The 72,089-nt window shown below is 38.9% G+C and overlaps 4 non-coding genes across 4 annotated transcripts; 3 read left to right on the top strand and 1 right to left on the bottom strand.

Moving 5' to 3' along the window:
• Nucleotides 1–21,431: 21,431 nt before the first annotated feature.
• Nucleotides 21,432–21,539, top strand: LOC130951338 (small nucleolar RNA R71). Its single transcript, XR_009073936.1, has one exon. It is a non-coding gene; the product is annotated as a small nucleolar RNA R71 (small nucleolar RNA).
• Nucleotides 21,540–35,768: 14,229 nt separating this feature from the next.
• LOC130947444 (small nucleolar RNA R71) lies at nt 35,769–35,877 on the top strand. The gene has a single exon (XR_009072681.1). It is a non-coding gene; the product is annotated as a small nucleolar RNA R71 (small nucleolar RNA).
• Nucleotides 35,878–40,022: 4,145 nt separating this feature from the next.
• Nucleotides 40,023–40,126, bottom strand: LOC130954996 (small nucleolar RNA R71). The gene has a single exon (XR_009076551.1). It is a non-coding gene; the product is annotated as a small nucleolar RNA R71 (small nucleolar RNA).
• A 9,036-nt stretch (nt 40,127–49,162) lies between these two features.
• LOC130954762 (small nucleolar RNA R71) lies at nt 49,163–49,270 on the top strand. The gene has a single exon (XR_009076411.1). It is a non-coding gene; the product is annotated as a small nucleolar RNA R71 (small nucleolar RNA).
• The last annotated feature ends 22,819 nt before the right edge of the window (nt 49,271–72,089 follow it).

Below are 72,089 nucleotides of genomic sequence, written 5' to 3'. Positions count from 1 at the left end.
AATGGTACGTTCATGCAAGCACTGCGGAACTGCAAGACAGAGAACAACACCACTGAAAGTCATCAAGGAGTGGCAGCCACCGGAGATGGACCAGATTGTTTGACTTGTTAGTCATTAGGTAACCCCCAATCAACAACATAATGTAGCATCTGGTGTACTGTCAGAGGGTGGTTAGATCATCCGTAACGCGTGGTGCACAGACATACACTTTGCACAACTGAACCAGCAAATGCATTGGGTCATCCAAGTAATACCTGAGTGAGTCAGGGTCGATCCCATGAGGATTGTTGGCTTGAATCAAGCTGCGGTTATCTTGTAGATCTTAGTTAGGCAGATAGAAAAGTTGTTTGTTTGTTTAAAGCACATATAAGTAAAATAAAAATAACGTTACTCAATTGAAGGTGAATGCAATGGTAAGAAAATGGTTAAGGCTTCAGAGATGCTTTGTTCTTCTGGATTAATTCGGTCTCACTGTCTATGCCAACTATGAATGATTTCTTCTATGGCAGGCTGTATGTGATCAAAGCCTTTCTTCTATGGCAGGCTGATTGAAGGTGAAGCTCCTGCAGTGCATTCCCCTTGATAATCCTATTCAAAACGCCACAGACAAGGTCGAATCTTCCAGAACAAAGAATGTTGCGCCTTTGGTTCTAGCCTTTACCACAAAGACCCTAATCTCCCTATACCTCAATTGAACTAGTATCTCGAGAAGTCCCCAACGAAGATGTGGATTAGCCGTCTAAGAGATGTATAATCAAGCTAGTGGTTCATTGATATCCAATGAAAGACGCTCGCTAAACCCATGTAGAATAGAGATAACCTTGTGCCAGTTTAACTCATTCATAAGGTTGAAGAATAAAGATACAGCTTAGAATAAAGAATCAAACATGAATTGAGATAGAAAAGTAATACTTTTATTAATCCATGAAACTCAGCAGAGCTCCTCCCCTTAACATAGGAGGTTTAGAGACTCATACTAATAGAAAGTACAATGAAAGGTAAAAGTGGGCAAGCATTGGTCGAAGATCTTAAAACAAGGGTGATCTTCTCTTTTAAATACTAATCTAATAACTAGGGTTTACAGAAATAAGATAGGCTTAGGCCTGTAGTGCAAAAATCCATTTTCGAGGCCCACCTGGTGAGTGTTTGGGCTGAGCTTGAGTGGTCTCCATGTGCTAGTAGGGCTCTAGGGTGTTGAACGCTGGCAAGGGGCAACTTTTTGGGTGCTGGACGCTGGTCACTCCTTTGTGGGCTGATGAGCGGATAATTTATACGCTTTTTGGCATTGTTTTCATATAGTTTTTAGTATGATTTAGTTAGTTTTTAGTATATTTTTATTAGTTTTTAAGCAAAATTCACATTTCTTGACTTTACTATGAGTTTGTGTGTTTTTTTGTGATTTCAGGTATTTTCTAGCTGAAATTGAGGGACCTGAGCAAAAATCTGATTCAGAGGCTGAAAAAGGACTGCTGATGTTGTTGGATTATGACCTCCCTGCACTCAAAATAGAATTTTTAGAGCTACAAAAACCCAAATGGCGCGCTCTCAATTGCGTTGGAAAGTAGACATCCAGGGATTTCCAGCAATATATAATAGTTCATACTTTGCCCAAGTTTAGACGATCCAAACTAGCGTTCAACGCCAGCTTTCTGCCCTATTCTGGCGTTAAACGCCAAAAACAAGTTGCAAGCCAGAGTCAAATGCCAGAAACAAGTTACAAACTGGCGTTTAACTCCAAAGAAGGCCTCTGCACGTGAAAGCTTCAATGCTCAGCCCAAGGACACACCAAGTGGGCCCGGAAGTGGATTTCTGCATTATTTACTTATTTCTGTAAACCCTAGTAACTAGTTTAGTATAAATAGAATTTTTTACTATTGTACTAGGGAGCTTTTGGAACATCTTTGGACGTTTAGTCCTTAGACCAACATCTTGGTTATTTTGGTTCCCTCTCTGGGGCCGAAGCCAATGAACACCATTATCACTTATGTATTTTCAACGGTGGAGTTTTTACACACCATAGATTAAGGTGTGGAGCTCTGCTGTTCCTCGAGTATTAATGCAAAGTACTATTGTTCTTCTATTCAATTCATGCTTATTTTTATTCTAAGATATTCATTCGCACACAAGAACATGATGAATGTGATGATTATGTGACACTCATCACCATTCTCACTCATGAATGCGTGATTGACAACCACTTCCGTTCTACATGAAAACAAGCTTGAATGTATATCTCTTGGGTTTCTAATCAACGATTCACATCGACTCCCCTCTGACAATGGGGCATCTGAATCCAAAATTAGAATCTTCGTGGTATAGGCTAGAATTAATTAGCAGCATTCCTAAGATCCGGAAAGTCTAAACCTTGTCTGTGGTATTTCAAGTAGGATTTGGGATGGGATGAGTGTGACGAGCTTCAAACTCGCGACTGTAGGGCATGGTGACAGACGCAAAAGGATAGTAAATTCTATTTCTACACGATCGATAACCAAAAGCTGATTAGCCATACGATATCTGTGCATGGTATTTTTCATCCGAGACGAGAAATCCGACAGTTGATTAGCCGTACAGAAACCGCAGAGGACCATTTTCACTGAGAGGACGGGAAGTAGCTATTGACAATGGTGACACCCAACATACAGCTTGCCATATAAAGGAGTATGAAGGATTGGATGAAGGCAATAGGAAAGCAGAGATTCAGAAGGAACAACGCATCTCCATACGCTTACCTGAAATTCTCACCAATGAATTACATAAGTATTTCTATCTTTATTTTATGTTTACTTATCTTTTAAATTATTAAAACTCCATAACCATTTGAATCCGCCTGACTGAGATTTACAAGATAACCATAGCTTGCTTCAATCCGACAATCTCTGTGGGATCGACCCTTACTCACGTAAGGTTTATTACTTGGACAACCCAGTACACTTGCTGGTTAGTTGTGCGAAGTTGTAAAAAAGAGTTGAGATTACAATTGTGCGTACCAAGTTGTTAGCGCCATTGAGATCACAATTTTGTGCACCAAGATTTTGGCGCCGTTCCCGGGGATTGTTCGAGTTTAGACAACTGACGGTTCATCTTGTTGCTCAGATTAGGTAATTTTCTTCTTGTTTTAACCATTATTTTATTTTCAAAAATTTTTCAAAAATCTTTCAAAATTTTTTCTTCTTTTTCGTTTTTCCAAAATTATTTTCGAAAAATCCAAAAAAATTAGTAAGATCATAAAATCAAAAATTTTTTTGTGTTTTTTGTTTGAGTCTAGGGTCAATTTTTAAGTTTGGTGTCAATTGCATCTTTTTAATTTTCAAAAAAAAAATTTTTTGAAAAATTCATGCATGTGTTCTTTATGATCTTCAAGTTGTTCTTGATAAGTCTTCTTGTTTGATCTTTATATTTTCTTGTTTTGTGACTTTTGTTGTTTTTCATGTGCATTTTTGCATTCATGGTGTCTAAACATGAAAAATTTCTAAGTTTGGTGTCTTGCATGTTTTTCTTTTCTTGAAAATTTTTTAAAAATAAGTTCTTGATGTTCATCATGATCTTCAAAATGTTCTTGGTGTTCGTCTTGACATTCATAGTGTTCTTGCATGCATCACTTGTTTTAATCCAAAATTTTCATGTTTTGAGTCATTTTATGGTTTTTCTCTTTCCTCATTAAAAATCAAAAAATAAAAAAAATATCTTTTTCTTATTTCACTCATAAATTTCAAAAATCTTTGGGTTGACTTAGTCAAAAATTTTTAAAATAAGTTGTTTCTTACTAGTCAAGTCAAAATTTCAATTTCAAAAAATTATCTTTTCAAAATCTTTTTCAAAATCAAATATTTTTCATTTTTTCCTTTGTTTTTTGAAAATCTTCAAAAATCTTTTTCAACAATTTTCAAAATCTTTTTCTTATCTTTATTTCATAATTTTCAAAATTTACACTAACAATTAATGTTTTGATTCAAAAATTTCAAGTTTGTTACTTTCTTGTTAAGAAAGATTCAAACTTTAAATTTTAGAATAATATCTTTTGATTTCTTATGAGTTAAGTCATTAATTCTGATTTTAAAAATTAAATCTTTTTCAAAATAAATTTCAATCATATCTTTTCAAACATATCTTTCTCAAATCATATCTTTTTCAAAATCAATTTCAAAATCTTTTCTAACCTCTTATCTTTCCAAAAATTGATTTTCAAATCTTTTTCAATTAACTAATTGACTTTTTGTTTGTTTTACTATTTCTTATCTTTTTCAAAACCACCTAACTACTTTTCTCTCTCTAATTTTCGAAAACCACCTTCCTCTTTTCAAAATTCTTTTTAATTAACTAATTGTTTTAAATTTTAATTTTAATTTCATTTCTTCTCCTAATTTTTGAATTTTAACTAATAATTAAAATAAAAACAAAAATATTTTTCTTTTCTCTTAATTAAAATTCGAATTTTCTCCTCTCTCTCATCTCTTTCTATTATTTTATTTATCTACTAACACTTCTCTTCATCTTAAAATTCAAACCCTCTCTTCCTCTCTGCGTTCGAATTTTTCTCTTCTCCTTCTTCTATTCTTTTCTTCTTCTACTCACATAAAGGAATCTCTATACTGTGACATAGATGATTCTTCTTCTTTTCTGTTCTCTTCTTTTTCATATGAGCAAGAGCAAGGACAAGGACATTCTTATTGAAGCAGATCCTGAACTTGAAAGGACTCTGAAGAAGAAGCTAAGAGAAGCTAAAGCACAACAATCCAAAGAAAACCTTACAGAGAATCTCGAAAAAGAAGGAGACATGGCCGAACCCAACAACAATGCAAGGAAGATGCTTGGTGACTTCACTGCACCAAATTCCAACTTCCATGGAAGAAGCATCTCAATCCCTACCATTGGAGCAAATAATTTTGAGCTAAAGCCTCAATTAGTTTCTCTAATGCAACAGAGTTGCAAGTTTCATGGACTTCCATCAGAAGATACTTTTCAGTTCTTAACTGAATTCTTATAGATCTGTGATACTGTTAAGAACAATAGAGTTGATCCCGAGGTCTACAAGCTTATGCTTTTCACTTTTGCTGTAAGAGATAGAGCTAGAATATGGTTGAACTCTCAACCTAAAGATAGCATGAACTCTTGGGATAAGCTGGTCACGACTTTCTTAGCCAAGTTCTTTTCTCCTCAAAAGCTGAGCAAGCCTAGAGTGGATGTTCAAACCTTCAGGCAGAAAGAAGGTGAATCCCTTTATGAAGCTTGGGAAAGATACAAGCAACTGACTAAAAAGTGTTCTTCTGACATGCTCTCAGAATGGATCATCCTGGATATATTCTATGATGGTTGGTCTGAATTATCTAAGATGTTATTGGACCATTCTGCAGGTAGATCTATTTACCTAAAGAAAACGCCTGCAAAAGCTCAGGAACTCATTGAAATGGTTTCAAATAACCAGTTCATGTACACTTCTGAAAGGAATCCTGTGAGTAATGGGACACCTCAGAGGAAGAAAGTTCTTGAAATTGATGCTCTAAATGCCATATTAGCTCAGAACAAAATGTTGACTCAGCAAGTCAACATGATTTCTCAGAGTCTGAATGGATTGCAAAATGCATCCAACAGTACTAAAGAGGCATCTTCTGAAGAAGAAGCCTATGATCCTGAGAACCCTGTAATGGCAGAGGTGAATTACATGGGTGAAGCCTATGGAAACACCTATAATCCTTCATGGAGAAATCATCCAAATTTCTCATGGAAGGATCAACAAAGGCCTCGACAAGGCTTTAATAATGATGGAAGAAATAGGTTTAGCAATAGCAAGCCTTTTCCATCATCCTCTCAGCAACAGACAGAGAATTCTGAGCAGAGCCCCTCTAGCTTAGTAAACATAGTCTCTGATTTATCTAAGGCCACTCTCAGTTTCATGAATGAAACAAGGTCCTCCATTAGAAATTTGGAGGCACAAGTGGGCCAGTTGAGTAAAAGAGTCACTGAAACTCCTCCTAGTACTCTCCCAAGCAATACAGAAGAGAATCCAAAAAGAGAGTGCAAGGCCATAACCTTACTTGGTGTAGACGAACCTAGAGAGGAGGAGGAGGACGTGAATCCCAATGAGGAAGACCTTATGGGACGTCCTCTGGACAAAAAAGAGTTCCCATTTGAGGAACCTAAGGAATCTGAGGCTCATCTAGAGACCATAGAGATTCCATTGAACCTACTTCTGCCATTCATGAGCTCTGATGACTATTCCTCCTCTGAAGAGGATGAAGATATTACTGAAGAGAAAGTTGCTAAGTACCTTGGAGCAATCATAAAGCTGAATGCCAAGTTATTTGGTAATGAGACTTGGGTGGACAAACCCCCTTGCTCATCAATGAACTAAATGACTTGGTTAGGCAGACATTACCTCAAAAGAAACAGTATCCTGGTAAATTCTTAATTCCCTGTACCATAGGCACCATGACCTTTAAGAAGGCTCTGTGTGACCTGGGGTCAGGCATAAACTTAATGCCACTCTTTGTAATGGAGAAACTGGAAATCTTTGAGGTACAGGCTACCGAATTCTCATTAGAGATGGCAGACAAATCCATGAAAAAGGCTTATGGACAGGTAGAGGACGTGCTAGTAAAGGTCAAAGGCCTTTTACATCCCTGCTGATTTCATAATCCTAGACACTGGGAAGGATGAGAATGAATCCTTCATCCTTGGAATACCCTTGGTAGCCACAGCAAAAGCTGTGATTGATGTGGACAGAGGATAGTTGATCCTTCAATTGAATGAGGATTAACTTGTGTTTAAAACTCAAGGATCTCCCTCTGTAACCATAGAGAGGAAGCAAGAAAAGTTTCTCTCAATGTAGAGTCAAACAAAGCCCCCACAGTCAAACTCTAAGTTTGGTGTTGGGAGGCCACAACCAAACTCTAAGTTTGGTGTTGAACCCCCACATTCAAACTCTAAATTTGGTGTTGAGAGGTCCCAACAATGCTTTGAACATACATCTGTGAAGCTCCATGAGAGCTCATTGTCAAGCTATTGATATTAAAGAAGTGCTCATTGGGAGGCAACCCAATTTTATTTATCTATGTTATTTTCTTTTTTTAGGTTGATGATCATGTGGAGTCACAAAAACAACTACAAAAAATTAAAGAAAAATAAAAAATAGCATTAAAAATAGCACACCCTGGAGGAGACACTTACTGGCGTTTAAATGCCAGTAAGAGTAGTAGAATGGGCGTTTAACGCCCAGTTTGGTACTATTCTGGGCATTAAACGCCAGAAATAAGCACCAGACTGGCGTTAAACGCCAGAAAAAAGCAACAAACTGGCGTTAAACGCCAGAAATAGGTTGTAACTTGGCGTTTAACGACAGGAAAGGAATAAAAGCTGGCGTTTAATGCCAAAAACAAGCAGCAGTCTGGCGTTAAACGCCAGGAATGCACAATAGGGGCATTTTGCATGCCTAAAAGGAGTAGGGATGAGAAATCCTTGACCCCTCAGGATCTGTGGACCCCACAGGAACCCCACCTACCCTACCTCTCTCTCTATCTCCCTCCATCTCCTACATTTTCTTCTTTTTCCCTTCTTTCTTTCTTCTTTTGCTTGAGGACGAGCAAACCTTTTAAGTTTGGTGTGGTAAAAGCATTGCTTTTTGTTTTTCCATAACCATTTATGGCACCTAAGGCCGGAGAAACCTCTAGAAAAAGGAAAGAGAAGGCAAAAGCTTCCACCTCCGAGTCATGGGAGATGGAAAGATTCATCTCAAAGGTCCATCAAGACCACTTCTATGAAGCTTTGGCCAAGAAAAAGGTGATCCCAATGCAATTCAGCTGGAATTGTCATAGAGGAAGACATCCTCATTGAAGAGGACAAGCCCATTACTAAGAAAAGGATGGAGCAAACAAGAGAGCCCATTCATGGACCTCAACAAGAACATGAGGAAGATCCTCATCAAGAAATCCTTGAGATGCCTCAAGGGATGCAATTTCCTCCACACAACTATTGGGAACAACTCAACACCTCCTTGGAAGGCTTGAGTTACAACATGGACCAACTAAGGGTGGAGCACCAAGAGCACTCCATCATCCTCCATAAGATTAGAGAAGATCAAAGAGCTATAAGGGAGGAGCAACAAAGGCAAGGAAGAGACATAGAGGAGATCAAGAGCACCATTGGTTCTTCAAGAGGAAGACGCCACCCTCACTAAAGTGGACTCATTCCTTAATCTCCTTGTCTATTTATTTTTTTGTTTTCGATTTTTATGCTTTATAGTCTATCTATGTTTGTGTCTCCATTACATGATCATTAGTGTCTAGTGTTTATGTCTTAAAGCTATGAGTAATTCCATGAATCCTTCACCTCTCTTAAATAAAAAATGTGCCTAATTACAAAAGAACAAGAAGTACTTGGATTTTAAATTTTATCTTGAAATTAGTTTAATTATTTTGATGTGGTGGCAATACTTTTTGTTTTCTGAATGAATGCTTGAACAGTGCGAATTTTTGATAGTGAAGTTTATGAATGTTAAAATTATTGGCTCTTGAAAGAATGATGAACAAAGAGAAATGTTATTGATAATCTGAAAAATCATGAAATTGATTCTTGAAGCAAGAAAAAGCATTGAAAAAAAAAGTAGCGAAAAAAATGACAAAAAAAAAGAAAGAAAAAGAAAAAAAAGCAAGCAGAAAAAGCCAATAGCCCTTTAAACCAAAAGGCAAGGGTAAAAAGGATCCAAGGCTTTGAGCATCAGTGGATAGGAGGGCCCAAGGAAATAAAATCCAGGCCTAAGCGGCTAAATCAAGCTGTCCCTAACCATGTGCTTGTGGCATGAAGGTCCAAGTGAAAAGTTTGAGACTGAGTGGTCAAAGTCGTGATCCAAAGCAAAAAGAGTGTGCTTAAGAACTCTGGACACCTCTAATTGGGGACTTTAGCAAAGCTGAGTCACAATCTGAAAAGGTTCACCCAGTTATGTGTCTGTGGCATTTATGTATCCGGTGGTAATATTGGAAAACAAAGTGCCTAGGGCCACGGCCAAGACTCATAAAGTAACTGTGTTCAAGAATCAACATACTAAACTAGGAGAATCAATAACACTATCTAAAATTCTGAGTTCTTATAGATGCCAATAATTCTGAATTTCAAAGGATAAAGTGAGATGCCAAAACTGTTCAGAGGCAAAAAGCTACTAGCCCCGCTCATCTAATTGGGACTAAGTTTCATTGATATTGTGGGATTCATTGTATATTCTCTTCTTTTTATCCTATTTTGTTTTCAGTTGCTTGGGGACAAGCAACAATTTAAGTTTGGTGTTGTGATGAGCGGATAATTTATACGCTTTTTGGCATTGTTTTCATATAGATTTTAGTATGATTTAGTTACTTTTTAGTATATTTTTATTAGTTTTTAAGCAAAATTCACATTTCTAGACTTTACTATGAGTTTGTGTGTTTTTTTTTTGTGATTTCAGGTATTTTTTGGCTGAAATAGAGGGACCTGAGTAAAAATCTGATTCAGAGGCTGAAAAAGGACTGCTGATGCTATTGGATTCTGACCTCCCTTCACTCGAAATAAAATTTTTGGAGCTACAGAAACCCAAATGGTGCGCTCTCAACTGCGTTGGAAACTAGACATTCAGGGCTTTCCATCAATATATAATAGTTTATACTTTGCCCGAGTTTAGACGATGCAAACTGGCGTTCAACGCCAGCTTTCTGCCCTATTCTGGTTTTAAACGCCAAAAACAAGTTGCAAGCCAGAGTCAAATGCCAGAAACAAGTTACAAACTGACGTTTAACTCTAAAGAAGGCCTCTACACGTGAAAGCTTCAATGCTCAGCCCAAGCACACACCAAGTGAGCCCGAAAGTGGATTTCTGCATCATTTATTTATTTCTGTAAACCCTAGTAACTAGTTTAGTATAAATAGAACTTTTTACTATTGTACTAGGGAGCTTTTGGAACATCTTTGGATGTTTAGTCCTTAGACCGACATATTGGTTATTTTGGTTCCCTCTCTGGGGCCGAAGCCAATGAACACCATTATCACTTATGTATTTTCAACGGTGGAGTTTCTACACACCATAGATTAAGGTGTGGAGCTCTGTTGTTCCTCGAGTATTAATGCAAAGTACTATTGTTCTTCTATTCAATTCATGCTTATTCTTATTCTAAGATATTAATTCGCACACAAGAACATGATGAATGTGATGATTATGTGACACTCATCACCATTCTCACTCATGAACGCATGATTGACAACCACTTCCGTTCTACATGAAAACAAGCTTGAATGTATATCTCTTGGGTTTCTAATCAACAATTCACATCGACTCTCTGACAATGGGGCATCTGAATCCGAGATTAGAATCTTCGTGGTATAGGCTAGAATTAATTGGCAGCATTCCTGAGATCCGAAAAGTCAAAACCTTGTCTGTGGTATTCCAAGTAGGATCTGGGATGGCATGACTGTGACGAGCTTCAAACTCGTGACTGTAGGGCGTGGCGACAGACGCAAAAGGATAGTAAATCCTATTCCTACACGATCGAGAACCAACATCTGATTAACCATACGATATATGTACATGGTATTTTTCATCCGAGACGAGAAATCCGACAGTTGATTAGCCGTACAGAAACCGTAGAGGACCATTTTCACTGAGAGAACGGGAAGTAGCCATTGACAACGGTGACACCCAACATACAGCTTGCCATAAAAGGGAGTATGAAGGATTGGATGAAGGCAATAGGAAAGCAGAGATTCAGAAGGAACAACTCATCTCCATATGCTTATCTGAAATTCCCACCAATGAATTACATAAGTATCTCTATCTTTATTTTATGTTTATTTATCTTTTAAATTAAAACTCCATAACCATTTGAATCCGCCTGATTGATATTTACAAGACGACCATAGCTTGCTTCAAGCCGACAATCTCCGTGGGATCGACCCTTATTCACGTAAGGTTTATTACTTGGACGACCCAGTGCACTTGCTGGTTAGTTGTGCAAAGTTGTGAAAAAGAGTTGAGATTACAATTGTGTGTACCAAGTTGTTGGCGCCATTGAGATCACAATTTTGTGCACCATGGGCATTGGACGCCTGGATTGGGGTAGATGGCTGGCCTTGAATGCCAGTTTTGAACCTTTTATTCTGAAGAAAAGTATAAACTATTATATATTTCTGGAAAGCTCTGGATGTTAGCTTTCGATATTAATTAAGAGCACTCCATTTGGACTTCTGTAGCTCCAAAAAAGCTCCTTCGAGTGCAAAGAGGTCAGATCTTGACAACATCTACAGTGATTTCTCTGCCTCTGGATCAAACTTTTGCTCCAGCTCCTCAATTTCAACTAGAAAATACCTGAAATTGCACAAAAACACACAAACTCTTAGTAGAATCCAAAAATGTTAATTTTACACTAAAACCTATGAAAATACAATAAAACGTAAATAAATCATGCTAAAAACTATGTGAAAATGATGCCAAAAAGCGTATAAAATATCCGCTCATCACAACACCAAACTTAAACTGTTGCTTGTCCCCAAGCAACTAAAAACAAAGTAAGATAAAAAGAAGAGTAAGATAAAATAAATCTCAAAGTTTTCAATGAAGCTCAGCTTCAATTAGATGAGTAAGACTTAGTAGCTTTTTGCTTCTGAATAGTTTTGGCATTTCACTATCCATTGAAACTTATAAGTGTTAGTCTCTTTAGGAACTTAGAATCCAGATGATATTATTGATTCTCCTAGTTTAGCTCTTTTTTATTCTTAAACACAGCTTTTTAGAGTCTTGGCCATGGCCCTAAGCACTTTATTTTCCATTATTACCACCGGATACATAAATGCCACAGATACTTAACTGGGTGAACCCTTTCAGATTGTGATTCAGCTTTCCTAGAATCCCCAGATAGAGGCATCCAGAGTTCTTAAGAATACTCTTTTTGCTTTGGATCACGACTTTAACTGCTCAGTCTCAAGTTCTTTTACTTCACACCTTCACACCACAAGCATATAGTTAGGGACACTATCCATTTGAAGTGTTTAGGCTAAGATTTTATTTCGTTTAGGCCCTCCTAACTATTGATTCTCAAAGCCTTGGATCCTTTTACCCTTGCCTTTTGGTTTAAAGGGTTATTGGCTTTTTGCTCTAGCCTTTTGGTTTAAAGAGCTATTGGCTTTTTTTCTGCTTTTTGTTTCTTTTTTAGCTTGCTTTTTTTTCGCATGCAAAATTTTTTCTTTTTATTGCATCTTTCTTTTTTACTACTTTTTCTTGCTTCAAGAATCAATTTTTGGATTTTTCAGATTACTAATAATAATTCTTCTTTTTCATCATTCTTTCAAGAGCCAATATTCTTAATTCCAATTTCGAATATGCACTGTTCATTCATACATTCAGAAAACAAAAGCAATACTACCACATCAAGAAAATTGAACTATTCTTAAGATAAAATCGAGATTTATCCAACTTATTCTCTCTTTCAAATAAAATTTTCTTTTAAGTAAGGTGAGAGATATATGGAACATTTTATAACTTTAAGATATAGATAGAAATGATCATGCAATAAGAACACAAGAACAGACAACAAAACATAATGGAAAACAGAAAATGACACAAAAGCAAGGGGTGATGGAACGGGACCACCTTAGTGATGGCGACTACCATTTCCTCTAGAGAATCCAATTGAGCGCTTGATATCTTCAATGTCACGCCCTTGTCTCTGATGTTCTTCCCTCATAGCTCTTTGATCTTCTCTAATTTCATTAAGGATGGTGGAATACTCTTAATGCTCCATCCTTAACTGATTCATGTTAGAGCTTAATTCTCCCACAAAAGTATGCCATTGATCCCAATAGCTTTGAGGAGGAAAATACATCCCTTGAGGCATCTCAGGAATCTCATTTTGAGGTGGCTCCACATGCTCATATTGTGGTTCATGTGTCGTCTCTCTAGTATGCTCCATCCTTCTTTTAGTGATGGGCTTGTCCTCCTCAATTGGAAGGTCACCTTCTATGACAATCCCAACTGAATTGCATAGGTGACAGATAAGATGAGGGAAAGCTAACCTTGCTTGGGAGGAGGGCTTGTCCGCCACTTTGTATAACTCTTGAGGTATCACCTCATGTACTTCCACCTCCTCTCCGAGCATGATGCAATGGATCATGATGGCTCGGTCTATGGTCACTTCGGACCGGTTGCTAGTAGGGATGATAAAGTGTTGGATAAATTCCAACCATCCTCTAGCTATGGGCTTGGGGTTAGGCCTTCTTAGTTAGACAGGCTTGCCTTGGGAATCCCTTTTCCACTATGATCCTTCCACACAGATGTCTGAGAGCACTTGATCTAGCCTCTGATCATGGTTAACTCTTCTAGTGTAAGGATGTGGGTCTCCTTGCATCAAAAGCAAGTTGAACACCAACCTCATACTTTTCGGACAGAAGTCCAAGATTCTCCCTCGGACCATGGTGCTCTAATTCTTAGGACAATGGTTCACACTAATGTCATGGTTTTTCGTGACCCATGCATTAGCATAGAACTCTTGCACCATTAAGATTCCAACCTTTTGGATGGGATTGGTTAGGACTTCCCAACCTCTTCTCTGGATTTCATGTCAGATCTTTGGATACTCATTCTTCTCAAGCTTAAAAAGGACCTCAGGGATCACCTTCTTCTTTGCCACTACCTCATAGAAGTGGTCTTGGTGGGCTTTGGTGATGAATCTCTCCATCTCTCAAGATTCGGAGGTGGCGGCTATGGCCTTTCCTTTCCTCTTTCTAGAGGGTTCTCCGGCCTTGGGTGCCATAAGTGGGAATGGAAAGCAAAAAGCAAGGCTTTTCCAACACCAAACTTAAAACTTTGCTTGTCTTTGAGCAAAAATAAACAAAAAAGAAGAATGGAGTAGAAGAAGAAGAAAATAGATGGAGATGGAGGGAGAAGAAGGGCTCGGCCAAGGGGTTTTGGGAGTGTATGAAGTGTGTGTATGAAGGGTTAGTAAGAGGGGGTATTTAGAATTGGTGTCTGGGAGCTTAGTAAAGCTCTACACTGAAAGAGATGGTTGCAACACTAAGTGTTGCACAGTTATCTCACTTTTTTCAGAGGGAGAGTTGGGTGAGGCATCTTGAACAAGATGTGATCCTCTCCTAGTTGTAAAATCAGTTCTCCCTTAACTACATCAATGATAGCGTTGGCAGTGGCTAGGAAAGGTCTTCCAAGGATGATAGATTCTTCCTCATCTTCCCCAGTATCTAGGATTATGAAATTTGCAGGGATGTAAAGGTCTTCAACCTTCACCAAGACATCCTCTACTAAGCCATATGCTTTCTTCATTGACTTGTCTGCCATCTCTAATGAGATATTTGCAGCTTGTACCTCAAAGATTCCTAACTTCTCTATTACAGAGAGTTGCATGAGATTTATACTTGACCCTAGGTCACACAGAGCCTTCTCAAAGGTCATGGTACCTATGGTGCAATGAATTAGGAAGCATCCGGGATCCGGAAGCTTCTGAGGTAGCTTCTGCTGAACCAAAGCATTGAGTTCTTTGGTAAGCAGTGGAGGTTTTTCTTCCAAAGGTTTTGTGCCAAACAGCTTGGTATTTAGCTTCATAAGAGCTCCTAGGTACCGAGCAACTTGCTTTTCCCTAGTTTCCTCATCCTCATCAGAGGATGATATTCATCAAAACTCATACACTACAAGAGTGCATGCAAGGGAACCTTTATCATTTCTATATGAGCCTGGGCTTCCTTTAATTCTTGGATATGGACTTCCTTGGTGGACATTGAACACTCAGTAGGGACCTCCTTACTAGCATTCAACGCCTGCTGTGCTGCTAATTTGGGCGTTGAATGCTCAGTGAGTTCTTCCTCACTGGCGTTCAACGCCAGCCTCTATGCCAGTTTAGGCATTGAACGCCTAGTGAGGTCTGCATCACTGGCATTCAACGTCTGTTTTGATGCCATTGTGGGTGTTGAATGCCCAGTGGGATCCTCTTCACTGGCGTTCAACGCCAAGCTCTTAGCTAGTGTGGGCGTTGAATGCCCAGTAAGGTATTCCTTACTAGCGTTCAACGCTAGCTTGTATGCCAGTTTGGGCATTGAACGCCCAGTAAGGTCTTCATTACTGGCGTTCAACGCCATCTCAGCCTCTTTAAATTTGGCCTCAGACTCTGTGATGATGGCTGGTGCGCGAAATTGTGAACTATACTTTTTCACAACTCTCATAATCCCTGGTAATGGCTCCAAAAACTTGGTGCGCTCAATACCATGGCATTACACAACTTCGCACAACTAACCAGCAAGTGCACTGGGTCGTCCAAGTAATAAACCTTACGTGAGTAAGGGTCGATCCCACGGAGATTGTTAGTATTGAAGCAAGCTATGGTCATCTTGTAAATCTTAGTCAGGCAAACTCAGATATATATGGTGATGAACGAAAATAACATAAAAGATAAAGATAGTGATACTTATGTAATTCATTGGTAGGAACTTCAGATAAGCGCATGAAGATGCCTTCCCTTCCGTCTCTCTGCTTTCCTACTGTCTTCATCCAACCCTTCTTACTCCTTTCCATGGCAAGCTCGTATAGGGTCTCACTGTTGTCAGCAGCTACCTCCCATCCGCGCAGTGAAAGCTAATGCACACACTCTGTCACAGTGCTGCCAATCACCGGTTTGGTTCCCTCCCCTACCGGAATAGAATAACTCTTTTGCGTCTGTCACTAACGCCCAGTAGGTTACAGGTTTGAAGCACGTCACAGTCATTCAATCATTGAATCCTACTCAGAATACCACAGACAAGGTTAGACCTTCCGGATTCTCTTGAATGCTGCCATCGGTTCTTGCCTATACCACGAAGACTCTGATCTCACGGAATGGTTGGCTCGTTTGTCAGGCGAGCACTCGGTTGTCAGGCGATCAACCATGCATCGTGCAATCAGAAATCCAAGAGATATTCACTAAGCCTCAAATGCGTGTAGAACAAGAATGGTTGTCAGTCACCTTGTTCATGAGTGAGAATGGTGATGGGCGTCAATCATCACCTTCATCATGTTGAAGAACAAGTGATATCTTGGTAAAAGAACAAGTGGAATTGAATGGAAGAACAATAGTAATTGCATTAATACTCGAGGTACAGCAGAGCTCCACACCTTAATCTATGGTGTGTAGAAACTCCACCGTTGAAAATACATAAGCATAAGGTCTAGGCATGGCCGAATGGCCAGCCTCCCAATGATCTAAGAACTAAAATGTCCAAAGATGATCTAGAGATCTAAAAGTGATCAAAAAGATTTTTCTACAATAGTAAAAGGTCCTACTTATAAGAAACTAGTAGCCTAGGGTGTACAGAAATGAGTAAATGACATAAAAATCCTCTTCCGGGCCCACTTGGTGTGTGCTTGGGCTGAGCAATGAAGCAATTTCGTGTAGAGACTCCCCTTGGAGTTAAACACCAGCTTTAGTGCCAGTTTGGGCGTTTAACTCCCAATTAGGTGCCAGTTCCGGCGTTTAACGCTGGAATTTCTTGAGGTGACTTTGAACGCCGGTTTGGGCCATCAAATCTTGGGCAAAGTATGGACTATTATATATTGCTGGAAAGCCCAGGATGTCTACTTTCCAACGCCGTTGAGAGCGCGCCAATTGGGCTTCTGTAGCTCCAGAAAATCCGCTTCGAGTGCAGGGAGGTCAGAATCCAACAGCATCTGCAGTCCTTTTGAGTCTCTGGATCAGATTTTTGCTCAGATCCCTCAATTTCAGCCAGAAAATACCTGAAATCACAGAAAAACACACAAACTCATGGTAAAGTCCAGAAAAGTGATTTTTAATTAAAAACTAATAAAAATATACTAAAAACTAACTATATCATATCAAAAACATACTAAAAACAATGCCAAAAAGTATACAAATTATCCGCTCATCACAACACCAAACTTAAATTGTTGCTTGTCCCCAAGCAACTGAAAATCAAATAAGATAAAAAAGAAGAGAATATGCAATGAATTCCAAAAACATCTGTGAAGATCAGTATTAATCAGATGAGCGGGGCTTTTAACTTTTTGCCTCCGAACAGTTTTGGCATCTCACTCTATCCTTTGAAATCCAGAATAGTTGGCTTCTTTAGGAACTTAGAATCCAGATAGTGTTAATGATTCTCTTAGTAAAGTATGATGATTCTTGAACATAGCTATTTATTGAGTCTTGGCTGTGGCCCAAAGCACTCTGTCTTCCAGTATTACCACCGGATACATACATGCCACAGACACATAATTGGGTGAACCTTTTCAGATTGTGACTCAGCTTTGCTAAAGTCCCCAATTAGAGGTGTCCAGGGTTCTTAAGCACACTCTTATTGCCTTGGATCACAACTCTTATTCCTTTCTCCTTTTTTTTTCGTTTTTTTTTTTTTTGAAATGCTTTTTCTTGCTTCAAGAATCATTTTATTGATTTTTCAGATCCTCAGTAACATGTCTCCTTTTTCATCATTCTTTCAAGAGCCAACATTCATGAACCACAAATTCAAAAGACATATGCACTGTTTAAGCATACATTCAGAGAACAAAAATATTGCCACCACATCAAAATAATTAAACTATTATAAAATTCAAAATTCATGCAATTCTTTCTTTTATCAATTAGGCACGTTTTTATTGAAGAAAGGTGATGGATTCATAGGACATTCATAACTTTAAGGCATAGACACTAAGACACTAATGATCATAAGACACAAACATGGATAAACATAAGCATTAAAATTCGAAAAGCAGAAGAACAATAACAAGGAAATCAAAGAACGGGTCCACCTTAGTGATGGCAGCTCTTTCTTGCTCTTGAAGATCCTATGGAGTGCTTGAGCTCCTCAATGTCTCTTCCTTGTCTTTGTTGCTCCTCCCTCATAATTCTTTGGTCTTCTTTAATTTCATGGAGGAGAATGGAGTGTTCTTGATGCTCCACCCTTAGTTGTCCCATGTTGGAACTCAACTCTCCTAGGGAGGTGTTTAATTGCTCCCAATAATTTTGTGGAGGAAAGTGCATCCCTTGAGGCATCTCAGGGATCTCTTGATGAGAGGGGTCTCTTGTGTACTCCATCCTTTTCTTGGTGATGGGCTTGTCCTCATCAATGGGGGTATCTCCCTCTATGTCAACTCCAACTGAATAACAGAGGTGACAGATGAGATGAGGAAAGGCTAACCTTGCCAAAGTGGAGGTCTTGTCCGCCACCTTGTAGAGTTCTTGGGCTATAACCTCATGAACCTCTATTTCTTCTCCAATCATGATGCTATGGATCATGATGGCTCGGTCTATGGTAACTTCGGATCGGTTGCTAGTGGGAATGATTGAGCGTTGTATGAACTCTAACCATCCTCTAGCCACGGGCTTGAGGTCATGCCTTCTCAATTGAACCGGCTTTCCTCTTGAATCTTGCTTCCATTGTGAGCCCTCTTCACATATGGTTGTGAGGACTTGGTCCAACCTTTGATCAAAGTTGACCCTTCTAGTGTAAGGATGCTCATCTCCTTGCATCATAGGCAAGTTGAACGCCACCCTCACACTCTCCGGACTAAAATCCAAGTATTTCCCCCGAACCATAGTGAGATAATTCTTTGGATTCGGGTTCACACTTTGGTCATGGCTCTTGGTGATCCATGCATTGGCATAGAACTCTTGAACCATCAAGATTCCGACTTGTTGAATGGGGTTGGTGAGTACTTCCCAACCTCTTCTTCGGATCTCATGGCGGATCTCCGGATATTCACCCTTTTTGAGTGAAAAGGGGACCTCGGGGATCACCTTCTTCAAGGCCACAACTTCATAGAAGTGGTCTTGATGCACCCTTGAGAGGAATCTATCCATCTCCCATGACTCGGAGGTGGAAGCTTTTGCCTTCCCTTTCCTCTTTTTTAGAGGTTTCTCCGGCCTTGGATGCCATAAATGGTTATAAAAAAGCAACGCTTTTACCACACCAAACTTAAAATGTTTGCTCGTCCTCGAGCAAAAGAAGAAAGAAGAGAGTAGAAGAAGAAGAAATGAGGAAGAGGGAGATGGTAGTGTGTTCGGCTAAGAAGGGTAAGAAAGGGTGTTTAGGTTGTGTGAAAATGAAGAGTTGAAGAAGGGTATTTATAGGAGAGAGGGGGGTAATGGTTCGGCCATGGAGGGTGGGTTTGGGAGGGAAAGTGGTTTGAATTTGAAGGGTGAGGTTGGTGGGGATTTATGAAGGATGGATGTGAGTGGTGAAGAGAAAGATGGGATTTGATAGGTGAAGGGTTTTTGGGGAAGAGGTATTGAGGTGATTGGTGAATGGGGGAAGAAGAGAGAGAGTGATGGTAGGGTCCTATGGGGTCCACAGATCCTGTGGTGTCAAGGAAAAGTCATCCCTGCACCAAATGTTGCTCAAAATCACGTTTTGAGCCATTTCTGGCGTTAAACGCCGGGCTGGTGCCCATTCCTGGCGTTTAACGCCAGGTTGTTGCCCTTTACTGGCGTTTAACGCCAGTCTGGTGCCCCTTTCTGGCGTTAAACGCCCAGAATGGTGCCAGACTGGGCGTTAAACGCCCAACAGCTAGCATTACTGGCGTTTGAACGCCAGTTTCTTCTCCTCCAGGGTGTGCTGTTTTTCTTCCTGTTTTTCATTCTGTTTTTGCTTTTTTTCATTGTTTTTGTGACTTCTTATGATCATCAACCTACAAAAAAAGATAAAATAACAAAAGAAAATAATTAACTATAAAACATTGGGTTGCCTCCCAACAAGCGCTTTTTTAATGTCATTAGCTTGACAGAGGACTCTCATGGAGCCTCAGAGATACTCAGAACCGTGTGGGAACCTCCCAACACCAAACTTAGAGTTTGAATGTGGGGGTTCAACACCAAACTTAGAGTTTGGTTGTGGCCTCCCAACACCAAACTTAGAGTTTGACTGTGGGGGCTTTGCTTGGCTCTGTTTTGAGAGAAGCTCTTCATGCTTCCTCTCCATGATGATAGAGGGATGTCCTTGGGCCTTAAACACCAAGGATTTTCCATTCACTTGAATGATCAACTCTCCTCTATCAACATCAATCACAGCCTTTGCTGTGGCTAGGAAGGGTCTGCCAAGGATGATGGATTCATCCATGCACTTCCCAGTCTCTAGGACTATGAAATCAGTAGGGATGTAATGGTCTTCAACTTTTACCAGAACATCCTCTACAAGTCCATAGGCTTGTTTTCTTGAGTTGTCTGCCATCTCTAATGAGATTCTTGCAGCTTGCACCTCAAAGATCCCTAATTTCTCCATTACAGAGAGGGGCATGAGGTTTACACTTGACCCTAAGTCACACAAGGCCTTCTTGAAGGTCATGGTGCCTATGGTACAAGGTATAGAAAACTTCCCAGGATCTTGCCTCTTTTGAGGCAGTTTCTGCCTAGACAAGTCATCCAGTTCTTTGGTGAGCAAGGGAGGTTCATCCTCCCAAGTCTCATTTCCAAATAACTTGTCATTCAGTTTCATGATTGCTCCAAGGTATTTAGCAACTTGCTCTTCAGTGACATACTCATCCTCTTCAGAGGAAGAATACTCATCAGAGCTCATGAATGGCAGAAGTAAGTCCAATGGAATCTCTATGGTCTCATTTTGAGCCTCAGATTCCCATGGTTCCTCATTGAGGAACTCAGAGGAGATTGGTACACGCCCACTGAGGTCTTCCTCAGTGGCGTCCTCCTCCTCTCTTTCCTCTCCATATTCGGCCATGTCTATGGCTTTGCACTCTCCTTTTGGATTTTCTTCTGTATTACTTGGGAGAGTACTAGGAGGGAGTTCAGTAACTTTCTTGCTCAGCTGACCCACTTGTCCTTCCAAATTTCTGATGGAGGACCTTGTTTCATTCATGAAACTTTGAGTGGTCTTTATTAGATCAGAGACCATTGTTGCTAAGTCAGAAGTATTCTGCTTAGAACTCTCTGTCTGTTGCTGAGAAGATGATGGAAAAGGTTTGCCATTGCTAAACCTATTTCTTCCACCATTATTGTTGTTGAAACCTTGTTGGGGTCTCTCTTGATTCTTCCATGAGAAATTGGGGTGATTTCTCCATGAAGAATTGTAGGTGTTTTCATAGGGTTCTCCTAGGTAATTCACCTCTTCCATGGGAGGGTTCTCAGGATCATAAGCTTCTTCCTCAGATGAAGCCTCCTTAGTACTGTTTGGTGCATTTTGCATTCCAGACAGACTTTGAGAAATTAAATTGACTTGTTGAGTCAATATTTTATTCTGAGCCAATATGGCATTCAGAGTGTCAATCTCAAGAACTCCTTTCTTCTGATTAGTCCCATTGTTCACAGGATTCCTTTCAGAAGTGTACATGAATTGGTTATTTGCAACCATTTCAATCAATTCTTGAGCTTCTGCAGGCGTCTTCTTCAGATGAAGAGATCCTCCAGCAGAGCTATCCAAGGACATCTTAGATAGTTCAGAGAGACCATCATAGAAAATACCTATGATGCTCCATTCAGAAAGCATGTCTGAAGGACATCTTCTGATTAATTGTTTGTATCTTTCCCAAGCTTCATAGAGGGATTCTCCATCCTTCTGTCTGAAGGTTTGGACTTCCACTCTAAGCTTACTCCATCTTGTGGTGGAAAGAACTTTGCCAAGAAGGCATTGACTAGCTTTTCCCAAGAGTCCAGGCTTTCTTTAGGTTGAGAATCCAACCATATTCTAGCTCTGTCTCTTACAGCAAAAGGGAATAGCATCAGTCTATAGACCTCAGGGTTAACCCCATTAGTCTTGACTGTGTCACAGATTTGCAAGAATTCAGCTAAAAACTGATGAGGATCTTCCATTGGAAGTCCATGGAACTTGCAATTCTGTTGCATTAGAGAAACTAATTGAGGCTTAAGCTCAAAGTTGTTTGCTCCAATGGCAGGGATAGAGATGCTTCTCCCATAGAAGTCGGGAGTAGGTGCAGTAAAGTCACCCAGCACCTTCCTTGCATTATTGGCATTGTTGTTGTTTTCGGCTGCCATGGGTTCTTCTTCTTTGAAGAATTCGGTCAGGTCCTCTAAAGAGAGTTGTGCTTTGGCTTCTCTTAGCTTTCTCTTCAAGGTCCTTTCGGGTTCAGGATCAGCTTCAACAAGAATGCCTTTGTCTCTGCTCCTGCTCATATGAAAGAGAAGAGAAAAAGAAAATGTGGAATCCTCTATGTCACAGTATAGAGATTCCTTGAAATGTCAGAGGAAAAGAGAAATAGAAAGAAGAAGGAGAAGAAGAATTCGAACTTTAATTAGATAAGGTTCGAATCATGCATTTAGAAGGAGTGGTACTCCATAAATAGAAGGATGTGAGAAGGAGGGAAGAGAATTTTCGAAAATTCAATCAAAAGATTTTGAAAACATTTTGAAAATTTGATTGATAATTTTCGAAAATTCAAAGTGGAAAAGAAATCAAGTGATTATTGAAAAAGATTTTGAAATTAGAAACTAAAAAGAATTTGATTGAAAACTAATTTGAAAAAGATATGATAAAAAAAAATATGATTGAAAGGTTATGGTCTTAAAAAGATGTGATTGAGAAGATATGATTTGAAAATAATTTTAAAAGATTTGATTTTGAAAATTAGTGACTTGCCTAACAAGAAAAGATATGATTCAAACATTAAACCTTTCTCAACAGAAAAGGTAACAAATTTGAGATGTTCAATCAAATCATTAATTGTTAGGAAGTATCTTTGAAAAAGGAAGGAAATTGATTTTGAAACCATTTGATTGAAAAGATATGATTTGAAAAAGATTTGATTTTGAAAAACTTTGAAAACTTGAAAAAAAATTGATTTGAAAACAAAATCTTCCTCCTAGCACCATCCTGGCGTTAAACGCCCAGAATGGTATACATTCTGGCGTTTAACGCCCAAAATGCTACCTTTTTGGGCGTTAAACGCCCAACCAGGTACCCTGGCTGGCGTTTTAAACGCCAGTCTGCCTTCTTCACTGGGCATTTTGAATGCTCAGCTTTTTCTGTATAATTCCTCTGCAGTGTGTTCTGAATCTTCAATCCCTTGTATCATTGACTTGAAAAGACACAAATTAAAAATATTTTTGGATTTTTAATAATCAAAATGCAACAAGAATCAAATAACAATGCATGCAAGACACCAAACTTAGCAGTTTATGTACTACTGACACTATATGAGACACAGAAACACTCAAGCCAAAAGAATTCAATGATCAAAACAAAGAACTATATGCATGAATTCGAAAAATATAACAAAAACATGCATTTGACACCAAACTTAAGATGAGACTCTAGACTCAAACAAGAAACATCAAATATTTTTGGTTTTTATGATTTTGCAATTTTTTTGTGTTTTTCGAAAATTAAATGGGAAAAGGTATCAAAATCCTTAATGAGAATTCCAGGAATCAGTGCAATGCTAGTCTAAGACTCCGGTCCAGGAATTAGACATGGCTTCACAGCCAGCCAAGCTTCCAAAGAAAGCTTCGGTCCAAAACACTAGACATGACCAAAGGTCAGCCAAGCCTTAGCAAATCACTGCTCCAAAAGCAAGATTTGATACGAAATCAACAAGCTCTTGTGGTGATAAGTTGAAACCTCGGTCCAATCAGATTAGACATGGCTTCTCAGCCAGCCAGATTTCAACAAATCATCATGAAACTCTAGAATTCATCTTCAAGAATTTCGAAAAAAAATACCTAATCTAAGCAACAAGATGAACCGTCAGTTGTCCAGCCTGAACATCCCCAATAACACCAAAATTGATGTTGTTGCCGGATCTTGGCACTGATGTTACCAAAGGCTTGCTCAAACTAGAACAATCCCGGCAACGGCGCCAAAAACTTGGTGCGCGAAATTGTGACTATACTTTTCACAACTCTCATAATCCCTGGTAATGGCTCCAAAACTTGGTGCGCTCAATACCATGGCATTACACAACTTCGCACAACTAACCAGCAAGTGCACTGGGTCGTCCAAGTAATAACCTTACGTGAGTAAGGGTCGATCCCACGGAGATGTTAGTATTGAAGCAAGCTATGGTCATCTTGTAAATCTTAGTCAGGCAAACTCAGATATATATGGTGATGAACGAAAATAACATAAAAGATAAAGATAGTGATACTTATGTAATTCATTGGTAGGAACTTCAGATAAGCGCATGAAGATGCCTTCCCTTCCGTCTCTCTGCTTTCCTACTGTCTTCATCCAACCCTTCTTACTCCTTTCCATGGCAAGCTCGTATAGGGTCTCACTGTTGTCAGCAGCTACCTCCCATCCGCGCAGTGAAAGCTAATGCACACACTCTGTCACAGTGCTGCCAATCACCGGTTTGGTTCCCTCCCCTACCGGAATAGAATAACTCTTTGCGTCTGTCACTAACGCCCAGTAGGTTACAGGTTTGAAGCACGTCACAGTCATTCAATCATTGAATCCTACTCAGAATACCACAGACAAGGTTAGACCTTCGGATTCTCTTGAATGCTGCCATCGGTTCTTGCCTATACCACGAAGACTCTGATCTCACGGAATGGTTGGCTCGTTTGTCAGGCGAGCACTCTTGTCAGGCGATCAACCATGCATCGTGCAATCAGAAATCCAAGAGATATTCACTAAGCCTCAAATGCGTGTAGAACAAGAATGGTTGTCAGTCACCTTGTTCATGAGTGAGAATGGTGATGGGCGTCAATCATCACCTCATCATGTTGAAGAACAAGTGATATCTTGGTAAAAGAACAAGTGGAATTGAATGGAAGAACAATAGTAATTGCATTAATACTCGAGGTACAGCAGAGCTCCACACCTTAATCTATGGTGTGAAACTCCACCGTTGAAAATACATAAGCATAAGGTCTAGGCATGGCCGAATGGCCAGCCTCCCAATGATCTAAGAACTAAAATGTCCAAAGATGATCTAGAGATCTAAAAGTGATCAAAAAGATTTTTCTACAATAGTAAAAGGTCCTACTTATAAGAAACTAGTAGCCTAGGGTGTACAGAAATGAGTAAATGACATAAAAATCCTCTTCCGGGCCCACTTGGTGTGTGCTTGGGCTGAGCAATGAAGCAATTTCGTGTAGAGACTCCCCTTGGAGTTAAACGCCAGCTTTAGTGCCAGTTTGGGCGTTTAACTCCCAATTAGGTGCCAGTTCCGGCGTTTAACGCTGGAATTTCTTGAGGTGACTTTGAACGCCGGTTTGGGCCATCAAATCTTGGGCAAAGTATGGACTATTATATGCTGGAAAGCCCAGGATGTCTACTTTCCAACGCCGTTGAGAGCGCGCAATTGGGCTTCTGTAGCTCCAGAAAATCCGCTTCGAGTGCAGGGAGGTCAGAATCCAACAGCATCTGCAGTCCTTTTGAGTCTCTGGATCAGATTTTTGCTCAGATCCCTCAATTTCAGACAGAAAATACCTGAAATCACAGAAAAACACACAAACTCATAGTAAAGTCCAGAAAAGTGATTTTTAATTAAAAACTAATAAAAATATACTAAAAACTAACTATATCATATCAAAAACATACTAAAAACAATGCCAAAAAGTATACAAATTATCCGCTCATCAATGGCCTTGCACTCTTCTCTTGGGTTCACTTTAGTGTTACTAGGAAGAGTATCAGGAGGTGTTCAGGGATTCTCTTGCTCAGTTGACCAACTTGTACTTCCAGATTTCTGATGGAGGACTTGGTTTCAATTATGAAACTATGAGTGGTCTTAGAGAGGTTGGAGACTATAGTGACTAAGTCAGAAAGGCTCTTCTTAGGAGTCTCCATATGTTCGTGAGAAGATGAGAATGGTGGCCTGTTGTTGAACCTAGTCTGGGTTCTTCCACCTTGATTATTATTAAAGCCTTGCTGAGGCTTCTGTTGATCCTTCCATGAAAGGTTAGGATGATTCCTCTATGAGGGGTTGTAGGTATTTCCATGGGGTTCTACCTTGTAATTCACCTCTTCCATCATGGGTTGTTGATGAGCGGATAATTTATACGCTTTTTGGCATTGTTTTTAGATAGTTTTTAGTAAGTTTGAGCTACTTTTAGGGATGTTTTCATTAGTTTTTATGTTAAATTCACATTTCTGGACTTTACTATGAGTTTGTGTGTTTTTCTGTGATTTCAGGTAAATTCTGGCTGAAATTGAGGGACTTGAGCAAAACTCTGAAAAAGGCTGACAAAAGGACTGCTGATGCTGTTGGAATCTGACCTCCCTGCACTCGAAATGGATTTTCTGGAGCTACAGAACTCCAATTGGCGCGCTCTCAACGGCGTTGGAAAGTAGACATCCAGAGCTTTCCAGCAATATATAATAGTCCATACTTTATTCGAAGAATGACGACGTAACTTGGCGTTGAACGCCAAGTACATGCTGCTGTCTGGAGTTAAACGCCAGAAAAACGTCATGATCCGGAGTTGAACGCCCAAAACACGTCATAACTCAGAGTTCAACTCCAAGAGAAGCCTCAGCTCGTGGATAGATCAAGCTCAGCCCAAGCACACACCAAGTGGGCCCCGGAAGTGGATTTATGCATCATTTACTTACTCATGTAAACCCTAGTAGCTAGTCTAGTATATATAGGACATTTATCTAGTGTATTAGACATCTTTTGACAGTTTAATCTCTTGACTATTCGGTCACTTGATCATGGAGAGGGCTGGCCATTCGGCCATGCCTGAACCTCTTTTACTTATGTATTTTCAACGGTGGAGTTCTGCACACCATAGATTAAGGGTGTGGAGCTCTGCTGTACCTCAAGTATTAATGCAATTCCATTGTCTTTTATTCAATTCTTTTATTCTTATTCCAAGATATTCATTCGTACCCAAGAACATGATGAATGTGATGATAAGTAACCCTCATTATCATTCTCACTTATGAACGCACGTGATTGACAACCACTTCCGTTCTACATGCAACAAGAGCTTGAATGTGTATCTCTTAGATTCCCCAACAGAATCTTCGTGGTATAAGTTAGATAGATGGCGGCATTCATGAGGATCCGGAAGGTCTAAACCTTGTCTGTGGTATTCGAGTAGGACTCTATGACTGAATGACTGTGACGAGCTTCAAACTCCTGAAGGCTGGGCGTGATGACAAGCGCAAAAGAATCAAGGGATTCTATTCCAACCTGATTGAGAACCGACAGATGATTAGCCGTGCTGTGACAGAGCATAGGAACGTTTTCACTGAGAGGATGGGATGTAGCCACTGACAACGGTGATGCCCTACATACAGCTTGCCATGGAAAGGAGTAAGAAGGATTGAGTTGAAGCAGTGGGAGAGCAGGCATCCTTGAGCCATACAGTATCTCCATATGCTTATCTGAAATTCCTACCAATGAATCTGCATAAGTATTCTATCCTTTTTATTATTTATTTTTCTTATTTCTATTTTCGAAAACCCATAAACCAATTTAATCTGCCTAACTGAGATTTACAAGGTGACCATAGCTTGCTTCATACCAACAATCTCTGTGGGATCGACCCTTACTCACGTAAGGTTTATTACTTGGACGACCCAGTACACTTGCTGGTTAGTTGAACGGAGTTGTGAATTCAAGTTAAGAAAATAAACAGTGCCCTAAGGGTATATTCATACTAAAGCTCAAAAGATAGAAGAACATAGTGATCAAAAACTTCGTCCACCAAGTTTTTGGCGCCGTTGCCGGGGATTGTTCGATTATGGACAACTGACGGTTCATCTTGTTGCTCAGATTAGGTAATTTTCTTTTCAAAAATCTTTTTCAAAAATTTTTCTTTTATTTTTCGCTTTTCCAAAAATGTTTTTCGAAAACAAAAATTAATAAAAATCCAAAAAAATTAGAAAATCATAAAAATAAAAAATATTCTATGTTCTTGTTTGAATCTTGTGTTAATTTTTAAGTTTGGTGTCAATTGCATGCTTTTAAAATTTTTCTTGCATTTTTTTCGAAAATCCCATGCATTTATAGTGTTCTTCATGATCTTCAAGTTGTTCTTGACAAGTCTTCTTGTTTGATCTTGATGTTTTCTTGTTTGTATTGTTTGTTGTTTTCATGTGCATTTTTTGTTTGTTAGAATCTATGTATAAAAAAATTCTAAGTTTGGTGTCTTGCATGTTTTCTTTGCATCAAAATTTTCAAAATTATGTTCTTGATGTTCATCTTGATCTTCAAAGTGTTCTTGGTGTTCATCTTGACATTCATAGCATTCTTGCATGCATTCATTGTTTTGATCTAAAAATTTCATGCATTGAGTATTTTTGTTTTTTCTCTCTCATAATTAAAAATTTCAAAAATCAAAAAAATATCTTTCCTTATTTCCCTCCAAATTTTCGAAATTTGGGTTGACTTGGTCAAAAATTTTTAAAAATTAGTTGTTTCTTACAAGTCAAGTCAAAATTTCAATTTTAAAAATCTTATCTTTTCAAATCTTTTCAAAAATCATATCTTTTTCATTTTTTCTATTTTTCGAAAATTTCAAAATTATTTTTCAAAATATTTTCAAAAATCTTTTTCCTATCTTTACATCTAATTTTCGAAAATTCACTAACAATTAATGTGATTGGTTCAAAAATTTGAAGTTTGTTACTTTCTTGTTAAGAAAGGTTCAATCTTTAAGTTCTAGAATCTTATCTTGTAGTTTCTTGTTAGTGAAGTAAATAATTTCAAATTTTTAAAATTAAATCTTTTTATCTTTTATCTTATCTTTTCAAAAATTTTATCTTTTTCAAAATTTGATTTCAAAATATCTTATCTAACTTCTTATCTTCTTATCTTTTTAAAAATTTGATTTCAAATCTTTTCAATCAACCAACTAACTTTTTGTTTGTTTCTTATCTTTTTCAAAACTACCTAACTACTTATCCCTCTCTAATTTTCGAAAATTCTCTCTCTTTTCAAAAATTCTTTTTAATTGTTTTAAATTTTAATTTTAATTATCTATATATTTAATTTTCGAAAATCACTAACCTCTTTTTCAAAACTATTTCGAAATTCTCTTTCTCTCTTCTTCTTCTATTTAATTAATTAATTACTAACACTTCTCTTCACCTCCCTTCATCCAAAAATCCGAATCCATTCTTCTTTCTTATACCCCTTCTTCTTCTACTAACATAAAGGAATCTCTATACTGTGACATAGAGGATTCCTCTTTCTTTTCTTGTTTTCTTCTCCTTCATATGAGCAGGAACAGGGAAAAGGGCACTCTTGTTGAAGTTGATCCAGAACCTGAAAGGACTCTGAAGAGAAAATTAAGAGAAGCTAAATTATAACAATCCAGAAACAACCTTTCAGAAATTTTTGAACAAGAGAAGGAGATGGCAGCCGAAAATAATAATAATAATGCAAGGAGAATGCTTGGTGACTTCACAAAGCCAACGTCCAAGTTTGATGGAAGAAGCATCTCCATTCTGCCATTGGAGCCAATAACTTTGAGCTTAAGCCTCAACTAGTTGCTTTAATGCAACAAAACTGCAAGTTTTATGGACTTCCATCTGAAGATCCTTATCAGTTTTTAACTGAGTTCTTGCAGATCTGTGAGACTGTAAAGACGAATGGAGTTGATCCTGAAGTCTACAGACTCATGCTTTTCCCTTTTGCTGTAAGAGACAGAGCTAGAATATGGTTGGATTCACAACCTAAGGATAGCCTGGACTCCTGGGATAAGCTGGTCACTACTTTCTTGGATAAATTCTTTCCTCCTCAAAAGCTGAGCAAGCTGAGAGTGGATGTTCAAACCTTCAAACAAAAAGATGGTGAATCCCTCTATGAAGCTTGGGAAAGATACAAGCAGCTGACCAAAAGATGTCCATCTGACATGTTTTCAGAATGGACCCTATTAGATATATTCTATTATGGTCTCTCTGGATTTTTGAAAATGTCATTGGACCATTCTGCAGGTGGATCTATTCACCTGAAGAAAACGCCTGAAGAGGCACAAGAACTCATTGACATGGTTGCAAATAACCAGTTCATGTATACCTCTGAGAGGAATTCTGTGAATAATGGGATACCTCAGAAGAAAGGAGTTCTTGAAATTGATGCTCTGAATGCCATATTGGCTCAGAACAAAATGTTGACTCAACAGGTCAACATAATCTCTCAAAATCTGAATGGATTGCAATATGTATCCAACAGTACTAGAGAGACAGCTTCTAAAGAAGCTTATGATCCTGAGAACCCTGCCATGGCAGAGGTCAATTACATGGGTGAACCTTATGGAAACACCTATAACCCATCATGGAGAAATCATCCAAATTTCTCCTGGAAGGATCAACAAAAGCCTCAACAAGGCTTTAACAATGGTGGACGCAATAAGCTGGGCAATAGCAAGCCATATCCATCATCTTCTCAGCAACAGACAGAGAATTCTGAACAAAACAATTCTAATTTAGCCAGTATAGTCTCTGATCTATCAAAGGCTACTTTCAGTTTCATGAATGAAACAAGATCCTCCATTAGAAATCTGGAGGCACAAGTGGGCCAGCTGAGCAAGAAAGTTATTGAAACTCCTCCTAGTGTTCTCCCAAGCAATACAGAAGAGAATCCAAAAGGAGAGTGCAAGGCCATTGATGTGATCAATGTGGCCGAATGCACAAGGGAGGAGGGGGACGAAAATCCTAGTGAGGAAGACCTCTTGGGACGTCCCTCAAGCAAGAAGGAGTTTCCTATTAAGGATCCAGAGGAATCTGAGGCTCATCTAGAGACCATAGAGATTCCATTAAACCTCCTTCTGCCATTCATGAGCTCTGAAGACTATTCTTCCTCTGAAGAGGATGAAAATGTGACTGGAGAGCAAGTTGCTCAATATTTAGGAGCTATCATAAAGCTGAATGCCAAGCTGTTTGGTAATGAGACTTGGGAAAGTGAACCTCCCTTGCTCATTAGTGAACTAGATACTTGGATTCAGAAAACTCTACCTCAAAAGAAGCAAGATCCTGGCAAGTTCTCAATACCTTGTACCATTGGCACCATGAGCTTTGAAAAAGCTCTATGTGATCTGGGGTCAGGGATAAATCTTATGCCACTCTCTGTAATGGAGAAGCTGGGGATCATTGAGGTACAACCTGCCTTATTCTCATTACATTGGCAGACAAGTCAATAAGACAAGCTTATGGAATAGTAGAGGACGTGCTAGTAAAGGTTGAAGGCCTTTACATCCCTGCTGATTTCATAACCCTAGACACTAGGAAGGAAGATGATGAATGCATCATCCTAGGAAGACCTTTCCTAGCCACAGCAGGAGCTGTGATAGATGTCAACAGAGGTGAGTTAGTCCTTCAATTGAATGGGGACTACCTTGTGTTTAAGGCACATGGCCATCCCTCTGTGACAAAAGAGAGTAAGCATGAAGAGCTTCTCTCAATTCAGAGTCAAGAAGAGCCCACACAGTCAAACTCTAAGTTTGGTGTTGTGAGGCCACAACCAAACTCTAAGTTTGGTGTTCAAACCCCATATCCAAACTCTAAGTTTGGTGTTGGGACTACACACTAAAATTGACCTGATCACCTTGTGGCTCCATGAAGCTATTGACATTAAAGAAGCGCTTGTTGGGAGGCAACCCAATTTTATTTATCTAATTTTATTTTATTTTGTTTCTTTGTTATTTTTGTGTTTAATTAGGTACATGATCATGAGGAGTCACGAAAAAAAATCAAAAAATTAAAAAACAGAGTCAAAAACAGAAGAAAAAAATGTTCACCCTGGAGGTAGCGCAGACTGGCGTTCAACGCCAGTAAGATGCATCTGGCTGGCGTTCAACGCCAGAACAGAGCACCATTCTAGCGCTGAACGCCAGAAACAAGCAACAACCTGGCGTTAAACGCCAGGAATGTGCACAGAGAGGACAAACTGGCGCTGAACGCCAGTAACAAGCATGAAACTGGCGTTCAACGCCAGAAACATGCATTACATGGGCGTTGAACGCCCAGAACGTGCACCAATGGGCGTTTAAACGCCAGAATGGTGTGCCAAGGCAATTTACATGCCTATTTGGTGCAGGGATGGAATTCCTTGACACCTCAGGACCTGTGGACCCCACAGGATCATCTCAGGATCTGTGGACCTCACAGGATCCCCACCTACCTCGCCCTCTCTCTTTCCATTCATGGTCATCCCTTCTATTTTTCATTCACCACCTACATCTATCCACTCTTCCCCATACACCCCACCTACCTTTACCATTCAACTTCTCTTTCCCACCAATCCCACCATATAGCCGAATTCCTCTCTCCCTCTCTACCATATTTTCTTCTTCTTCTTCTTCTCTTCTTTCTTCTCTTGCTCGAGGGCGAGCAATATTTTAAGTTTGGTGTGGTAAAAGCATAGCTTTTTGCTTTTCCATTACCATTAATGGCACCTAAGGCCAGAGAAACCTCAAAGGGAAGACAAAAAGCTTCCACCTCTGAGTCATGGGAGATGGAAAGACTAATATAAGCCGTCATAGCTCAGTGGTAGAACATGTGGCTGCAAATCAAGAGATCCCTGAGATACCTCAGGGGATAAGTTTTCCTCCAAACAACTATTGGGAGCAACTCAACACTTCTTTAGAATGTTTGAGTCACAATGTGGAACAATTAAGGGTGGAACATCATGAGCACTCCATCATTCTCCAAGAAATAAGAGAAGATCAAAGAGCAATGAGGGAGGAGCAACAAAGGCAAGGAAGGGACATAGAAGAGCTAAAGAACACCATTGGTTCTTCAAGAAGGCGCCACCCTCATTCAGGTGGATTCATTCCTGGTTCTTATTTCTTTCTGCTTTTCAGTTTTTAATGTTGTGTTTATCTATGTTTTGTGTCTTTATTTCATGATCATTAGTATGTAACCATGCCTTAAAGCTATGAATAAAATCCATTAATCCTTCACCTCTCTTAAATGAAAAATGTTTTAATTCAAAAGAACAAGAAGTACATAAATTTCGAAAATAGCTCTTGAATTTAATTTAATTATATTGATGTGGTGACAATACTTTTGTTTTCTGAATGAATGCTTGAACAGTGCATATGTCTTTTGATCTTGTTGTTTATGAATGTTAAAATTGTTGGCTCTTGAAAGAATGATGAACAAAGAGAAATGTTATTGATGATCTGAAAAATCATGAATTGATTCTTGAAGCAAGAAAAAGCAGTGAAAAAAAAAGAAGCATTCGAAAAAAAATTAAAAAAAATATATATAGAAAGAAAAAGAAGGAGCAGTAGAAAAAGCCAATAACCCTTAAAACCAAAAGGCAAGGGTAGCAAGGATCCAAGGCTTTGAGCATTAATGGATAGGAGGACCCAAGGAAATAAAATCCAGGCCTAAGCGGCTAAATCAAGCTGTTCCTAACCATGTGCTTGTGTCATGAAAGTCCAAGTGAAAAGCTTGAGACTGAGTGGTTAAAGTCGTGATCCAAAGCAAAAGAGTGTGCTTAAGAGCTCTGGACACCACTAACTGGGGACTCTAGCAAAGCTGAGTCACAATCTGAAAAGGTTCACCCAGTTATGTGTCTGTGGCATTGATGTATCCGGTGGTAATACTGGAAAACAAAGTGCTTAGGGCCACAGCCAAGACTCATAAGTAGCTGTGTTCAAGAATCAACATGCGTAACTAAGAAAGTCAATAACACTATCCGAAATTCTAAGTTCCTAGAGAAGCCAATCATTCTAAACTTCAAAGGAAAAAGTGAGATGCCAAAACTATTCAGAAGCAAAAAGCTACAAGTCCCGCTCATCTAATTATAATTAATATTCATTGATATTCTGGAATTTATAGTATATTCTCTTCTTTTTATCCTATTTTATTTTCAGTTGCTTGGGGACAAGCAACAATTTAAGTTTGGTGTTGTGATGAGCGGATAATTTATACGCTTTTTGGCATTGTTTTTAGATAGTTTTTAGTAAGTTTGAGCTACTTTTAGGGATGTTTTCATTAGTTTTTATGTTAAATTCACATTTCTGGACTTTACTATGAGTTTGTGTGTTTTTCTGTGATTTCAGGTAAATTCTGGCTGAAATTGAGGGACTTGAGCAAAACTCTGAAAAAGGCTGACAAAAGGACTGCTGATGCTGTTGGAATCTGACCTCCCTGCACTCGAAATGGATTTTCTGGAGCTACAGAACTCCAATTGGCGCGCTCTCAACGGCGTTGGAAAGTAGACATCCAGAGCTTTCCAGCAATATATAATAGTCCATACTTTATTCGAAGAATGACGACGTAACTTGGCGTTGAACGCCAAGTACATGCTGCTGTCTGGAGTTAAACGCCAGAAAAACGTCATGATCCGGAGTTGAACGCCCAAAACACGTCATAACTCAGAGTTCAACTCCAAGAGAAGCCTCAGCTCGTGGATAGATCAAGCTCAGCCCAAGCACACACCAAGTGGGCCCCGGAAGTGGATTTATGCATCATTTACTTACTCATGTAAACCCTAGTAGCTAGTCTAGTATATATAGGACATTTATCTAGTGTATTAGACATCTTTTGACAGTTTAATCTCTTGACTATTCGGTCACTTGATCATGGAGAGGGCTGGCCATTCGGCCATGCCTGAACCTCTTTTACTTATGTATTTTCAACGGTGGAGTTTCTGCACACCATAGATTAAGGGTGTGGAGCTCTGCTGTACCTCAAGTATTAATGCAATTCCATTGTCTTTTATTCAATTCTCTTTTATTCTTATTCCAAGATATTCATTCGTACCCAAGAACATGATGAATGTGATGATAAGTAACCCTCATTATCATTCTCACTTATGAACGCACGTGATTGACAACCACTTCCGTTCTACATGCAACAAGAGCTTGAATGTGTATCTCTTAGATTCCCCAACAGAATCTTCGTGGTATAAGTTAGATAGATGGCGGCATTCATGAGGATCCGGAAGGTCTAAACCTTGTCTGTGGTATTCCGAGTAGGACTCTATGACTGAATGACTGTGACGAGCTTCAAACTCCTGAAGGCTGGGCGTGATGACAAGCGCAAAAGAATCAAGGGATTCTATTCCAACCTGATTGAGAACCGACAGATGATTAGCCGTGCTGTGACAGAGCATAGGAACGTTTTCACTGAGAGGATGGGATGTAGCCACTGACAACGGTGATGCCCTACATACAGCTTGCCATGGAAAGGAGTAAGAAGGATTGAGTTGAAGCAGTGGGAGAGCAGGCATCCTTGAGCCATACAGTATCTCCATATGCTTATCTGAAATTCCTACCAATGAATCTGCATAAGTATTCTATCCTTTTTATTATTTATTTTCTTATTTCTATTTTCGAAAACCCATAAACCAATTTAATCTGCCTAACTGAGATTTACAAGGTGACCATAGCTTGCTTCATACCAACAATCTCTGTGGGATCGACCCTTACTCACGTAAGGTTTATTACTTGGACGACCCAGTACACTTGCTGGTTAGTTGAACGGAGTTGTGTTCACTCGTGCCAATTTCAAATTCCATATAAAATAAAGAATACAATATTGTGAGTATCATACAAGTACAAAGAGCATGGATCACAATTTCGTCCACCAGTTGTTCAGGATCATAAGCTTCTCCTTCCAAGGAAGCTTCTTGAGTGCTGGCAGTTGCAGCTTGCATTCCAGTCAAATACTGAGAAATCATATTGGTCTACTGGGTCAAAATCTTATTCTGAGCCAATATGGCATTCAGAGTGTCAACTTCAAGAACTCTTTTCTTCTAAGCTGCCCCATTATTCACAGTATTTCTCTCAGAAGTGTACATGAATTAGTTGTTTGCAACCATCTCAATGAGTTCTCTTGCTTCTGCAGACATTTTCTTTAAGTGGAGTAATCCACCTACAGAGTTGTCCAATGATATTTTGGACATCTCAAAAAGACCATCATAGAAGATGCCTAAGATAGACCATTTTGAGAGCATGTTAGAAGGACATCTCCTGATCAGTTGCTTGTATCTTTCTCAAGCTTCACAGAAGGATTCACCTTCTTTCTGCCTGAAGATTTAAACTTCCACTCTGCTTTTGCTCATCTTTTGAGGAGGAAAGAATTTGGCTAAGAAAGCATTGACCAATTTTTCCCAAGAGTCTAGGCTTTCTTTAGGTTGAGAATCCAACCATATCCTAGCTCTGTCTCTAACTACAAAGGGAAAGAGCATAAGTCTGTAGACCACAGGATCCACTCCATTGGTCTTAACAGTGTCACAGATTTGCAAAAATTTAGATAGAAACCGATGTGGATCTTCTAGTGGAAGTCCATGGAATTTGCAATTCTGTTGCATTAGAGAAACTAGCTTAGGCATAAGCTCAAAGTTGTTTGCTCTAATGGCAGATATGGAGATACTTTCTCTATAGAAATCAGAGATTGGTGTGGTGTCGTTGATGAGTGGATAATTGATACGCTTTTTGCCATTGTTTTTAGGTAGTTTATAGTATGTTTTAGTTACTTTTTAGTATATTTTTATTAGTTTTTATGCAAAATTCACATTTCTGGACTTTACTATGAGTTTGTGTGTTTTTCTGTGATTTCAGGTATTTTCTGGCTAAAATTGAGGGACCTGAGCAAAAATTTGATTCAGAGGCTGAGAAAGGACTGCAGATGCTGTTGGATTCTAACCTCCCTGCACTCGAAGTGGATTTTCTGGAGCTACAAAAATCCAATTGGTGCGCTCTCAATTGCGTTGGAAAGTAGACATCTTGGGCTTTTCAGCAATTTATAATAGTTCATACTTTGCCCGAGATTTGATAGCCCAAACTGGTGTCCAAACGCCCACCAGAGACCCTTTTTCTGGCGTCAAACGCCAGAACTGGCACCAAAGCTAGAGTTAAACGCCCAAACTGGTACCAAAACTGGCATTTAAACTCCAAGAAGAGCCTATGCACGTGAAAGCTTCAATGCTCAGCCCAAACACGCACCAAGTGGGCCCCGAAAGTGGATTTCTGCACTATCTACTCATTTTTTGTAAACCTAGTTTACTAGTTTAGTATAAATAGCACTTTTTACTATTGTATTCACATCTTTGGACCAATTTTTGATCCTTTGATCAGGTATTTGAACCTTATTTTGAATGTATTATGCTATTTGGGGAGGCTGGCCATTCGGCCATGCTTAGACCTTTTTCTTATATATTTTCCAACGGTGGAGTTTCTACACCTCACAGATTAAGGTGAGGAGCTCTCCTGTTCCTCGAGTATTAATGCAAGTATTATTGCTTTTCTATTCAATTCATGCCTACTTCTCCTCCAAGATATACTCTTGTACTTAATTCAGATAATTCAGAATGAAGGGATGACCCGTGACAATCACCCAATCTTCGTTACTCGCTTAGCCAAGATCCGCGTGCCTGACAACCACAAAGCGGTCTACATGATGTTCAACGTAGTCATTGGACGACAGCTGTAGTATACTCTCTTTGGTCTCTGACCCACGGATCTGAATCACCTCTCCTGACAACAGAGCATTTGAATCCGTGACGTTAGAACCTTCGTGGTATAAGCTAGAATCAATTGGCAGCATTCTTGAGATTCGGAAAGTCTAAACATTGTCTGTGGTATTTCAAGTAGAATCTGGATAGGATGACTGTGACGAGCTTCAAACTCGTGACTGTTGGGCGCAATGACAGTGTGCAAAAGAATAAATGTTCTATTCCGACACGATCCAGAACTGACAGCTGATTAGCCATGCAGGAAACCATAGAGGACATGTTTTCACTGAGAGGATGGATGGTAGCCATTGACAACGTTGATCCACCAACATACAGCTTGCCATGGAAGGGAGTACGCATGATTGAATGAGGACAATAGGAAAGCAGAGGTTCAGAGGCAACAAAGAATCTCCAAACGCTTATCTGAAATTCCCACCAAGGAACTACATAAGTAACTGTATTTTATTTTCTGTTTTATTTATATTTTAATTATCAACACCTTATAACCATTTGAATCCGCCTGACTGAGATTTACAAGATGACCATAGCTTGCTTCAAGCCAACAATCTCCGTTGGATCGACCCTTACTCACGTAAGGTATTACTTGGACGACCCAGTGCACTTGCTGGTCAGCTTTGCGGAGTTGTGAAAAGTGTGATCACAATTTCGCATACCAAGTTTTTGGCGCCGTTGCCGGGGATTGTTCGAGTTTGGACAACTGACGGTTCATCTTGTTGCTTAGATCAGGTAATTTTCTTCTTGTTCTATTTTCAAAAATTTTTCAAAAATCTTTCAAAAAAAATTTAATAAAATCATAAAATCAAAAAATTTTTGTGTTTCTTGTTTGAGTCTAGAGTCAAATTTTTAAGTTTGGTGTCAATTGCATATTTTATTTTTCTAGCATTTTTCAAAAACTCATGCATATATTCTTCTTGATCTTCAAGTTGTTCTTGATGATTGTCTTTGTTTGATCTTGTGATTTTCTTGTTTTGTGTCTTTTCTTGTTTTTCATATGTATTTTTAATTTGTTAGTGTCTAAGCATTAAAAATTTCTAAGTTTGGTGTCTTGCATGTCTTTCTTTTCTAAAAAAATTTCAAAAAAAATTATGTTCTTGATGTTCATCATGATCTTCAAAGTGTTCTTGGTGTTCATCTCGACATTCAAAGTGTTCTTGCATGCATCATTGGTTTTGATCCACAATTTTTATATTTTGAGTCAATTTTTTTTGTTTTTTTTCTTTCCTCATTAAAATTCAAAAATCAAAAAATATCTTTTCCTTTTCACTCATAAATTTCGAAATTTTGGGTTGACTTAGTCAAAGATTTTTAAAATTTAGTGGTTTCTTGTTAGTCGAAATTTTTATCTTTTCAAATCTTTTTCAAAATTAAAATCTTTTTCCCTTTTTTTCTTAATATTTTCGAAAAATTCTTCAAAATAAATTTTTCAAAAACTTTTTCTTAATTTTATTTTATAATTTTCGAAATTATTACTAACAATTAATGTTTTGATTCAAAAATTTCAAGTTTGTTACTTTCTTGTTAAGAAAGGTTCAACCTTTAAATTCTAGAATCATATCTTTTAGTTTCTTGTTAGTCAAGTCATCAACTTCAATTTTCAAAATCAAATCTTTTTTAAATTTCTTTTTCAAATCTTTTTCAAAATAGATTTCAATCATATCTTTTTCAAAACTTAATTTCAAAATCTTTTTCTAACTTTTTATCTTTTCAAAATTTATTTCCAAATATTTTTCAATTAACTACTTGACTTTTTGTTTAATTTTAAAAAGTTTACTAATTCTTATCTTTTTCAGAACCACCTAACTACTTTTCTCTCTCCAATTTTCGAAAACCACTAACAACTTTTTCAAAAATCTTTTTAATTAACTAATTATTTTAAACTCTAATTTTATTTTATTCCTTTCTTAATTTTCGAATACTAACTAATATTTAAAATAAAAACAAAAATATTTTTCCTTTTATTTAATATTCGAATTCCTTCTCTCTCATCTCTTTCTATTTATTTATTTATTTACTAACACTTCTCTCCTTCTTAAAATTTGAACCCTCTCTCCCTCTCTGTGTTCGAATTTTCTTTATTTTCTCTCTACCTCATTCTTCTCTTCTTTTCTTCTTCTACTCACATAAAGGAATCTCTATACCGTGACATAAAGGATTCCTCTTCTTTTCTGTTTTCTTCTTTTTCACATGAGCAGGAACAAGGATAAAAATATTCTTGTTGAAGCCGATCCTGAACCTGAAAGGACTCTGAAGAGGAAGCTAAGAGAAGCTAAAGCACAACTCTCTGGAGAGGACCTGACAGAAATTTTTGAAAAAGAAGAAGACATGGCAGCTAAAATAATAACAATGCCAGAGATGCAAGGAAGATGCTTGGTGACTATGCTGCGCCAACTTCCAACTTCTATGGAAGAAACATCACAATTCCTGCCATTGGAGCAAACAACTTTGAGCTTAAGCCTCAATTAGTTTCTCTAATGCAGCAGAACTACAAATTTCATGGACTTCCATCAGAAGATCCTCATCAGTTCTTATCTGAATTCTTACAGATCTGTGATACTGTTAAGACCAGTGGGGTTGATCCCGAGGTCTACAGACTTATGCTTTTCCCTTTTGCTATAAGAGACAGAGCTAGGATATGGTTGGACTCACAACCTAGAGAAAGTCTAAACTCTTGGGACAAGCTGGTCAATGCTTTCTTGACCAAATTCTTTCCACCTCAAAAGATGAGTAAGCTCAGAGTAGACGTCCAAACCTTCAGACAGAAGGAAGGTGAATCCCTCTATAAAGCTTGGGAAAGATACAAGCAATTAACCAAAAGGTGTCCTTCTGGCATGTTTCCAAAATGGAGCATCATATGTATATTCTATGATGGTCTGTCTGAAATGTCAAAGATGTCATTGGATCATTCTGCTGGAGGAGCCCTTCATCTGAAAACACCTGTAGAAGCCCAGGAACTCATTGAGATAGTTGCAAATAACCAGTTCATGTACACTTCTGAAAAGAATCCTGTGAATAATGGGGTGACTCAGAAGAAAAGAGTTCTTGAGATTGATAGTCTTAATGCCATATTGGCTCAGAACAAAATATTGACTCAGCAAGTCAATATGCTTTCTCAAAATCTGATTGGATTACAAGCTGCATCCGGCAGTGCTAAAGAAGCCTCCTCTGAAGGAGAAGCTTATGACCTTGAGAATCCTGCAATGGAAGAGGTGAATTACATGGGAAAATCCTATGGAAACACCTATAATCCTTCATGGAGGAATCATCTAAATTTCTCATGGAAAGATCAACAGAAGCCTCAACAAGGCTTCAATAACAATAATGGTGGGAGAAATAGGTTTGGCAATAGCAAACCTTTTCCATCATCTTCTCAGCAACAGACAGAAAATTCTGAGCAAATACTCTCTGGCTTAGTAAACCTAGTCTCTGGTCTATCTAAGGCCACTCTCAGTTTCATGACTGAGGCACGGTCCTCCATCAAAAATTTGGAGGCATAAGTGGGTCAGCTAAGTAAAAGAGTTACTGAAACTCCTCCTAGTACTCTCCCAAGCAATACAGAAGATAATCCAAAAAGAGTGTGCAAGGCCATCTACACGTCCAATATGGCCGAACTTGTAGAGGAGGGAAAGGCAGTGATTCCCAGTGAGGAAGACCTCATAGGATGTCCACTGGCCAACAAGGAGTTCCCTATTGAGGAACCAAAGGAGTCTGAGGCTCATCTAGAGACCATAGAGATTCCACTAAACTTCCTATTACCATTCATGAGCTCTGATGAGTATTCTTCCTCTGAAGAAGATGAAGTTATTACTGAAGAGCAAGTTGCTCAGTATTTAAGAGCAATCATGAAGCTGAATGCCAAATTATTTGGTAATGAGACTTGGGAGGATGAACCTCCATTGCTCATCAGTGAACTAAATGCATTGGTTCAACTGAAGTTACCTCAGAAGAAAGAGGATCCCGGAAGGTTCTTAATACCTTGCAACATAGGCACCATGACCTTTGAGAAGGCTCTGTGTGACCTAGGGTCAAGTGTAAACCTCATGCCACTCTCTGTAATGGAGAAACTAGGGATCTTTGAGGTACAAGCTATAAGAATCTAACTAGAGATGGTAGACAAATCAAAGAAACAGGCTTATAGACTTGTAGAGGACGTCTTGGTAAAGGTTGAAGGCTTTTACATCCCTGCTGACTTCATAATCCTAGACACTGGGAAGAATGAGGATGAATCCATCATCCTTGGAAGACCCTTCCTAGCCACTGTAATAGCTGTGATTGATGTAGACAGAGGAGAGTTAGTCCTTCAAGTGAATGAGGACTACCTTGTGTTTAAGGCTCAAGGATTTTTCTCTGTAAACATGGAGAAGAAGCATGAAAAGCTTCATCCAATTCTCTCCATGCAGAGTCAAGCAAAGCCCCCATATCCAAACTCTAAGTTTAGTGTTAGGAGGCCACAATCATGCTCTGAGCATCTGTGAAGCTCTGTAAGAGCTTCCTGTCAAGCTATTGACATTGAAGAAGCGCTTATTGGGAGGCAACCCAATTTTATTTATCTATATTAATTACTCTTTCATTTTGTTTTCCATTGCTATTTTATGTTTTCTTTAGGATGATGATCATGTGGAGTCACAAAAATAACTGCAAAAATTAAAGCAAAATCAAAAACTGCATCAAAAATAGCACACCTTGGAGGACGAGCTTACTGGCATTTAAACGCCAGTAAGGATACCAAAATGTGCATTTAACGCCCAGCCTAGCACCATTCTGGGCGTTAAACGCCAGAACTGGTAGGCAGGCTGGCGTTTAAACGCTAGAAAAAGGCAACAGACTGGCGTTTAAACGCCAGAAAAAGGCAGCAGACTGGCGTTTAACGCCAGATATGCCACACGAAGGGCATTTGAATGCCAGAAAGATGCAGGGATGAGAAATCCTTGACACCTCAAGATCTGTGGACCCAACAGAATCCCCACCTACCCCACCTCACTCTCTCTCCTCATCACACCTCTCTATAACACTCTACCCAAAACACCACTCACCTATCAAATCTTACCCTCTTCCCCATATTCTCTTTACCACTCACATCCATCCCCTAATTCCCAAAAACCCATCATAAAATCCCACCTACCTAACCATTCAAATTCAAACCATTTTCCTCCCAAACCCACCCAACTTCACACGAACCCACCCCTCCTCTTACCCTATATATACCTCCCACTTACTCCTCCACTTTTACACCTCACAATCACTTCTTTCCCCCTTTGCCAAAACCCTCTCACGCCTCCATCTCCCACTTCTGTTCTTCTTCTACTCTCTTCTTTCTTCTTTTGCTCGAGGACGAGCAAACCTCTTAAGTTTGGTGTGGAAAAAAGCCTTGCTTTTTAATTTTTCATAACCATTAATAGCACCTAAGGCCGGAGAAACCTCAAGGAAGAGGAAAGAGAAGGCAATTGCTTCCACCTCCGAGTCATGGGAGATGGAAATATTCATCTCAAAAGCCCATCAAGACCACTTCTATGAAGTTGTAGCAAAGAAAAAGGTGATCCCCGAGGTCCCCTTCAAGCTCAAAAGGAGCGAATATCTGGAGATCCGACATGAGATTAGGAGAAGAGGATGGGAAGCTCTCACCAATCCTATTCAACAAGTCAGAATCTTAATGGTTCAAGAGTTCTAGACTAATGCATGGATCACTAAGAACCACGACCAAAGTATGAACCCAGACCCGAAGAATTGGCTCACAATGGTCCGGGGGAAATACTTAGATTTCAGTCTGAAAAATGTGAGATTGGCGTTCAACTTGCCAATCATGAGAGGAGATTCGCATCCTTTCACTAGAAGAGTCAACTTTGATCAAAGGATGGACCAAGTCCTCAAGGATATCTGTGTGGAAGGAGCTAAATGGAAGAGAGATTCCAAAGGCAAGCCGGTTCAACTAAGAAGGCCGGACCTTAAGCCTGTGGCTAGAGGATGGTTGGAATTCATCCAACACTCTATCATTCCTACTAGCAACCAATGTGAAGTAACTGTAGATCGGGCTATCATGATCCATAGTATCATGATTGGAGAGGAAGTGGAAGTTCATAGGATCATACCTCTAGAACTGTACAAGGTGGCTGACAAGTTGGTGCACAAAATTGTGATCATCAACAATGGCGCCAAAAACATGATAGCGCTCTCAAACGTGAATCACACTTTGTCACAACTCCGCACAACTAACCAGCAAGAGCACTGGGTCGTCCAAGTAATACCTTACGTGAGTAAGGGTCGATCCCATGGAGATTGTTGGTATGAAGCAAGCTATGGTCATCTTGTAAATCTCAGTTAGGCGGAATCAAATGGTTATAATGGTTTTCAAAAATAATAATAAATAAAACATAAAATAAAGATAGAGATACTTATGTAAATCATTGGTGGGAATTTCAGATAAGTGTATGGAGATGCTTTGTCGCTGTTGAATCTCTGCTTTCCTACTACCTTCCTTCAATCCTTCATACTCCTTTCCATGGCAAGTTGTATGTAGGGCATCACCATTGTCAATGGCTACATCCCATCCTCTCAGTGAAAATGGTCCAAATGCTCTGTCACAGCACGGCTAATCATCTGTCGGTTCTCGATCATGTCAGAATAGAATCCATTGATTCTTTTGCGTCTGTCACCACGCCCAACAATCGCGAGTTTAAAGCTCGTCACAGTCATTCAATCCCTGAATCCTACTCGGAATACCACAGACAAGGTTTAGACTTTCGGGAATTTCAAGAGTGGCTGCCAAAGGGTTCTAGCTTATACCACGAAGATCCTGATTAAGGAATCCAAGAGATACACGCTCGTTTTAAGGTAGAACGGAAGTGGTTGTCAGTCACGCGTTCATAGGTGAGAATGATGATGAGTGTCACGGATCATCACATTCATCATGTTAAAGTGCAGTGAATATCTTAGAATAAGAATAAGTATGAATTGAATAGAAAATAGTAGTAATTGCATTAATACTCGAGGAACAGCAGAGCTCCACACCCTTAATCTATGGTGTGTAGAAACTCCACCGTTGAAAATACATAAGTGATGGTCCAGGCATGGCCGAATGGCCAGCCCCCATAAACGTGATCAAAGGATCATAAGGTAATCCAAAAATAATCCAAAGATGTCTAATACAATAGTAAAATGTCCTATTTATACTAGACTAGTTACTAGGGTTTACAGAAATAAGTCTAAATGCAGAAATCCACTTTCGGGGCCCACTTTGGTGTGTGCTTGGGCTGAGCTTGAGCTTTACACGTGCAGAGGCTTTGTTTGAAGTTAAACGCCAAGTTGTAACGTATTTTTGGCGTTTAACTCTGGTTTGTAACGTGTTTCTGACGTTTTACTCCAGAATGCAGCATGAAACTGGCGTTGAAGTCCATTTTGCGTCGTATTGATTCGAATAAAGTATGGACTATTATATATTGCTGGAAAGCTATGGATGTCTACTTTCTAACGCCATTGAGAGCGTGCCATTCGGATTTCTGTAGCTCCAGAATATTCATTTCCAGTGCAGGGAGGTCAGAATCCAACAGCATCAGCAGTCCTTTTTCAGTCTGACTCAGATTTTTGGTCAGGTCCCTCAATTTCAGCCAGAAAATACCTGAAATCACAGAAAAACACACAAACTCATAGTAAAGTCCAGAAATGTGAATTTTGCATAAAAACTAATAAAAACATCCCTAAAAGTAGCTAGATTCAACTAAAAACTACCTAAAAATAATGCTAAAAAGCGTATAAATTATCCGCTCATCACAACACCAAACATAAATTGTTGCTTGTCCCCAAGCAACTGAAAATCAAATAGGATAAAAAGAAGAGAATATACTATAAATCTCGAAATATCCATGAATATTAGTTCTAATTAAATGAGCGGGACTAGTAGCTTTTTGCTTCTGAACAGTTTTGGCATCTCACTTTATCCTTTGAAGTTTAGAATAATTGGCATCTATAGGAACTCAGAGTTTAGATAGTGTTATTGATTCTCCTAATTAAGTATGTTGATTCTTGAACGCAGCTACTTTTATGAGTCTTGGCCGTGGCCCTAAGCACTTTGTTTTTCAGTATTACCACCGGATACATAAATGCCACAAACACATGACTGGGTGAACCTTTTCAGATTGTGACTCAGCGTTACTAAAGTCCCCAGTTAAAGGTGTCCAGAGCTCTTAAGCACACTCTTTTTGCTTTGGATCATGACTTTAACCACTCTGTCTCAAGCTTTTCACTTGGACCTGCATGCCACAAGCACATGGTTAGGGACAGTTTGATTTAGCCGGTTAGGTCTGGATTTATTTCCTTGGGCCCTCCTATTCATTGATGCTCAAAACTGGATCCTTTTTACCCTTGCCTTTTGGTTTTAAGGGCTACTGGCTTTTTCTACTTGCTTTTTCTTTTTTTCTTTTATAATTTTTTTTCACTTTTTTTTCCGCAAGCTTTTGTTCTTCACTGCTTTTTCTTACTTCAAGAATCAATTTTATGATTTTTCAGATCATCAATAACGTTTCTCTTTTTTATCATTCTTTCAAGAGCCAACAATTTTAACATTCATAAACAACAAGATCAAAAATATGCACTGTTCAAGCATTCATTCAGAAAACAAAAAGTATTGTCACCACATCAATATAATTAAACTCATTTTAAGGACAATTTCGAAACTCATGTACTTCTTGTTCTTTTGTATTAGAAACATTTTTCATTTAAGAAAGGTGCAGGATTCATGGAATTATTCATAGCCTTAAGATATAGTTACTAGACACTAATGATCATGTAATAAAGACACAAACATAGACAAACATGAAGCTCAAAAATCAAAAAACAGAGAGATAAGAACAAGGAAGTTAAGGAATGAGTCCATCTTAGTGAGGGTGGCACCTTTTTCTTGAAGAACCAATGGTGTCCTTGAGCTCCTCTATGTCTCTTCCTTGCCTCTGTTGCTTGATCCCAAGTGATTTTGGTGCTCCTATCCTTAGTTGCTCCCAATAATTTTGTGGAGGAAAATGTATCCCCTGAGGTTATCTCAAGGATTTCTTGATGAGAGAATTCCTCATGCTCTTGTTGAGGTCCATGAGTGGGCTCTCTTGATGTGCAGTCAAATACTCTACTACTGAGCTATGGACCCTTAAGATGAATCTCTCCATCTCCCATGACTTGGAGGGGGGAGCTTTTGTCTTTCCTTTCCTCTTTCTAGAGATTTCTCCGGTCGTAGGTGCCATCAATGGTTATGGAAAAATAAAAAAGCTATGCTTTACCACACTAAACTTAAAATGTTGCTCGTCCTCGAGCAAAAGAAGAGAAAGAATAGAAGGAGAAGAAGAAGATATGGAGGAGAGGGGGAGAAGAGAGGGTTGTGTTATGTGAAAATGAAGAAGTATGGAGGGGTTTATATAGTGGAGGGAGAGGATAGTAGGTTCGGTCATTTAGGGTGGGTTTGGATGGGAAAGAGATTTTGAATTTGAAGGTAGGTGGAGTTTATGGGGAAGAGTGGATAGATGTGAGTGGTGAAGAGGTGATGGGGAAGAGAGATTGAGGTGATTGGTGAAAGGTGTTTAGGGAAGAGTGTCATTGGATTGTGTGAAGAGGAGAGAAGGTGAGTTGAGGTAGGTGGGAATCATGTGGGGTCCACAGATCCTGAGGTGATCTTGTGGGTTCCACAGATTTTGAGGTGTCAAGAATGAATCATCCCTGCACCAATTAGGCGTGTAAAATGCCCTCTGCCTGCAATCCTGGCGTTTAACGCCAGACTGAAGCTTGTTTCTGGCGTTAAATGCCCAAATGTAGCATGTTTCTGGCGTTTAATGCCAGCCTGATGCTTGTTGCTAGCGTTAAATGCTAGCTTTCCTCAGGGTGCAATCCTGGCGTTTAAATGCCAGATTGCTGCTTATTTCTGGCGTTCAACGCCAGATCCTTGCTCTGTTCTGGCGTTGAACGCCAGCCAGATGCTCCTTACTGGCGTATAAACGCCAGTAAGCTCTTTCTCTAGGGTGTACTTTTTCTTCTGCTATTTTTCATTCTGTTTTTAATTTTTGCAATTGTTTTGTGACTCCCCATGATCATAAACCTAATAAAACATAAAAGAACAATAAAAATATAGATAAATAAAAATTGGGTTGCCTCCCAATAAGTGATTCTTTAATGTCAATAGCTTGACAGTGAGCTCTCATGGAGCCTCACAAATCATCAGAGCATTGTTGGGACCTCCTAACACCAAACCTAGAATTTGAATGTGGGGGTTCAATACCAAACTTAGAGTTTGGTTGTGGCCTCCCAACACCAAACTTATAGTTTGATTGTGGGGGCTCTGTTTGACTCTGTATTGAGAGAAGCTTTTCATGCTTCCTCTCCATGGTTGCAGAGAAAGATCCTTGAGCTTTAAATACCAGGTAGTCCCTATTCAATTGAAGGACTAGCTCTCCTCTGTCAACATCAATCACAGCTCCTGCTGTGGCTAGGAAGGGTCTTCTAAGGATGATAGATTCATCCTTATCCTTCCTAGTGTCTAAGATTATGAAATCAGCAGGGATGTAAAGGCCTTTAACCTTTACTAACACGTCCTCTACCAATCCATAAGCTTGTCTTATTGACTTGTCTGCCATCTCTAATGAGAATGTGGCTGCCTGTACCTCAAAGATCCCTAGTTTCTCCATTACAGAGAGTGGCATAAAATTTATACCTGACCCTAGCTCACACAGAATCTTCTCAAAGGTCATAGTGCCTATGGTACAGGGTATTGAGAATTTACCAGGATTTTATTGCTTTTTAGGTAAAGTTTGCTGAACCCATGTATCTAGTTCACTAATGAGCAAGGGAGGTGCATCTTCCCAAGTCTCATTACCAAACAACTTGGCATTCAGCTTCATGATGGCTCCTAGATATTGAGCAACTTGCTCTTCAGTTACATCTTCATCCTCTTCAGAGGAAAAATAGTTTTCAGAGCTCATGAATGGCAGAAGGAGGTTCAATAGAATCTCTATGGTTTCTATATGATCCTCAGATTCCTTTAGGTCCTCAATAAGGAACTCCTTTCTGTCTGGGGGACGTCCCATGAGGTCTTCCTCATTGGGATTCACGTCCTCCCCTTCCTCCTTGGATTCGGCCATATAGACAATATCAATGGCCTTACACTCTCTTTTTGGATTCTCTTCTGTATTGCTTGGGAGAGTACTATGAGGGGTTTCAGTGATTTTTTTACTCAGCTGGCCCAGTTGTGCCTCCAAATTTCTAATGGAGGACCTTGTTTCACTCATGAAACTTAAAGTGGCTTTAGACAGATCAGAGACTATGTTTGCTAAGCTAGAGGAGCTCTGCTCAGAATTCTCTGTCTGTTGCTGAGAAGATGATGGAAAAGGCTTGCTATTGCTAAGCCTGTTTCTTCCACCATTATTAAAGCCTTTTGAGGCTTTTGTTAATCCTTTCATGAGAAATTTGAATGATTTCTCCATGAGGAATTATAGGTATTTCCATATGGTTCACCCATGTAATTTACCTCTGCCATTACAGGGTTCTCAGGATCATAAGCTTCTTCTTCAGAAGATGCCTCTTTAGTACTGTTGGATGCATTTTGACATCCATTTAGACTTTGAGAAATCATGTTGACTTGCTAAGTTAACATTTTGTTCTGAGCCAATATGGCATTCAGAGCATCAATTTCAAGAACTCCTTTCCTTTGAGGCGTCCCATTACTCACAGGATTCCTCTCAGAAGTGTACATGAATTGGTTATTTGCAACCATGTTAATGAGTTCTTGAGCTTATGCAGGTGTTTTCTTTAGGTGAATGGATCCACCTGCAGAATGGTCCAGTGACATCTTAGAGAACTCAGATAGACCATAATAGAATATATCCAAAATGGTCCACTCTGAAAGCATGTCAGAAGGACATCTTTTGATCATATGCTTGTATCTTTCCTAAGCTTCATAGAGGGATTCACCATCTTTTTGTTTGAAGGTATGAACATCCACTCTAAGCTTGATCAGCTTTTGGGGAGGAAAGCACTTAGCCAAGAACGCCGTGACTAGCTTATCCCAAGAGTCCAGGCTATCTTTAGGTTGTGAGTCCAACCATATTCTAGCTCTGTCTCTTATAGCAAAAGGGAAAAACATGAGCCTGTAGACTTTAGGATCTACTCTATTAGTCTTAACAGTCTTACAGATCTGTAAGAACTCAGTTAAAAACTGATAGGGATCTTCTGATGGAAGTCCATGAAACTTGCAGTTCTGTTGCATTAGAGCAACTAGTTGAGGTTTCAGCTCAAAATTGTTTGCTCCAATGGCAGGGATTGAGATGCTTCTTCCATCAAATTTGGAAGTAGGTGTAGTATAATCACCAAGCATCCTCCTTGCATTATTATTTTCGGCTGCCATCTCCTCTTCCTTTTCGAAAATTTCTGTAAGGTTGTCTCCAAAATATTGTAATTTAGCTTCTCTTAGTTTCTTCTTCAGAGTCCTTTCAGGTTCAGGATCTGCTTCAACAAGAATGTTCTTGTCCTTGCTCCTCCTCATATGAAAAAGAGGAGAACAAAAAAAGAAGAGGAATCCTCTATGTCGTAGTATAGAGATTCCTTTATGTTAGTAGAAGAAGAAAAGAATACAAGAAGGAAAAGAGGAAAATTCGAACTCAGAGAGGAAGAGAGGGTTTGAATTTTTAAGATGAATAGAAGTGTTAGTAATTAAATAAATAAATAGAAAAAGATGATAGAGAGAATTTCGAAAATTAATTTTGAAAAAGGGTTAGTGATTTTCGAAAATTAAGAGAAGAAAAACAATTAAAATTAAAAATTGAAACAATTAGTTAATTAAAAGAATTTTGAAAAAGAGGAAGGAATTTTCAAAAATTAGAGAGGAAAAAGTAGTTAGGTGGTTTTAAAAAAGATAAGAAATAGTAAAACAAACAAAAAGTCAATTAGTTAGTTGAAAAAGATTTGAAATTCAATTTTGAAAAGATAAGAAGTTGGAAAAGATTTTGAAATTGAATTTGAAAAAGATATAATTTGAAAAAAGATATTTTGAAAAGATATGATTGAAAAAGATATTTTGGAAAAGATTTGATTTTTAAAATTGAAATTTGATTACTTGACTAACAAGAAACTAAAAGATATGATTCTAGAATTTAAAGATTGAAACTTTCTTCACAAGAGAGTAACAAACTTCAAATTTTTGAATCAATCACATTAATTGTTAGTAAAGTTTTCGAAATTTTGAAATAAAGATAAGAAAAATATTTTGAAAATAAATTTTAAAAATTTTTGAAAATAATAAAAAAATGAAAAAGATTTTATTTTTGAAAAAGATTTTGAAAAGATAAGATTTTTAAAATTGAAAATTTGACTTGACTTATAAGAAATTGCTAAGTTTTAAAAATTTTTGATTAAGTCAACTCAAATTTTTGAAAATTATGAGCAAAATAAGGAAAAGATATTTTTTATTTTTGAATTTTTAATGAGGAAAGAGAAAAACACAAAAATGACTCAAAACATGAAAATGCAAGATCAAAACACATAATGCATGCAAGAATACTTTGAATGTCAAGATGAACACCAAGAACACATGAAGATCATGATGAACATCAAGAACTTATTTTTGAAAAATTTTCAAGAAAAGAAAACATGCAAGACACCAAACTTAGAAATTTTTAATTCTTAGACCCTATGAATGCAAAAATGCACATGAAAAACAACAAAAGACACAAAACAAGAAAACATAAAGATCAAACAAGAGGACTTATCAAGAACAACTTGAAGATCATGAAGAACACCATGCATGAAATTTTCGAAAAAAATGCAAAAATTTTAAAAACATGCAATTGACACCAAACTTAAAAATTGACACTAGACTCAAACAAGAAATACAAAAATATTTTTGATTTTTATGATTTTAAAATTTTTTGTATTTTTCGGAAATTAAATTTTTTTTTGAAAAACGAAAACAAAGAGAAAATTTTTTTTTTTTGAAAAAAATTTTGAAAACTTTTTGAAAAGAAAATTACCTAATCTGAGCAACAAGATGAACCGTCAGTTGTCCAAACTCGAACAATCCCCGGCAACAGCGCCAAAAACTTGGTGTATGAATGATAAACAAAATTTTTATGTTGAATAGGGTCTTGGGCGGGAAATCCATGGAATCTAGGTAGGAGGTGAATCAAAGCAGTCTTGAGTTCAAAGTTTGCGTTCAAGTTAGGATGAAGCACATGAAGGGGTTGAAGAACATAGTCCGGTGCACCCACTTCCTTGAGAGTAACTCTCCTCGGAGCAGCCATGGTGTTGGTACCTAGATCAAAAGAAGAATTATTAGTAGTATTAACGGAGGGATGGTTAGTTCCTTCTTCAAATGACGGTTCAATATTCACTTCGGGTAAGGTTGGTGAATTGGTAGGAACCTTTTCACCTTCCCCAAAGGTTAACCGCCTCCGAACTTGTCTAATGTGAAGCAAAGTTCGTTCAATTTCCAGATCAAATGGGACTAAGCTCGGATTCGGTTGTGAACGCGTCATGCTCATGGTAATAAGTGGGATTGGTCAATCAAATAAAAAAAATCAAGAGAAAATGCAACTTTATACATATACACATATTTACACTAAGCAATAACATGGCACACATAAGCAACTCCCCGGCAACGGCGCCATTTTGATAAACGAAATTTTTATGTCGATATAAAATTCAATAATGAGTACAATCGTGAGTATAGTCTACTCGACACTCAAACCTTGCATCAAACAATTCTACAATTTACAATCGAGAGTATCAATCTCCCAAGTCGTCTTCACTTGGAATTGCTAGAGAATACATGTTATTGATTAGGAGGCTTTTATTGTAATGGTTGAAGGTCAATGCACTAATTCAAATTAACAAAGGTTAGGTGACAAGTAATCAATATTAAAAGACTTGGCCTAGGGTTAGCACTAGAAATTCTATCACTATAGTTTACTTCAATGATGATGACAATTAAGTCTTGCTCCACTTAGTCAACCTCCAAGTATAGAGGAGAGTCAAGTGAAAGTGACTAGCTTAAATCACAAGTCCTAGCTTCACCCTAAGGGAATCTAGTTTTAGTGCATTCCAAGCCAATTAGCAATCCTTAATTCTCAATCAACAATAGATATCCACTATTCAACTTTTCCTAATGGTCCAAACCCTAAGCCAAGTGAGAAACTTTTACTCCATAACTAGTGTTGGCATTTTATCAAACATATGATGAGCATTCATAAAAGGCATTAAGAAATTAGAATGAAGAATTGAAATGAAGAGACCTAAATCACACAATTATCTAGAATTGAACAATTACAAGTAATGGATATGAAAGTACCTCAATTCACTAGTTCCAAATCCAAGTAACAAAGGCAAAAGGTAGATCCAAAGTGAGAAGATCAAAGAACACTAATAGAGAATATGAGAAGAGTAGATCTACTAATTGCATCAAAATAAAAGTGTATTACAATAGATCTCACCAAGAGAAATCAAAGGAGAATTGTAGTGGAGAATGTGGAGAATAAAACCCTAGAGAGAGGTTGCAGTCTCTCTCTCTACCCCAAAATGTAATCAACTCTAAGAAAATATCTAAGAACATGCAAAATGAGCTAAAGTCCCTTAACCCTTCAATCCTTTGCCTCTTTAAGCTTTTCCCGCCAATGCACTTTCCCAAAATAGGGTCTCCAACTGTCTCCACGCTCTGATCACGTGCTCTCTTAAAAAATCATGTGTGACCACCGGCGCGTACGCGCATAGCACGCGCACGCGGCCCTGGAGAAACTGCAATCCACGCGTAGGCGCAATCTGTGCGGACGCGTCCATGAGGCTCATGACTTAGCCGCTACACGCGCCAGCTCGTAGCTTTGCTCCTAGCTTTGGCTTTAATGGCGTAGACCTGCGCGGACGCGCCATGTGCGCGCACGCGTCGGTGCCGAAGTTTCCAAAGGTTAATTTCCCGTGCTCCTTTCCTTTGTACATGCTTCCATTCTCTTCTCCAAGTCATCCTTGCCCTATAAACTCTGAAACCACTTAACACACGGGTCACAGCATCGAATGGCATAGATAAGGATTAGATATATATCTAATTTAGTGCAAAAGAAGCATGTTTTCATCCATGAGGCAAAATTGGAAAAGGAACACAAAGTCATGTATTTTCATATGAAAAGTGTGTAGAATCATTGAAAAAACCCTCGAAATCAATACCGGATAAACCCTAAAAATGGGGTTTATCAACCTCCCCACACTTAAATTGTAGCATGTCCTCATGCTTAAAGAAAAGTAAAAGAGCAAAGCATCACAAAGGCAAGAGATTCATGACATGCAATCTATTTACATGAATGCACTAAGATGGGTGGTAGTATCCACTTGGTTAAGAGCAAATCGATCTTCCTAAGATATTTTCGAGCACATGGGTGAGATGATAGGTAATTCACAAACTTACCAATTTTGATCATCAAGGTGTAATCTATGCGACTTGCATGAAGAATGCTCGTGAGAGCTGGGGACAAGGATTTGAGTGTCGAACCCTCACCGGAAGTGTTTGCACTCTATCCGCTCGGTATATCGGGCTAATCACTCAATTCTCCCCTATTTCATGCTTTTCCAATATTTGTTCTTCCTCTAGCAATCAACAATTGTTACATGCATGTGCACATGTATCATGAGGTCTTTCCTCGGTTGTAATGGGGCTAGGGTCAAGGTGGATATATATATATTTGGCTAAGTGGCTAAAATTGGATCTTTTGATTAACCTAAACTTTTCACCCAACCTATATAATCCCCTCTACAATTATACACTAATCTAGCTACCATTCCTCACTTTTCCACATACTCATGTGTTCTCTTTTCACTTTACAACACATATGCATTGATTTTATTGAGCTTCACTTTTCTTTAGGGCATTTTGTCCCCTTTTTGTTTCTTTTTTTTTCTTTGTTTCTTTCTTTTTCTATTTTTTTCTTTTCTTTTCCATATTGTTTTATTTTTTTTTTGTTTTTTTTCTTTCTTTTTTTTCTCATTTTTTTTCAAGCTATATACAAGAACATCAATGCATAAGGTCTATACATTTGATCAATACATGAGCATATACCCAATTCCTAAATATAGAACGCAACATTCTTTTTCCTCAACCAATGTCCCACCCTATTTTTCCCGCACTTGAATGATACACACACTAGTCTAAGCCAATCAAAGTTGGTTGCAAGGGTTGTTCGTATGGTAAGGCTATTTGAGTAGTGGCTAAGTGAATTGATGGCCTCAATCTTATACATGCATTCACACATACAACAATGGACATATAGAGTCAAACAAAGTGAGGATCACAATCATAGAGAGAGAACAATGCATACAAGAACGGAGATAAGTGACTATAAGATGTAGCCACGCAATAAGGCTCAAAACTCACTAGCTTGTGTTCTTAACTCAAAATCCATGTTCCAAAGTACAATCTTCGAACAAGCTTAGCATCAAAATTTCAAAATTGGTAAGGTGCGGTTGCCCTAAAATCTTGGTTTCCTAGGAAAGAATTCATTGTTTCAACCAAGTGGACTTATCATGCAAATGGTGTCAAAGGAAACCTAATCATGCAACCTACCCTAACTACAAAGAGATTCAAAAGTTTATTCGGGTGTTACCTACAGGGATCGGTCGGCCGACCTCCCCACACTTAAAACTTAACACGGTCTTCCGTGCTATAAGTGATACGCAATGGGTGGCTGGCTCCAGAATGTCCGTCATCTCCCCCGTTAGTGCTATTTCTGCTTGATGTTGCGGTGGATGTGGAGATATCCGGTTCCTCCATAGGTGGGGTAACAATGCTTAGAAGCTTCTTCACATGAGCATATCGGCGTTGGTTGCGCCGCTCATAACGGTCCAATTTCTTGTGAAGGTCCTCAAGGCGTTGGATGGATGATTTTGGTGGTGCGGATGAAGTGGTAGGGTTGCAAGTGGGAGTGGCCATGCCAAGGTCCTTGGTAACCACCGAAGGTCTAAGGCACCTCTTGGTCGGAACAACATCACCTTCAACCGGGATTAAGGTCCTCCGGTCCTTGGTCTCGCGGTGAACACCGGCCGCTGCGACTAATTTGGTTACCATGGCGGGGAAGGGCAAGTTTCCCTTGGCATGAATGCACCCCATAGATTGTCGGATGGCATGTGGGATGTCGACCGACTTCTCGGTTAGGATGCACCAAACCAATAAGGCAAGCTCGGCGGTGATGGATGACCCATGAGTGCTTGGGAGCACGTAGTGAGCTAGGATTTGGGCCCATGCTGCGGCTTCTTGAGTGAGGAAACGTGCATCCAAACCTTTTGGTCTTTGCTTTATAGTCCCTCGAATCCAAGAGGCTTCGGGTAAAGCTATTACTTGGAGAATCGCATTCCAATCGAATCCACATCCGCAACGTGCCGACAAAATTTCTTGATAGGCGTCATGCCCGTCCGCTAATGACCTGGTCTTAAGTACTCCTTGGATGGCTTCCACCGTGACTGGTACTTGCTTTCGGCGCACAAAAATTGATGTGAGAAGGGGTGAGTGGTAGTTGGAGTAGAACTCCACCACCCATGATAGGTTGACCTCCTTTGGTTGCCTCATGAGAAACCTCCATTGTCTCCGCTCAAAGCGGGGCATCACCATCGGTGCGATGTGAGCCGGTAGGACTAGAAGGGGCTTCGGATGGTAGTTTCGCTCAGTTATTCCGGGGTAAACAAGTTCACAGTAGCGGTTAGGGAACTTGTTTGGGTCCTTTAGAGGGTTGTTCTTCTCTAGAACATCAATGTTGGAGAGGCCTCTAGCCTTCTTTCGGAGGGGCTTCGCCGTGGGTTCTTGGCGCGCTCTGTTGGTGGCTGGTTTCTTCGGGGTCTTCCCTTTGTCCTTCTTGATAACCATCCTGTAAAAGTGAAAAGGAGGGAAACATCAAACCCAAAGAAACACAAATAAATGGAAAGCATGCGAGTGAAAGAGTATGCCGTAGGGGTAAGTGTCCTCACTACATGACAGCTGCAACATGTAACGAAGACAACATTTGTAAACAAGGCAAATCACTAGCATGTGATCTAAGGGCGGTATAGGCATGCAAGTGAGAGGCATGATAAGTGTACACCCAAATGTCCATGATGGAAAGAAAGTCATGGTGAGGTGAGTGAATAAAATGTGAGATATGAGGAGTATTATGCCCGATGCACTTAAGAGTATGCAAGTTAGTGAGAAAAGCACTTAGTTGAAAAGTAGTGAGTCAAAATGAGCTCAAAAGGTCATGTGTGCTTTTCATCAAACACTTGATGTGCATTCTCTTTGTAATGAGCAAATGAATGGAAGAGGGCAATGCAACATCCCACAAAGCAACATTGGTCATCATAATGCACCATGATTGCAAAGAAATCATGCAAAACAATTTAATCCACCAATACAAAAGAAGTCATGATTGCAACACCCATGAAGAATTATGAAAGGAAAAAAAACAAAGACAACCAAGTAATAAAGAACTTAAAAAGAAAAGAAACAACCTAAAAGAAAACACAAGCAACTACCTAAGGAATGGATGAGAGAAGTAGAACAAGAGGTGGAGTGGGTTAGAGTACCTTGGGAGAGAAAGAAAGGGGATGAAGATGTAAGTGAGAGAAGGGAGTTGAGGGTAAGATAAAAATGAGGGGACCGCTGGAGTTGGGTGGTCGTCGGAGGTGGTGCTGCACGGTGGTTAGAGTGGTGTAGAGAAAGGAATGGAAGATGGTAGAAGACGTGGGAGGGGGGAAATGTGGGCGCGCATGCTTATATTTTGACGTCGCGGGTCGACGCGTGCGCGCACTTTGCGCGCCCGCGCGGAGGAAGGGGAACCAGCAAGGATGCGGACGCGCAAGGTGTGCGCACGCATGCGTGTGGTTGTGCCAGTGGTGCAGTGCTAGCCCAAGAGTTGCACAACTCTCTGGAGAATGTACCAGAAGTTGGCTGTAGGGATACGGCACGTGCGCGCACAGTGGGCGGACGCGCAGGTGAATACACTGACCAGGTTGGCGTGCGCGCGGTAGATGCGTGCACGCGGCTGTAGTTTGATGCCTCGGGCACGAAATAAGCCCAGGCTTGGCATAACTCTCTGGAAAATATGCCAGAGGTTGAGGCAAGGTCATCGACGCGGGAGCGGCCTGTGCGCGGTCGGGTCTATTTTGTTTGTAGCGGAGGGGCGCGCAGGTGCCAGGTGAGCGTGCGCGTGCTTGATGGTATGCTGGGGGCCTCACGTTGGCTCGAGAGTGGCATAACTCTCTAGAAAATATATGGACCTGCATCCGCGCTAGGGACGCGTGCGTGGAAAGCGTGCGCTCGCGTCTCTCCCCCTTTTTTATGAAGAATGCACCACTTTAGTAGGTACTTAGATAATAGAACACCTAAAAAACTTCATCAAAGGTCTAGAAAGAAGGTGTTTTCTATCATTCAAGTGGTTCATAGTGAAAACTTCTGGTAGTAATAAAATCAACTCTAACTAACCAAGTCAGGGGCCAAACAATTACCAATCAAAGAAGAGTTCAAGGGATATATACAAATGGGGTGAAAAGGTAGATCTTACCATGGTGGGGTGTCTCTGATGAGCGGATAATTTATACGCTTTTTGGCATTGTTTTTAGGTAGTTTTTAGTAAGTTCAAGCTACTTTTAGGGATGTTTTCATTAGTTTTTATGTTAAATTCACATTTCTGGACTTTACTATGAGTTTGTGTATTTTTCTGTAATTTCAGGTAATTTCTGGCTGAAATTGAGGGACTTGAGCAAAACTCTGAAAAAGGCTGACAAAAGGACTGCTGATGCTGTTGGAATCTGACCTTCCTGCACTCAAAATGGATTTTCTGGAGCTACAGAACTTCAAATGGCGCGCTCTCAACGGCGTTGGAAAGTAGACATCCAGAGCTTTCCAGTAATATATAATAGTCCATACTTTATTCGGGAATTGACGACGTAAATTGGCATTGAACGCCAAGTACATGCTGCTGTCTGGAGTTAAACGCCAGAAACACGTCATGATCCGGAATTGAACGCCCAAAACACGTTATAACTTGGAGTTCAACTCCAAGAAAAGCCTCAGCTCATGGATAGATCAAGCTCAGCCCAAGCATACACCAAGTGGGCCCCGGAAGTGGATTTATGCATCAATTACTTACTCATGTAAACCCTAGTAGCTAGTTTAGTATAAATAGGATAATTTACTATTGTATTAGACATCTTTTGACAGTTTAATCTTTTGACTGTTTAGTCTTTGATCATTCGGTTTTTTGATCATTCAGGGGGCTGGCCATTCGGCCATGCCTGAACCTTTCACTTATGTATTTTCAACGGTGGAGTTTCTGCACACCATAGATTAAGGGTGTGGAGCTCTTCTGTACCTCAAGTTTCAATACAATTACCATTATTTTCTATTCAATTCTCTTTTATTCTTATTCCAAGATATACGTTGCACTTCAACTTGATGAATGTGATGATCCGTGACACTCATCATCATTCTCACCTATGAACGCACGTGACTGACAACCACTTCCGTTCTACTCTAGGCCGGGCGCATATCTCTTAGATTCCCCAACAGAATCTTCGTGGTATAAGCTAGATAGATGGCGGCATTCATGGGGATCCAGAAAGTCTAACCTTGTCTGTGGTATTCCGAGTAGGATTCCGGTATTGAATGACTGTGACGAGCTTCAAACTCCTGAAGGCTGGGCGTGATGACAAACGCAAAAGAATCAAGGGATTCTACTCCAACCTGATTGAGAACCGACAGATGATTAGCCGTGCTGTGACAGAGCATTTGGACCATTTTCACTGAGAGGATGGGATGTAGCTATCAACAAGGGTGATGCCTCCAGACGATTAGCCGTGCAGTGACAGCGCATAGGACCATTTTTCCGAGAGGATGAAAAGTAGCCATTGATGATGGTGATGCCCTACATACAGCTTGCCATGGAAAGGAGTAAGAAGAATTGGATGAATGTAATAAGAAAGTAGAGATTCAAGAGGAGCACAGCATCTCCATACGCCTATCTGAAATTCCCACGTTTGATTTACATAAGTATTTGTATCCCTTTTTATTTTTTATTTATTATTAATTTTCGAACCCATAACCATTTAATCTGCCTAACTGAGATTTACAAGGTGACCATAGCTTGCTTCATACTAACAATCTCTGTGGGATCGACCCTTACTCACGTAAGGTATTACTTGGATGACCCAGTACACTTGCTGGTTAAGTTGAACGGAGTTGTGTCCACACATAGTTGAAAAAGCAATGAATTTTACAAAATACAATAACAAAGGAATCACAATTTCGTCCACCAAGTTTTTGACGCCGTTGCCGGGGATTGTTCGAGTATGGACAACTGACGGTTCATCTTGTTGCTCAGATTAGGTAATTTTCTTTTCAAAAATCTTTTTCAAAATTTTTCTTTTCTTTTTCGTTTTTCCAACCTTGATTTTCGAAAAAAATTAAATAAAAATACAAAAAAATTTATAAAATTATAAAAATAAAAATATTTTGTGTTTCTTGTTTGAGTCTTGAGTCAATTTTTAAGTTTGGTGTCAATTACATGCATTAAAAATTTTTTTCTTGCAATTTTCAAAAATTCCATGCATTCATAGTGTTCTTCATGATCTTCAAGTTGTTCTTAGTAAGTCTTCTTGTTTGATCTTGATATTTTCTTGTTTTGTGTCTTTTCTTGTTTTTCATGTGCACCTTTGCATTCATATTTTCCAAGCATTAAAAATTTCTAAGTTTGGTGTCTTGCATGTTTTCTTTGCATCAAAAATTTTTCAAAAATATGTTCTTGATGTTCATCATGATCTTCAAAGTGTTCTTGGTGTTCATTTTGACATTCATAGTGTTCTTGCATGCATCATGTGTTTTGATCCAAAATTTTTATGTTTTGGGTCATATTTGTGTTTTTCTCTCTCATCTTTAAAATTTCAAAAATAAACAAAAAATATCTTTTCCTTTTTTCTCTCAAAATTTTCAATTTTAAAAATCTTATCTTTTTAAAATCTTTTTCAAAAATCATATATTTTTCATTTTTTTTATCATTTTCGAAAATTTCAAAAATATTTTTCAAATTATTTTCAAAATCTTTTTCTTATCTTTATATCATATTTTCGAAATTACACTAACAATTAATGTGATTGATTCAAAAATTTGAAGTTTGTTACTTTCTTGTTAAGAAAGGTTCAATCTTTAAAATCTAGAATCCTATCTTTTAGTTTCTTGTTAGTTAAGTAATTAATTTTAACTTTAAAATTAAATCTTTTTCAAAATATCTTTTTCTTAAAAATCTTATCTTTTTATCTTATCTTTTTCAAAATTTGATTTCAAAAATATCTTATCTTATCTTATCTTCTTATCTTTTCAAATTTGATTTTAAAATCTTTTTCAACTAACTAATTAATTTTTTGTTTGTTTCTTATCTTTTTCAAAACCACCTAACTACTCTTTCCTCTCTAATTTTCGAAAATATCTCACCCCTTTTCAAAAATTCTTTTTAATTAACTAATTGTTTCATGTTTTAATTTTAATTACATTTTATCTCTAATTTTCGAAAATCACTAACCCCTTTTCAAAATTATTTTCGAATTCTCTTCCTCTTCTCTTCTTCTATTTAATTATTTAATTACTAACACTTCTCTTCACCTCTCTTCATCTAAAAAATCCGAACCCATTCTTCTTCACTCTTCTCCCCTTTCTTCTTCTACTAACATAAAGGAATCTCTATACTGTGACATAGAGGATTCTTCTTCTTTTCTTGTTTTCTTCTCTTTCATATGAGCAGGAACAAGGAAAAAGGCACTCTTGTTGAATTATATCCTGAACCTAAAAGGACTCTGAAGAGAAAACTAAGAGAAGCTAAACTACAACAATCCAGAAACAACCTTTCAGAAATTTTCGAACAAGAGAAGGAGATGGCAGCCGAAAATAATAATAATGCAAGGAGAATGCTTGGTGACTTCACAAAGCCAACGTCCAAATTTGATGGAAGAAGCATCTCCATTCCTGCCATTGGAGCAAACAACTTTGAGCTGAAACCTCAGCTAGTTGCCTTAATGTAGCAAAACTGCAAGTTTTATGGACTTCCATCTGAAGATCCTTATCAGTTTTTAACTGAGTTCTTGCAGATCTGTGAGACTGTAAAGACGAATGGAGTTGATCCTGAAGTCTACAGACTCATGCTTTTCCCTTTTGCTGTAAGAGACAGAGCTAGAATATGGTTGGATTCACAACCTAAGGATAGCTTGGACTCCTGGGATAAGCTGGTCACAGCCTTCTTGGATAAATTCTTTCCTCCTCAAAAGCTGAGCAAGCTGAGAGTGGATGTTCAAACCTTCAAACAAAAAGATGGTGAATCCCTCTATGAAGCTTGGGAAAGATACAAGCAGCTGACCAAAAGATGTCCATCTGACATGTTTTCAGAATGGACCATATTAGATATATTCTATTATGGTCTATCTGAATTTTCGAAAATGTCATTGGACCATTCTGTAGGTGGATCTATTCACCTAAAGAAAACGCCTGAAGAGGCTCAAGAACTCATTGACATGGTTGCAAACAACCAATTCATGTATACTTCTGAGAGGAATTCCGTGAATAATGGGATACGTCAGAAGAAAGGAGTTCTTGAAATTGATGCTCTGAATGCCATATTGGCTCAGAACAAAGTGTTGACTCAACAGGTCAACATGATCTCTCAAAATCTGAATGGATGGCAACATGCATCCAACAGTACTAAAGAGGCAGCTTCTGAAGAAGCTTATGATCCTGAGAACCCTGCCATGGCAGAGGTTAATTACATGGGTGAACCTTATGGAAACACCTATAACTCATCATAGAGAAATCATCCAAATTTCTCATGGAAGGATTGGTGGACGAAATTGTGATCACATGTTCTTTATACTTTAAGGATGTTTACTCTTAGGGCACTGTTTATTTTCTTTATTGGAATTCACAACTCCGTTCAACTAACCAGCAAGTGTACTGGGTCGTCCAAGTAATAAACCTTACGTGAGTAAGGGTCGAATCCACAGAGATTGTTGGTATGAAGCAAGCTATGGTCACCTTGCAGATCTCAGTTAGGCAGATTAAAGGGGATTTATGGGTTTAAATCTGATTAATAAAATAAAAAGAAAATACAGAATAAAAAGGATAGAAATACTTATGTGGATTCATTGGTGAAAATTTCAGATAAGTGTATGGAGATGCTGTATGACTCACGGACGTCTGCCTTCCTATTGCTTCCACTCAATCCTTCTTACTCCTTTCCATGGCAAGCTTTGTATAGGGGTTCACCATCAGCTGTGGCTACTTTCATCCTCTCGGAGAAATATCCTATGCGGCTGTCACTCGCACAGCTAACCAGTCTGGAGGCATCACCCATGGTTGATGGCTACATCCCATCCTCGCAGTGAAAGCTAATGCTCACGCACTCTGTCACAGTACGGCCAATCACCGGTTGGTTCCCGCTCCTACTGGAATAAAATCCCTTGATTCTTTTGCGTCTGTCACTAACGCCCAGCAGGTTGCAAGTTTGAAGCAAGTCACAGTCATTCATTACCGGAATCCTACTCGGAATACCACAGACAATGTGAGACTTTCCAGATTCCCAGGATCCTACTCGGAACACCACAGACAAGGTTGGACTTTCCGGATCCTCATAAATGCCGCCATCTATCTAGCTTATACCACGAAGATTCTGTTGGGGAATCTAAGAGATACACATTCAAGCTCGGTTGCATGTAGAACGTAAGTGGTTGTCAATCACGCGCGTTCGTAAGTGAGAATGATAATGAGGGTTATCTAACTCATTACATTCATCATGTTCTTGGGTACGAATGAATATCTTGGAATAAGAATAAGATAGAGACCGAATAAAAGAAAATAGAACTTCATTAATACTTGAGGTACAGTAGAGCTCCACACCCTTAATCTATGGTGTGCAGAAACTCCACCGTTGAAAATACATAAGTAAAAGAGGTTCAGGCATGGCCGAATGGCCAGCCCTCTCCATGATCAAGTGACCGAATGAATAATGAGTTTTAAGTGGTCAAAAGATGTCTAATACAGTAGATAAATGTCCTATATATACTAGACTAGCTACTACGGTTTACATGAGTAAGTAATTGATGCATAAATCCACTTCCGGGGCCCACTTGGTGTGTGCTTGGGCTGAGCTTGATCAATCCACGAGCTAAGGCATTTCTTGGCGTTGAACTTTGAGTTATGACGTGTTTTGGGCGTTCAACTCCGGATCATGACGTTTTTCTGGCGTTTAACTCCAGAAAGCAGCGTGTACTTGGCGTTCAATGCCAAGTTACGTCGTCATTCTTCGAATAAAGTATGGACTATTATATATTGCTGGAAAGCCCTGGATGTCTACTTTCCAATGCCGTTGAGAGCGCGCCATTTGGAGTTCTGTAGCTCCAGAAAATCCATTTCGAGTGCAGGGAGGTCAGAATCCAATAGCATCAGCAGTCCTTTTGTCAGCCTTTATCAGAGTTTTGCTCAAATCCCTCAATTTCAGTTAGAATTTACCTGAAATCACAGAAAAACACACAAACTCATAGTAAAGTCCAGAAATGTGAATTTAACATAAAAACTAATGAAAACATCCCTAAAAGTAGCTTAAACTTACTAAAAACTATGTAAAAACTATGCCAAAAAGCGTATAAATTATCCGCTCATCACAACACCAAACTTAAATTGTTGCTTGTCCCCAAGCAACTGAAAATCAATTAGGATAAAAAGAAGAGAATATACTATAAAGTCCAAAATATCAATGAATATTAATTTAATTACATGAGCGGGACTTGTAGCTTTTTGCCTCTGAATAGTTTTGGCATCTCACTTTTTTCTTTGTAGTTTAGAGGGATTGGCGTCTCTTGGGGAAATTAGAATTTGGGATAGTGTTATTGACTTTCTTAGTTAAGCATGTTGATTCTTGAACACAGCTACTTATGAGTCTTGGCCGTGGCCCTAAGCACTTTGTTTTCCAGTATTACCACCGGATACATGAATGCCACAGACACATAACTGGGTGAACCTTTTCAGATTGTGACTTAGCTTTGCTAAAGTCCCCAGTTAGTGGTGTCCAGAGCTCTTGAGCACACTCTTTTACTTTGGATCACGACTTTAACCACTCAGTCTCAAGCTTTTCACTTGGACCTTCATGACACAAGCACATGGTTAGGGACAGCTTGATTTAGCCGCTTAGGCCTGGATTTAATTTCCTTGGGCCCTCCTATCCATTGATGCTCAAAGCCTTGGATCCTTGCTTTAAAATTTTCGCCATTTTTTTTCCACTGCTTTTTCTTGCTTCAAGAATCAATTTCATGATGTTTTTCAGATCATCAATAACATTTCTCTTTGTTCCTCATTCTTTCAAGAACCAACAATTTTAACACTCATAAACAACAAGATCAAAAGACATATGCACTGTTCATTCATTCATTCAGAAAACAAAAAGCATTGTCACCACATCAATATAATTAAACTAAATTCAATAATAATTTCGAAAATTATGTACTTCTTGTTCTTTTGAATTAAAACATTTTTCTTTTAAGAGAGGTGAAGGACTAATGGAATTTATTCATAGTTTTAAGGCATGGTTGCATACTAATGATCATGAAATGAAGACACAAAACATAGATAAACATAGTATTAAAAACCGAAAACAGAAAGAAATAAAGAACAAGGAATGAATCCACCTTTTAGTGGCGTCTTCTTCTTGAAGGACCCATGATGTTCTTCAACTCTTCTATGTCTCTTCCTTGCCTTTGTTGCTCCTCCCTCATTGCTCTTTGATCTTCTCTTATTTCTTGGAGAATGATGGAGTGCTCATGATGTTCCACCCTTAATTGTTCAACATTATGGCTCAAATCTTCTAAAGAGGTACTGAGTTGCTCCCAATAGTTGTTGGGAGGAAAGTGCATTTCTTGAGGCATTTGTTGATGATGAACTTCCTCATGTTCTCCTTGAGGGCCGTGAGGAACTTCTCTTGATTGCTCCATCCTTTTCTTGGTGATGGGCTTGTCTTTTTCAATGGAGACATCTCCTTCTATGATAACTCCAGCTGAGTAACATAGATGGCATATAAGGTGGGGGAAGGCTAGCCGTGCCATGTGTGAAGGCTTGTCAGCTATTTTGTAGAGTTCATTGGAGATGACTTCATGAACCTCTACTTCCTCTCCAATCATGATGCTATGAATCATGATGGCCCGATCCACAGTAACTTCAGATCGGTTGCTTGTAGGGATGATGGATCTTTGGATGAACTCCAACCATCCTCTAGCTACAGGCTTGAGGTCCAGTCTTCTTAGTTGGACTGGCTTGCCTTTGGAGTCTATTCTCCATTGGGCACCTTCCACACAGATGTCCCTAAGGACTTGGTCCAACCTTTGATTAAAGTTGACCCTTCTTGTGTAGGGGCGTTCATCACCTTGCATCATGGGTAAGTGAAACGCCAACCTCACATTTTCCGGACTAAAATCCAAGTATTTCCCCCTAACCATTGTGAGATAGTTCTTTGGGTTCGGGTTCATACTTTGATCATGGTTCCTAGTGATCCATGCATTGGCATAGAACTCTTGAACCATCAATATTCCAACTTGTTGCATGGGGTTGGTTATGACTTCCCACCCTCTTCTTTGAATTTCATGTCGGATTTCCGGATACTCATTCTTTTTGAGCTTGAAAGGGACCTCAGGGATCACCTTCTTCTTTACCACAACATCATAGAAGTGGTCTTGATGGCTCTTGGAGATGAATCTTTCCATCTCCCATGACTCGGAGGTGGAAGCTTTTGCTTTCCCTTTCCCTTTTCTTGAGGAAACTCCGGCCTTAGGTGCCATTGGTAATGGAAAAACAAAAAAGCTTATGCTTTTACCACACCAAACTTAAAATTTGCTCGTCCTCGAGCAAGAAAAGAAAAGAAAAGTAGAAGAAGAAGAAGAGAATATTGTGGAGAGGGAGTGAAGTGGTTTCGGCTATGTGGGAGAAGATGGGGTTTGTGTTGTGTGAAAATGAAGAAGAATGGAAGGTTATTTATAGGGAGGGGGGAGGGTTAGTGGTCGGCCATTTTGGGTGGGCATGGGTGGGAAATTGAATTTGAATTTGATGAGGGTAGGTGGGGTGTATGGGGAAGAGGAGGTTGATGTGAATGGTAAATGGGGTAATTGGGAAGAGGAATTGAGGTGATTGGTGAAGGGTGTTGGGAAGTGTGACATGGAGAATGAGATTTAAGATTAGGAGAGTGTGATTAGAATTAAAAGGTAAGGTAGTAGGTGGGGATCCTGTGGGGTCCACAGATCCTGGAGTGGGGATCCTGTGGGGTCCACAGATCCTGAAGTGGGGATCCTGTGGGGTCCACAGATCCTGAGGTGAAAACAAATACCATTCCTTCACCATATAGGCATGTAACATGCCTTCATGCATCATCCTGGCGTTCAAACGCCCATTGGTGCATGTTCTGGGCGTTCAACGCCCATGTAATGCATGTTTCTGGCGTTGAACGCCAGTTTCATGCTTGTTCCTGGCGTTCAGCGCCAGTTTGTCCTCTCTGTGCACCATCCTGGCGTTTAACGCCAGGTTGTTGCTTGTTTTGGGCGTTCAGCGCCAGAATGGTGCTCTGTTCTGGCGTTGAACGCCGGCCAGATGCACCTTACTGGCGTTGAACGCCAGTCTGCGCTACCTCCAGGGTGAAAATTTTTTTTTTCTTCTGTTTTTGACTCTGTTTTTAATTTTTTTGATTTTTTTCGTGGCTCCTCATGATCATGTACCTAATTAAACATAAAAATAACAAAGAAACAAAATAAAATAAAATTAGATAAATAAAATTGGGTTGCCTCCCAACAAGCGCTTCTTTAATGTCAGTAGCTTGACAGTGGCTCTCATGGAGCCACAAGGTGATCAGGTCAACTTAAGTGTGGTATTCCCAACACCAAACTTAGAGTTTGGATATGGGGTTTGTACACCAAACTTAGAGTTTGGTTGTGGCCTCACAACACCAAACTTAGAGTTTGACTGTGTGGGCTCTTCTTGACTCTGAACTGAGAGAAGTTCTTCATGCTTACTCTCTTTTGTCACAGAGGGATGGCCATGTGCCTGAAACACAAGGTAGTCCCCATTCAATTGAAGGACTAACTCACCTCTGTTGACATCTATCACAGCTCCTGCTGTGGCTAGGAAAGGTCTTCCTAGGATGATGCATTCATCATCTTCCTTCCTAGTGTCTAGGATTATGAAATCAGTGGGGCTGTAAAGGCCTTCAACCCTTACTAGCACGTCCTCCACTATTCCATAAGCTTGTCTTATGGACTTATCTGCCAATTGTAATGAGAACAAGGCAGGTTGTACCTCAATGATTCCCAGCTTCTCCATTACAGAGAGTGGCATAAGATTTATCCCTGACCCAAGATCACATAGAGCTTTTTCAAAGCTCATGGTGCCAATGGTGCAAGGTATTAAGAACTTGCCAGGATCTTGTTTGTTTTGAGGTAGAGTTCTCTGAATCCAAGTATCTAGTTCACTAATGAGCAAGGGAGGTTCACTTTCCCAAGTCTCATTACCAAACAGCTTGGCATTCAGCTTCATGACAGCTCCTAAGTATTGAGCAACTTGCTCTCCAGTCACATCTTCATTCTCTTCAGAGGATGAATATTCTTCAGAGCTCATGAATGGAAGAAGGAGATTTAAAGGAATCTCTATGGTCTCTAGATGAGCCTCAGATTCCTCAGGATCCTTAATAGGAAACTCCTTCTTGCTTGAGGAACGTCCCAGGAGGTCTTCCTCACTAGGATTTTCGTCCTCCTCCTCCCTTGTGCATTCGGCCACTTTGACTATGTCAATGGCCTTGCACTCTCCTTTTGGATTTTCTTCTGTATTGCTTGGGAGAACACTGGGAGGAGTTGCAATAACTTTCTTACTCAGCTGGCCCACTTGTGCCTCCAGATTTCTAATGGAGGATCTTGTTTCATTCATGAAACTGAAAGTGGCCTTTGACAGATCAGAGACTATATTGGCTAAATTAGAATTGTTTTGTTCAGAATTCTCTGTCTGTTGCTGAGAAGATGATGGATATGGCTTACTATTATTCAGCCTGTTGCGTCCACCATTGTTAAAACCTTGTTGAGGTTTTTGTTGATCCTTCCATAAGAAATTTGGATGATTTCTCCATGATGAGTTATAGGTGTTTCCATAAGGTTCACCTAAGTAATTAACCTCTGCCATGGCAGGGTTTTCAGGATCATAAGCTTCTTCAGAAGCTACCTCTCTAGGACTGTTGGATGCATGTTGCAATCCATTCAGATTCTGAAAGATCATGTTGACCTGTTGAGTCAACATTTTATTCTGAGCCAATATGGCATTCAGAGCATCAATTTCAAGAACTCCTTTCTTCTGAGGTACCCCATTATTCACGGAATTCCTCTCAGAGGTGTACATAAACTGGTTGTTTGCAACCATGTCAATGAGTTCTTGAGCCTCTTCAGGCGTTTTCTTCAGGTGAATAGATCCACCTGCAGAATGGTCTAGTGACATTTTCGAAAATTCAGAGAGACCATAATAGAATATATCTAATATGGTCCATTCTGAAAACATGTCAGATGGACATCTCTTGGTCAGCTGCTTGTATCTTTCCCAGGCTTCATAGATGGATTCACCATCTTTTTGTTTGAAGGTTTGAACATCCACTCTCAACTTGCTCAGCTTTTGAGGAGGAAAGAACTTATCTAAGAATGCAGTGACAAGCTTATCCCATGAGTCCAGGCTATCCTTGGGTTGTGAATCCAACCATACTCTAGCTTTGTCTCTTACAGCAAAAGGGAAAAGCAAGAGTCTGTAGACTTCAGGATTAACTCCATTCGTCTTTACAGTGTCACAGATCTGCAAGAACTCAGTTAAAAACTGGTAAGGATCTTCAGATGGAAGTCCATAAAACTTGCAGTTTTGTTGCATTAAAGCAACTAGTTGAGGCTTAAGCTCAAAGTTATTGGCTCCAATGGCAGGAATGGAGATGCTTCTTCCATCAAATTTGGACGTTGGTTTAGTAAAGTCACCAAGCATTCTCCTTGCATTGTTATTATTATTTTCTTCTGCCATGTCTTTCTCTTGTTCGAAAATTTCAAGAAGGTCTCTTCTGGATTGTTGTAATTTAGCTTCTCTTAATTTTCTCTTCAGAGTCCTTTCAGGTTCTGGATCAATTTCAACAAGAGTGCCCTTTTCCCTGTTCCTGCTCATATGAAGGAGAGGAGAACAAGAAAAGAAAGAGGAATCCTCTATGTCACAGTATAGAGATTCCTTTATGTTAGTAGAAAAAGAAAGGGGGTAGAAGAATGAAGAAGAGGGTTCGGATTTTTGAATGAAGAGAGGTGAAGAGAAGTGTTAGTAATTAAATAATTAAATAGAAGAAGAAAAGAGGAGGGAGAATTCGAAAATAATTTTGAAAAAGAGTTAGTGATTTTCGAAAATTAAAGATAAATGTAATTGAAATTAAAATTTGAAACAATTAGTTAATTAAAAAGAATTTTTGAAAAAGAGAGAGATATTTTCGAAAATAGAAGAGAGAGAAGTAGTTAGGTGGTTTTGAAAAAGATAAGAAACAAACAAAAAGTTAGTTAGTTGGTTGAAAAAGATTTGAAATTAAAATTTAAAAAGATAAGAAGATAAGAAGTTAGATAACATATTTTGAAATCAAATTTTGAAAAATATAAAATTTTTGAAAAAGATAAGATAAAAGATAAGATAAAAATTTTAATAAAAAGATATTTTGAAAAAGATTTAATTTTTAAGATGACTTAACTAACAAGAAACTACAAGATAAGATTCTAGAACTTAAAGATTGAACCTTTCTTAACAAGAAAGTAACAAACTTCAAATTTTTGAACCAATCACATTAATTGTTAGCTAATTTTCGAAAATTAGATGTAAAGATAAGAAAAAGATTTTGAAAATATTTTGAAAAAGATTTTTGAAATTTTCGAAAAATAGAAAAAAAATAAAAAAGATATGATTTTTGAAAAAGATTTTGAAAAGATAAGATTTTTAAAATTGAAATTTTGACTTGACTTGTAAGAAACAACTAATTTTGAAAATATTTGACCAAGTCAACCCAAAATTTCGAAATTTTGGAGGGAAATAAGGAAAAGATATTTTTGGTTTTTTAAATTTTTAAAGAAAAACACAAAAATGACCCAAAACATGAAAATCTTAGATCAAGACACAAGATGCATGCAAGAATGCTATGAATGTCAAGATGAACACCAAGAACACTATGAAGATCATGATGAACATCAAGAACATAATTTTGAAAAATTTTTGATGCAAAGAAAACATGCAAGACTCCGAACTTAGAAATTTTTAATGCATGGAAATTATGAATGCAAAGATGCACATGAAAAACAACAAACAACACAAAACAAGAAAACATCAAGATCAAACAAGAAGACTTATCAAGAACAACTTGAAGATCATGAAGAACACTATGAATGCATGGGATTTTCGAAAAAAAATGCAAGAAAAAAAATTTTTAAAGCATGCAATTGACACCAAACTTAAAAATTAACATAAGATTCAAACAAGAAACACCAAATATTTTTTTATTTTTATGATTTTCTAATTTTTTTGTATTTTTATTTTAATTTTTTTCGAAAATATTTTTGAAGAAAACGAAAAAGAAAAGAAAATTTTGAAAAAGATTTTTGAAAAGAAAATTACCTAATCTGAGCAACAAGATGAACCGTCAGTTGTCCATACTCGAAAAATCCCCGGCAACGACGCCAAAAACTTGGTGGACGAAATTGTGATCACATGTTCTTTATACTTTAAGGATGTTTACTCTTAGGGCACTGTTTATTTTCTTTATTGGAATTCACAACTCCGTTCAACTAACCAGCAAGTGTACTGGGTCGTCCAAGTAATAAACCTTACGTGAGTAAGGGTCGAATCCACAGAGATTGTTGGTATGAAGCAAGCTATGGTCACCTTGCAGATCTCAGTTAGGCAGATTAAAGGGGATTTATGGGTTTAAATCTGATTAATAAAATAAAAAGAAAATACAGAATAAAAAGGATAGAAATACTTATGTGGATTCATTGGTGAAAATTTCAGATAAGTGTATGGAGATGCTGTATGACTCACGGACGTCTGCCTTCCTATTGCTTCCACTCAATCCTTCTTACTCCTTTCCATGGCAAGCTTTGTATAGGGGTTCACCATCAGCTGTGGCTACTTTCATCCTCTCGGGAAAATATCCTATGCGGCTGTCACTCGCACAGCTAACCAGTCTGGAGGCATCACCCATGGTTGATGGCTACATCCCATCCTCGCAGTGAAAGCTAATGCTCACGCACTCTGTCACAGTACGGCCAATCACCGGTTGGTTCCCGCTCCTACTGGAATAAAATCCCTTGATTCTTTTGCGTCTGTCACTAACGCCCAGCAGTTTGCAAGTTTGAAGCAAGTCACAGTCATTCATTACCGGAATCCTACTCGGAATACCACAGACAAGGTGAGACTTTCCGGATTCCCAGGATCCTACTCGGAACACCACAGACAAGGTTGGACTTTCCGGATCCTCATAAATGCCGCCATCTATCTAGCTTATACCACGAAGATTCTGTTGGGGAATCTAAGAGATACACATTCAAGCTCGGTTGCATGTAGAACGTAAGTGGTTGTCAATCACGCGCGTTCGTAAGTGAGAATGATAATGAGGGTTATCTAACTCATTACATTCATCATGTTCTTGGGTACGAATGAATATCTTGGAATAAGAATAAGATAGAGACCGAATAAAAGAAAATAGAACTTCATTAATACTTGAGGT

Source organism: Arachis stenosperma, chromosome 1, assembly GCF_014773155.1.
Source record: "Arachis stenosperma cultivar V10309 chromosome 1, arast.V10309.gnm1.PFL2, whole genome shotgun sequence".
NCBI lineage: Eukaryota > Viridiplantae > Streptophyta > Magnoliopsida > Fabales > Fabaceae > Arachis > Arachis stenosperma.
This window is presented reverse-complemented; position numbering and strand designations above follow the sequence as displayed.